This window comes from Acomys russatus, chromosome 17 (genome assembly GCF_903995435.1).
Source record: "Acomys russatus chromosome 17, mAcoRus1.1, whole genome shotgun sequence".
NCBI classification, from domain to species: domain Eukaryota; kingdom Metazoa; phylum Chordata; class Mammalia; order Rodentia; family Muridae; genus Acomys; species Acomys russatus.
In genome coordinates this window covers 60,865,839-60,935,533 of record NC_067153.1, presented here as the reverse complement: position 1 = coordinate 60,935,533, position 69,695 = coordinate 60,865,839, and the positions used below count along the sequence as shown (strand labels likewise).

At 48.7% G+C, this 69,695-nt stretch overlaps 3 protein-coding genes and 2 pseudogenes across 3 annotated transcripts; 4 read left to right on the top strand and 1 right to left on the bottom strand.

Moving 5' to 3' along the window:
- Positions 1-3,459: 3,459 nt before the first annotated feature.
- On the top strand, positions 3,460-7,249 carry LOC127201635 (tubulin alpha-1A chain). Its single transcript, XM_051160316.1, has 4 exons — positions 3,460-3,629; positions 5,444-5,666; positions 5,802-5,950; positions 6,066-7,249. Exons 1-4 carry the CDS (start codon positions 3,627-3,629, stop codon positions 7,044-7,046), a joined length of 1,356 nt encoding a protein of 451 aa, XP_051016273.1. The 5' UTR covers positions 3,460-3,626; the 3' UTR covers positions 7,047-7,249.
- Positions 7,250-26,334: 19,085 nt separating this feature from the next.
- Positions 26,335-29,307, top strand: LOC127201634 (tubulin alpha-1B chain-like; annotated as a pseudogene).
- A 7,042-nt stretch (positions 29,308-36,349) lies between these two features.
- Positions 36,350-36,728, bottom strand: LOC127201636 (histone H2B type 1-K-like; annotated as a pseudogene).
- Positions 36,729-42,693: 5,965 nt separating this feature from the next.
- Positions 42,694-58,076, top strand: Lmbr1l (limb development membrane protein 1 like). The gene is made up of 17 exons (XM_051160317.1): positions 42,694-43,072; positions 45,504-45,588; positions 47,275-47,308; positions 48,213-48,352; positions 48,514-48,617; positions 49,022-49,148; positions 51,091-51,159; positions 51,288-51,352; positions 51,576-51,648; positions 51,739-51,822; positions 51,899-51,975; positions 52,711-52,788; positions 53,248-53,321; positions 53,971-54,061; positions 54,266-54,332; positions 57,357-57,518; positions 57,677-58,076. The coding sequence occupies exons 1-17, from the start codon at positions 43,001-43,003 to the stop codon at positions 57,739-57,741; spliced, it is 1,467 nt and encodes a 488-aa protein (XP_051016274.1). The 5' UTR covers positions 42,694-43,000; the 3' UTR covers positions 57,742-58,076.
- A 6,129-nt stretch (positions 58,077-64,205) lies between these two features.
- On the top strand, positions 64,206-69,348 carry Dhh (desert hedgehog signaling molecule). Its single transcript, XM_051160315.1, has 3 exons — positions 64,206-64,865; positions 68,073-68,334; positions 68,600-69,348. The coding sequence occupies exons 1-3, from the start codon at positions 64,563-64,565 to the stop codon at positions 69,223-69,225; spliced, it is 1,191 nt and encodes a 396-aa protein (XP_051016272.1). The 5' UTR covers positions 64,206-64,562; the 3' UTR covers positions 69,226-69,348.
- Positions 69,349-69,695: the final 347 nt, after the last annotated feature.

Below are 69,695 nucleotides of genomic sequence, written 5' to 3'. Positions count from 1 at the left end.
GTCCGTGGCCAACCTGGTCTACAAAGAATGTTCCAGGATACCTAGAGCTACACAGAGAAACACTGTTGAAAAACCAAAAATAAATAAAAATAAAAAAGATTTATGAGGTAGGACGACTCCATGGAGTGTGAAACAGGAGAGTAGTCAGTCACAGCTGTTTCTGATCTCAGAAACCAGGTATATACTGGCCCATTAAGTGAGCAACTGACATGCCTACAATCCCAGCACTCACTCGGGAGGCAGAGGCAGGTGGATCTCTGTGAGTTCGAGGCCAGCCTAGTCTACAAAATGGGTCCAGGACAGCCAAGGCTACACAGAGACACCATGTCTCCAAAAAAAAAAAAAAAAAAAAAAAAAAAAAAAAGTGAGCAACTGAACCTTTCAGAGCAGCATTTTTTGAGAAAGCAAAAACGATCTGGAGCTAAGAGAAGAGATGTGCTAAGGTAAAAAGCCCTTGCCTGGCATGCGCAAGGCTTGAAAGAGATGAGATAATGAAATATATGCTGAAGTCTGAGCCCTGCAAATAGATAACTAAACCACACCAGTATTAATTAAGAAATACAGTTTTCACGCTAATACCTATGTGTGCAGAATGGACCTGTCAGCAGAGTGTTCTAACATGTACCGGCTTGTTGATATAAGTAAGGAAATTAACAGTAAAATATGAACTAGCAATATGGAAACAAATATATATAGCTTTCTGTAGTTTGAATGCTATTAAATCAGATAAGGAACAAAAAGAACACACATACACACACAGACACACACACACACAAACACACACATACACACAAACACACACGCACACATACACACACATACACAAACACACACACAAACACACACACACACACAGACACACACACACACACACACACACACACACACACACAAACACTGGTCCTTTCTAACCTGTATCTTATGTTACTTATGCTCAAGGGGAAGAGGAAAAAAGCCTCTCATTTGCATAAGGAGCAGAATGGTTCTGAGGACGAATGACAAAGAATCATCTTCTCAGCTTCCTGTAAGATGCATAAAGAACAGATGATTGGGGAAAGAAGACATTTCTCGATTTTTCGTGTTGTCAAGGAATAGAAACGCATTGCTGTACTTCAAAAAAAGAAAAAGATTTCTATTATCTTTCATCATGCCCTTTACGGTATGACTTTTTTTCCCCACCAGAAAGAAGAGACATCTGCCACCAGTGAGCTTTGTCCTTGGGGCTCCAAAGGTGAAAGAAGAGACTCTGCCCCTTTAGTTGTCCTCTGGCTTACACACACACACACACACACACACACACACACACACACTAGTTTTTAGTTGTGACAATATTTTCAAGCACTATTTATCAATCCTTATGCTCTCTGCACCATTTAGTTGTTTTAATGAAGCAGAGTTGGGGTGTATTAAAGGATTTAAAAACAGATCTTAAGCACAAGAGTTCAGAAAGAAGCATTCAGAAAATAGATGAAAGCGTGCGTGCGGGCTTCTTTGAGAGAGAGCTATCGTCATTACATCCCTTATCTTGTTAAATGTACTTACATGTTACCAGTCAAGTCATTTTCATTCCTCTGTTTCTTTACTGAAAAATCCTTTTATCTATAGGTAGTTCATTGTATATGTGTGTAATAATATAAATGTATATGTAAAAAATTAAAAGATGTTTAAAAAAATAAAAATTAAAATAAAGTAAATCCTTTTCTTTCCTAAGATGATGGAGGTAATGGAGGGGGGTTTCCTTTGAAATATGCACATAAACAAATGACTTGTTTGTTTTGATTTATTTATTTTTCCCTAGAAAAGACCTATCTAATAAATTTAAACAAGAAAAGCCGAGCGGGATGCAGGCTGAAAGAACTCAGGGCCACCATTGTTCCTGCAGCACAACCCCCAGCTGCTATTTTCCCCACGCCCTCCTCCCACTGCAGCCCCGCCCCAGCCCAGCAGGAATGAATGGACAGCACAGAGCACTGGACACAGTGCTGCCCAAGACCAAGACTCTCCTACTGAAAGGGAAGTGGCCGGTCAAAATCCACATTTTCAGTTTGCTGCCCAAAAAAATATCTCTTTACCTCTAAAATTTCATCCAGCAACTGTTGAGTGGTCTGCAGCTCAGAGCCTCACTCTCTACAGATCTTTCTTGCTGATAATGGAGGTTTTCTACACAGTGAAAGACTGGCACTGTAATCCATTTCCTAGGGGTGAAAGCAAGGCATTTTTGTCCCGCGGGGCAATTGAGCAATACCCACAGTCTCTGGCTGAGTACAGCGGTGTGAGGAGCTACAGTTCCCACAGTTAGAAGCCCAGCTGCAGAAGGGGCTATTTAAGGAATTCAGGGAACTGCATAAAATGAACGGCAGAAGGGCTGACATTGCACATTTGCCTGGGGATGAAAACAACATTGCAAAATGGTTTCCTTTTATATTATAATACTCTCCTCTTTTAAAATTGGTATTTCGGTTTTTCCTTGATATCACCCCTCCCCCTTAAAAAAAAAAAGCATTGCAGAAATATAAACCAACACAAAGAAAGAGATAGTTTTTAAACTCAATTCTTTCTCCTTATAGTTTCTGAATTCTGTATTAGAAAGAATGGCTCATTTCTAGGGATAAAATACCACTGAAGGGGAGGGGGTGAGGTGTGGGCGTGGAGGGGTGATGGGGAAAACCACCGCTCAGAAAAGGTTTCTAGCAAAGGATTGAGAACTGTTTTGTGTGTTATTTCTTTTCTTGGTTTTTCAGACAGGCTGGCCTCAAACTCGCGGCAGTCCTCCAGCCTGAGTTTCCCAATGGGGTATACAGGCGTGGGCCACTAAGGCCAGTTACGATGACCTTGAACTACAGAATTTCTTGCCTTTGACTCCCAGATGCTGTTCGGATTATAGGCGTGGTCGAATCTTACTGGGCTTCTGAATCTTGTTTTAATAGTAATAGTAGTAGTAGTAATGATGATGATGACGACGACGACGATGACGATGATAAATATAACAATAGTTGTAAAACAGCATTTACCCAAGCCGTTTTGACCACCATTCTCATCTTCCCGGCTACTTTAAATGTAACTAGAGAAGTTGAATCCTGACAGAATGTAGTCAGATTTAGTGCATTATGAATAAAAAGCTGGAATTTTCCATTAAGAATCTCAACATAAATTCCGTGACTAAGTGTTGGGGGAAAACCTTAGATTATTTTAACTATAGTTTAAGGTTTAAGCCATGTATAATCAACCAACCCTAGTTTTCTTTCTTCCCTTTCGTCCCCTCCCCAACTCCACCCCATAATGGATGCTCGGCTAGTAAGTAGCCTTTGCACACAGCCTTTGTCTGAAGGATGCGAAGTCTACGGATGCTAGGGGGAAGGGGTGGGGGAGAGATTACCTCATACCATGTCGCTTGCACCAATCACCACTCTCCTGTCGCGGCTTCTCTGGGCAGACAGAGGGGTCTGGACCAACAGGAAAAGGCCCTGGCCCATCCCCATGGTGACAGAAGTGTATATAAGGAGCCGCATCCGCCCCTGTGCCGCAGGTTCTCTTACATCGACCGCTTAAGAGTCGCGCTGTAAGAAGCAACACCTCCTCCTCCTCCTCGCCTCCGCCATCCTCCCGGCAGCCGCGAAGCAGCAACAATGGTGAGCAACCCTTCCCGGGCTCTCGGTAGCGGGTGGGTGTCGGGCGCCCCAACCTTAGGAGGAGAAGCCTAAGCCTTTTGTCACCTCGGCGGGGAAGGGTGGTCTCGATGCTTTTGTTAAGTGTAGCTTCGCGCGGAGTCGGCGAGTGCCGCAGCCGCAGTGCGGGGACAGGGAGACGCCCAGACCCGGGAAGAACAAAGGCGGCGCCGGCCAGCGTTTGCTCGCACAGCCCGGGGCCGCGGGGCGGGGGTCCGGGCGCAGGGCTCGCTCCGGCGGGAGGGCAGGGCGGCGGCCGAGTCCGCTTTCCAGAAACACCGCCCCACTTCGCTGGGAAAATGGTTAGTTTGCGTCGGATCCATGGCAGCCGGTGTCAGGGAGGCGCAGGGGCGGGGTTGTTTGTCTCTTGCTTCCGTGGCGTTTCGGGAGGGGTTCGCCCTCACCAAACGTCTCTCTGGAGCGATTTTTAATTTTTATTTTGTTTAAAAAAAAAAAAAAAAAAAAACTCAACCAACCAACCAAACATACAAAAAAACTACCATCGTTGTGGAACTGCAGTGTTAGGAGGTGTTTTGTTTGCTTAAGTATCAAAAGCACGATTTACTAAACACCTGGGACATCTCGCTGGGGGGCGGGGGGGGCAGATGGGGCTGGATGGCTGGTGAGTGACAGCCCACTTTGTGAAGCCCAGAGTCAGAAACCCAGAGATTGTCAGAACCCAGGGAAACGCCCTTCCCCCCGCCCCCACCCCGCAGACAATGAAAGTTGTAACCCTAAAGAGATAGAAGAGTATACTTATAGACTGAAATAATAATAATAATAATGTTATGTGGTATGTAGAGTGTCAGCGAATAAAATACCATTTGCTAGTTTTATTTTTTTTTTCATTTGCTAGTTTTAAATGTTATCTTTTTACTCGATTTTTTTTTTTTTTTTTTTTGCGCTTCTTGAGTGATCTTTGTTTCTAATTTAGCCTGCTTTAAAGATCATATTTCAGTTCCATACAGTGGAAACTATTCTGAAAAACCTTCAGAAAATAATGAAATTGCTGCTTAAAAAAAAAAAAAAATTTGCACCCAACTGTTTTTTGTTCTAATACATCTTCACTAATTCATTAATTCAGGCAAAGGCCCCAGACAGGGTTAGGAGGGACGCTGAAAGCAGCACAAAGCGATCACATAGACAGCTGCTGGAAATAGAGCTCTCTCTGTTAAATAATGTAACAAAGGGAACAGGCTAGCACCAGGCGCAGCAAACAACGCAAAGCAGAAGTCAGACTGTCTAGCTCGTAGCCTGGCTGCTAACCTCAGAGTATTAATGGGTTCCGCAGATACACTGCAGAAGGGTGTGGCTCCCAGCCTCAGCTGCAGTACAGATGTCCAAGATGAAATGCCAGGTTCAATAAGGTGAAACCTTCATCTTTACCTATCAGGAAGAGAAAGTAATTCCGAATTTAAAAAAATTTTTATTTTATTTTTTGTTTTTCGAGACAGGGTTTCTCTGTGTAGCCCTGGTTGTCCTGGACTTGCTTTGTAGACCAGGCTGGCCTCGAACAAATTATTTTTCAAATATTAAAACTTTTATGGCTGTGGGAACCATGGGTTTCCACCATGTCTCGAACAGAATTAAGGTGACTGTATTTAGACCACACCCATCTGCAGTATTTATAGCAGGTTCTCCTTATTGTTTCTGTCATATTGGGATATGACTCCAAATAAATTTCAACAATATTTGCATGAATGGAAACACTTTGGAAATCTATTAGAATCTAAAATAGAAATACAGCTTCATTTTATTTTATTTTCTCCTTTCCACAGCGTGAGTGCATCTCCATCCACGTTGGCCAGGCTGGCGTCCAGATCGGCAATGCCTGCTGGGAGCTCTACTGCCTGGAACATGGCATCCAGCCTGATGGCCAGATGCCGAGTGACAAGACCATCGGAGGGGGAGACGACTCCTTCAACACCTTCTTCAGCGAGACAGGCGCTGGCAAGCACGTGCCCCGGGCGGTGTTCGTAGACCTGGAACCCACAGTTATTGGTAAGCTGACCTGGAACTTCCCTTCCTCGAGGGATTCCTTCCTGCTCACATGCTCGGGATCCCTTCAGACGCAGGAGGGGGAGTGAGCCGTGTGGCTGGTTGGTGGTGGACGGCTGATTTCTTCTCCTTTGGCAGATGAGGTTCGCACTGGTACCTACCGCCAGCTCTTCCACCCTGAGCAGCTCATCACAGGCAAGGAAGATGCCGCCAATAACTATGCCCGTGGCCACTACACCATTGGCAAGGAGATCATTGACCTTGTCTTGGACAGAATTCGCAAGCTGGTAAGGGCCTTATGTGGATACATTTAAAATGCAGTGAGAGGGGTTCTGGTGCCTAGCTAGGAGTGTGTGCCCTGCCAGCAAAACATTACATTTCCTTCTCTCTTTTTCCCTACAGGCTGACCAGTGCACGGGTCTTCAGGGCTTCTTGGTTTTCCACAGCTTTGGCGGGGGAACTGGCTCTGGCTTCACCTCCCTGCTCATGGAGCGGCTCTCTGTTGATTATGGAAAGAAGTCCAAGCTGGAGTTCTCCATTTACCCCGCCCCCCAGGTTTCCACCGCTGTGGTTGAACCATACAATTCCATCCTGACCACCCACACCACCCTGGAGCACTCAGATTGTGCCTTCATGGTAGACAATGAGGCCATCTATGACATCTGTCGTAGAAATCTCGATATTGAGCGCCCAACCTACACTAATCTAAACAGGTTGATAGGTCAAATTGTGTCATCCATCACTGCTTCCCTCAGATTTGATGGGGCCCTGAATGTTGACCTGACAGAATTCCAGACCAACCTGGTGCCCTACCCTCGCATCCACTTCCCTCTGGCCACATACGCCCCTGTCATCTCTGCTGAGAAAGCCTACCATGAGCAGCTTTCTGTAGCAGAGATCACCAATGCCTGTTTTGAGCCAGCCAACCAGATGGTGAAATGTGACCCTCGCCATGGTAAATACATGGCTTGCTGCCTGCTGTACCGAGGGGATGTGGTCCCCAAAGATGTCAACGCTGCCATTGCCACCATCAAGACCAAGCGTACCATCCAGTTTGTGGACTGGTGCCCCACTGGCTTCAAGGTTGGCATTAATTACCAGCCGCCCACTGTGGTGCCTGGTGGAGACCTGGCCAAGGTCCAGAGGGCCGTGTGCATGCTGAGCAACACCACAGCCATTGCTGAGGCCTGGGCTCGCCTGGATCACAAGTTTGATCTGATGTATGCCAAACGTGCCTTTGTGCACTGGTATGTGGGTGAGGGCATGGAGGAGGGAGAGTTCTCTGAGGCCCGCGAGGACATGGCTGCCCTGGAGAAGGATTATGAGGAGGTTGGTGTGGATTCTGTTGAAGGAGAGGGGGAGGAGGAAGGAGAGGAATATTAAGTTAAGTGTCACGAAGGTGCTGCTCTCACAGGGAACTTTATTCTGCTCCAGCCGAGAAAGTTGTGGTCAGATCAGCTAATTTGTATGTGGCAACGTTTGCTTCATACAGTTACTGACATCTGCTTTAAATATGAATGATTTGTCACAGACCCAAGCCGTCCATTTCACTGATGGGTTTTAAATAAAAGATTCCCTGTCTTAAACGTTGTCTTGTGTCCTATACTTGGGTGTGTCCTAGTTTTTATTCTTTTGCTGAGGTTAAACACCATGAACAAAAGCAACTTGGCAGGGGTGGAGGCGGGGGAATTATTTTACAGTCGGTCATCAGGGGAAGTTGAGGCTGGAACTGAAAACAGGCAACAAAGGAGTGCCGCTCACTGGCTTGCACTGCAGCAGAGGACCACCTGCTCTGGAGTGGCACTGCCCACAGCGGACCCAGCCTCCCTCCCACACCAGTCATTAACCAGGAAAATGCCCACAAAGACTTGCTTACAGACCTATCTGAGGAGGCACCTTCTCGTCCCGTGACTCCACAGTGTATGAAGTTGACAGATAACCACCAAGTCAAATTCTCAGAAAAAAGGACAATGACCCACATAAAAAAGACTCCATGGTGCAGGCGCAGGGGCCGGAGGACTCAGTGGTTACCTACTGTGTAACAAGCTGCAGGCAAGCTTGGTCTACATGAGATCTTTTCAAAAGGATAAAAAATGGGTGGAAAATAAAATGCATAGGTAAATAAAAATAATTTAAAAAATAATCGAGGCACAGTGGCAAATCCCAACACTCAGGAGGCAGGTGGATCTCTTGAGTTTAAGTCAGCCCACCCTACAGAGTAGGTTCCAGGTCATCCAGGGCTATAGGGGAGACCCCCATTCTAAATACAAACAATGAACTTTGCTGCATATTCTAGAGTTAATTTTAAGTTATCTTGGTGTACTGAACCATCTAATATAAAATATGTGTGTAGGGATTAGCACTAGAAGGAAAGGAAGGGAAATAGCTAAGGGGAACACAGGACAGTGAAGGGGACATGGGTGAAAACTGCATCCTATAGGCACATCTCAGTGAGGTCAAGCCCAGCCTGGCCTACAAAGCAAGTTCCAGGGCTACAGAGAGAAATCCTGTTGGAAAAAAAAAAAAAAAAAAAAAAAGAGAGAGAAAGAGAGAGAGAGAGAAATGCTATCATAAAGAGTACAAAAAAAAAAAAAAAAAAAAAAAAAATAGCCGGGTGGTGGTGGCATACACCTTTAATCCCAGGAGGCAGAGGCAGGTGGAAAGCTGTGAGTTCAAGGCCAACTTGGTCTACAAAACAAGTCCAGGACAGTCTCCAGAGAGACCCTGTCTCGAAAACCCCAAACAACAACAACAAATATATTGTTTTTACTATTTACATTTTTATTTCATTAAAGTTACTTAACTGGCAGGTTGGAGTTTTTGTTGTTGTTTTGTTTTGTTTCCTAACAGGCCACTTTAGGTAGCACAGGCTATCCTTGAACGCTAAGCTTGTGTGTCTCAGACTCCCAAAAGCTCTACCATGCAGTTGCTTTCTGAGTTGAAAGTTGCTAATTTACAGTCAGTCTTTTGGTTAACTGCTGATGTTATGCTACGCTATTAACAGAGAAAATGGTGACTTTTGTAACTGTGTCCTGGGGTTTTAATAAGCTGCTGCTCGTGCTCCCTGGACTCCTTGGGGTGTGCCTAGCGCCACGTGCTTCTGCTTCCAATGTCCAAATTTCCCACAAGATGCCTGGTCTCCATCAACTGCCTCTTACATTTGACCTAGATCTTTAGTCTTTTTTTCCCCAAACCCATCTTTAGCTGAATATCAAGTTTAAAACTAATGAACATTCAGTCTGATATGTTAATTAAATCTGAATGCTTCTCTAAGGATGTGCCTTTTGTAATATGGGCCAATACATTCAAAGGCAGCATGCGATTTCTAGCACAGCAGCAGCAGCATGCTCGGGGCTGGGAGGCACTGTGTGGAAGCACCAGTGTGGAAGGTAGAGCTCTCCCTTTCCACTGTGTGGTCCCAGGGTTTGAACTAAGCTTGTCAGGTTTGCTGGCAGACATCTTCACGTGCTGAGCCATCACACAGTCCTAGAAACAGTTTTAGGCTAAATATTTCTCCAAAATGAGTCCTGCCTTCAGTCCAGCCAGGCAGAAGAGCCTGTTATCCTTAGCATTGTAACATTGCTTTCTGCTCTGAGATACTATGCGGTGGGAAAAAATTATATTTTTTTGTATCAGCTGTCTTTTAAATGTCCTTTTATTTGATGCTACCCACTAAGGGGGCATAGAATGGTAAATGCAGTTACTCACATTCAGACTTTTGGGAAATGTGGGCATCAGAAGCAGATGCAGTTGTACATCCATCTGTGAGTCACGAAGCTCCAGTAGGTAGCTGAGTTTTAGGAGGGTTTTGTTTTTCTTTCTTTCTTTTTTTTGTTTTCTTTCTTTCTTTCTTTCTTTCTTTCTTTCTTTTTTGGTTTTTCAAGACAGGGTTTCTTTGGTGTAGCTTTGGCTGTCCTGGATTCCCTTTGTAGACCAGGCTGGCCTGGAACTCACAGCGATCCTCCTGCCTCTGCCTCCTGAGTGCTGGGATCAAAGGCGTGCGCCACCACACCCTACTTGTTTTGTTTTTTTTTTTGACAGGGTCTCACTATGTAGCCCTGGCTATGTTGAATATCACTATGTAGACAAGGCTGGCCTCAGTCCACAAAAATCTCTGCCCCTTGAGTAACTGGGATTAAAGGCTTGTGCTACCATGCCTAGCCCGAAGGCTAGTTCTGAATCTACAGTTATACAAATGGCCTTGGTTAAGCAAAAGAGAAAGACATGCATGTGAGGGACAGAGAGATGGCTCAGCAGGCGTCAAGTCTGCCAACCTGATTCCCATCCTCAGGGTCCACAGGGTGCAAGGACAGAACTGACTCCTGCAAACTGTCCTCGGACCTCCAGACCCTCCCCATACACACATGCACACAAAATAATTGAAATAAAGTGCCATGAGGCTGGGCATGGTGGCACACACCTTTAGTCTCTGTACTCGGGAGACAGAGGCAGGTGGATCTTAGTGAGTTCGAGGCCAGCCTGGTCTACAGAGTGAATTCCAGGATAGCCAAGGCTATGTAGAGAAACCTTGTCTCAATAAAACAAAACCAAACAACAAATGAAGTGCAATGGAGCCAGGTTTACCAGGTGAATGCAGGAAAGGGATTTGTAGAGAGGAGCAGGGAAGAGGATTAAAGTAATTAGAACACAGTATATCTGAGTATGACATTGTCAAAGGGCGGATTTAGTCACAGTCCTCTGAGAAGCCCACGCCCACACGCTTGGGTGTGCCTTACTTTCTCTCGGAGCACCCTGCACTTAAATTCTCCTTTAATAAATTCCAGCTCTGCTTTATTTTTTTATTTTATTTTATTTTTGTCTCCTGCTTTGTTGTTTCCTTTTTGAGACAAGGTCCAGGCTGTCCTGGAGCTTGCTCTATAGGCCACGCTGGTTCTGAACTCAAAGCTATCCACCTGCCTCTGCCTTTTGAGCGCTGAGATTATAGACATGCGCCACAATGCCCCAGTCCTTGTTTGTTTGTTTTTAAGCTGGGTATGGTGGCACATACCTTTTAATCCCAGCACTTGTGAATCAGAGGCAAGTGGCTCTGTGAGTTTAAGACCAGTGTGATCTACACAGCAATTACAGGTCAGCCAGGGTAAAATGATGAGATCACCTCAAATAAACAAAAATAAAACAGCATCAATAATGAAAAAAAATTTTAAAGATTTATTTATTTTAAGGTATTTAAGTGTTCTACCTGCATGCCAGAAGAGGGCATTAGAGGGTATAGATGGTTGTGAGCCACCATGTGGTTGCCGGAAATTGAACAAAGGACCTCTGGAAGATCAAACAGTGTTCTTAACTGCTGAGCCCTCTCTCCAGCCCAAGATTTATTATTATTTATACAGTATTTTGTCTGCATGTGAGCCTGCAGGCCAGAAGTGGGCACCAGATCTCATTGTAGATGGTTATGAGCCACCATGTAGTTGCTGGGAATTGAACTCAAAACCTTTGGAAGAACAGCCAGTGCTCTTAACCTCTGAGTCACCTCTCCAGCCCCTCAATAATGAAAATTTAATAGTAACTGAAGTAATGTAGGTAAGAAGTAGGTCAGAGTGGAGTGTGGTAGGTAGCACATGCCTGTAATCTTAACACTTGGAAAATGGCAGCAGGACAGAAAAACAAGGTCTTCAACCACTTAGCAATCTGGTTTAAATGAGATTGTGTCTCAAAAGAACCCAAAACCAACAAACCAATGAGCCATAGGCTGACTGGCAGGATAGCTGGGTATTAGTATATACCCTGCATACAGAAAGCTGTAGGTTCCATACTCAGCACAAAACGGAGGCCAAGACTGAGCTGCAGAAGAAGCTGAGCTGCCGGAGTGCTTACCCAACAGGCAGCAAGCCCTGGGTTTGGTGCCCAGCAATGACTAAGCCTGTGGAAGTGATGGGTGCCTGCAATCCTAGCATTTTAGACATAGAGTTGAGAGGTCATGCTGGGCTATAGAAAGAGACTCTGAGGGCAGCTTGGGATACATGAAAATGTCTCAACAACAACAAAACCATTCAACCAACCAACCACACAAGCAAGCAATATGGCATTTCCTTTACAAAATGAAATACACTTCTTAATATTTATTTATTTATTATGTATACAGTGTTTTTGACTGCATGTACCCCTGCATGCCAGAAGAGGGCACCAGATCACATTATAGATGGTTGTGAGCCACCATGTGGTTGCTGGGACTTGAACTCAGGACCTTTGGAAGAACAAACAGTGCTCTTAACCGCTGAGCCATCTCTCCAGCCCCGAAATACAATTCTTACACGATCCAGCAGCTAGTGGTAGGTACTCAAAGAACTATGCCCTTGTCACTTTTCATTCTGTGGTAAAATACCTGATAAAAACTAAGCCCTTAAAGGAAGGACTTATTTTTTTTTTTTTTTTTTTTTTTTTTTTTTTTTTTTGGTTTTTCGAGACAGGGTTTCTCTGTGTAGCCTTGGTCATCCTGGACTCACTTTGTAGACCAGGCTGGCCTCGAACTCACAGCGATCCGCCTGCCTCTGCCTCCCGAGTGCTGGGATTAAAGGCGTGCGCCACCACGCCCGGCTCAGGAAGGACTTATTTAGAACCATGCTTTCCGTGCACAGTCCCTTGGTTCTGTTGCCCCTGCCCCATGCTTGGTAGGCACAACACGGTGGTGGCCAAGAGCGTGTGGTAGAGTGTGAGGAGGTGGAGGAGGAGGTGGAGGAGGAGGTGGAGGAGGAGGTGGAGGAGGAGGAGGAGGAGGGCCTTCTGGAGGCCCACAGAGAATGGCGAGTGAAGTGTCAGCGGCTCCTGGGGCTCCTTGAATAGTCCTGATCCACCACACACAGTGTTGATCTATTAGGGACTCCTGGCACACTAGTGACGTCTTAAAATGGAGCTGAGGCTAGGACAGTGACTGCTTCCCCTTCTTTACAGAAGTCTCAGAGGTGACCGTGCCTCCTCCCCCACCACTCCCCCCCCCCACTTCCCTATAGCTACACCAGCCTGATTATTGTTATTGGTGCTTGAGGCTAACATGGGATTCGAGCCTTCAATCTTTAAAGGCTTACACTGAATAAAGTTAGATCTGCACCTTTGACTCTGGTTTCCAGAGTCTGGTTCCTGGGATTCTGTGTGGGCTCCGTCACCACTCAATGCCTTCCCCTGTTCCTGATACCCACAGTAGAGCAAAAAGGCTCTCCTCATAGAGAACAGGAGGCAGAGAAGGGACCAGAGGATAAAGTTCACCCATCAAGGACATGTCCCTGCTAACCTACCTCCTTCAGCGAGGCCTCAGCTCCTGGCTCGTACTGTTTCCCTATGGCAACGTCAGATCATGAATCCGAGAGTAGATTAATCCATTGATTAGGTCAGATCCCTCATTAGACAGTCACTGCTTCAAAGCCCATCAACAGGAAACTAGACTTTTTTTTGTTTTGTTTTGTTTTTGTTTTTGTTTTTGGAGAAAGGGTTTCTGTGCAGTCTTAGCTGTCCTAGACTCACTTTATAGGCCAGGCTGGCCTTGAACTCACAGCGCTCTGCCTGCCTCTGCCTCCCAAGTGCTGGGATTAAACGAATGCACCACCACCGCCCGGCTTAGGGAACTATTCTTTATTTTGTTTTGAAATATTTTTTCCAAATAAAAAAAAAAAAGTTGAAAAAAAAATTAAATTAAAAATAAATAAAAATTAAAAAATGTTGATTTTACGCATATGATTAGGGCAAGGGGCAGTTAAGAGAGTGTCTTACTCTGCAGCCCTACCTGTCCTGAAACTCGATAGACAGACAGAACAGGCTGGCCTTGAACTCACAGAGACGCATCTGCCTCTACCTTCCCAGTGCTGGGGTTGAAGGCGTTTGCCACTATGCCAGGCCATGTATGACTATCTCACCTTTATGAATATGTGTGTACCTGTGTGTCCCTGGTACCAGGAGATCAGAAAAGATGTTGGATTCCCTGGAACTGGAGCTACAGGTGTTTGTGAGCCACAATTTGGGTGCTGGGAACTGAACCCAGGTCCTCTGTAAGAGCAAGAACTGCTCTTATGGGGACTGACTTCCACACAAACTCTGTGCCCCTTATTTGGCCATGTCCCCTTGATGGGAGGCCCGATGGCACTCGGAGGAAGGATAGCAGATTACCAAGAAGAGACTTGATACCCTAGCATCATATTCAGGGGGAGGAGGTCCTCATCAGTCACAGTCATAGGGAAGGGGAATGGGATGAAAGTGGGAGGGAGGGAAGAATGGGAGGATGCACGGGGTTGGGATAGCAAATGAGATGTAATATGAATGATTTTATTTTTCAAAAAAAAAAAAGTTAAAAAAAAAAAAAAGAGGGCTGGAGAGATGGCTCAGTGGTTAAGAGTGCCGCCTGCTCTTCCAAAGGTCCTGAGTTCAATTCCTAGCAACCACATGGTGGTTCACAACCATCTGAATGTGATCTGATGCCCACAGGTGCACATGCAGGCAGAACACTGTATACATAATAATAAATAAATAAATCTTTAAAAAAAAAAAAAAAAAAAAAAAAAAGAACTGCTTTTAACCCTGGAGTCATCACTCCAGCTTGTTACAAAAATAAAAACAAAACCCAAACTATTTGTCTTCCTCTGTGAGTGTGTGATTGAGTGGACGTTTGTATACCACAGGCATGCAGGAGGCTGAAGAGGTGGGAAGAATGTACTAGAACATTGGTGCTGGGGAGACGGGTGGGTGTGAGGCGTCACGTGTGTGCTGGGAGCCGACACACCGCTTAGAGCAGTAAATTCTAAACTTCTGAGGCATCTCTCCAGCCCCTTTTAAAAACTGACTTTGAGACTGGTCTCATTCTACAGGTTAGGTTGACCTGGAACTCACTATGTAGCCCAGGCTAGCCTTGAACATAAGGCAATCCTCCTACCTCCTGCAATTGGTAATTGGCAATTGGCAGGTTAAATTTTAGTGAGTAGGGCTGGAGAGATGGCTCAGAGGTTAAGGGCACTGACTACTCTTCCAAAGGTCCTGAGTTCAATTCCTAACAACCACATGGTGGCTCACAACCATCTATAATGAGATCTAATGACCTCTTCTGGCCTGCAAAAGAGAAAGGTGGAATGTATCGCTTTCTTGGAACCTACACTGTTTTATGACATGGTGGCACACCTCTTTAATCCCAGCACCCTGGAGGCAGAAGCAGAGGATGGCAAGTTCCAGGACAGCCAGTGTTGAGACTCTGTCAACATGAAATCAAACCCACCCTGTCTTCCTGACTGCCTCTTTGTTTGCAGTTTTAGGGGGAGTCCCAGCTTCAGCAGCAGCACCAAGCTAGGCTTCCGCACTCGTCCCAATATGCCAACCAAAGAGACAAATGATGGTGGAAAGCAGAGAAGACAGACTTAATTGATGCACTGGGAAGATAGAGCCAAACTTTAGTTTTGAGCAGAGGAAGACTTAGTGCTATAAGCAGTCTCGGTGAAGGTGTGGTCCCTGTTGTCACCTTAGCGCCAGTCTAGGAGGTGGCTGATACACTGGTAACCGCACCACTAGTTTCCACTAGATGATTTCTGCTCCACAGCGCAGCTTTGATCTTGTAAATCATTGCCCCCACCTGTGTAAGAAAGAGGGGGCGTGGCTAATAGATTACTCTTCTAGAATACAAAGTGACAGCAGGTTCAAGACAGGGACTGCTGGGCGTGGTGGCGCATGCCTTTAATCCCAGCTCTCAGGAGGCAGAGGCAGGCTGGTCTACAAACAGAGTCCAGGACAGCCAAGGCTACACAGAGAAACTCTGTCTCAAAACAAACAACAACAACAAAAAAACCAACAAGGACTTGTCTTTGTGCCTTCAGCTTTGTGGCCCTAATGCAGACTCAATAGCTTGTAACAAAAGTAGCTTTTAAACAACTTAAAATTCCTCTCTTGTGTTTGAGCATTCCTTAGTCTTCAGGGAACTGGGGTGTCTGATAATCTGGCTCTCTAAGTTTCTTGGCCTCATGAAAACCAGTACATGAGAAGGGGCCAGGCTGTAATGGCTGAAGCATATAAAAGGTACTAATTACAGGGAGTAGGAACATTAAAAGAATTCCACTGTCCAACTTTATATGTTAAAAGTCTAGTTAGCCGGGCGTGGTGGTGCACGCCTTTAATCCCAGCTCTCAGGAGGCAGAGGCAGGCGGGTCTCTAGGTTTGAAGTCAGCCTGGTCTACATAGTGAGTTCTAGGACAGCTAGGGTATCTGGAAAAAACGAAAACAAACAAACAAAGAAAAAGAAAGAAAAGCATAATTGCTTTAGACACAGAGAATAACATTTTAGGTTTACATCAGTGTTGTGTACACAGACACACACACACAGACACACACACACCAGAGCTCCAACCTCAAAGGGAATAAAAGATAATTTACTCTAAGCAACCATTGCCCGGGAATGAAGGAATAGTCAGGTTATCTCGAATGCCATGTTCCAGTAGGATAACAGTTTCACTGAAGTTTTGGTTTGACTTGATTTTTGGAGACAGGGTCTCTCTGTGTAGCTTTGGCTGTCCTGGACTCTGTACACCAGGCTGGCCTCGAACTCACAACACTCCACCTGCCTCTGCCTCCCGAGTGCTGGGATTAAAGGCGTGTGCCACCACGCCTGGCTTTGTTTGGGCTTTTTTGTGGATGTGCTGCAAACTGAATCAGGGCCTCAAACATTCTAGGCAAATGTCCGGGTGTGGCTTGTTTTCTGGAATGTCAGTTAATGGTCTCTAATAGAAAACAAAAGAGGTTTGTTTTGTTTTGTTTTGTTTTTTCCCCAAGGCAGGGTTTCTCTGAGTAACAGCTCTGGCTGTCCTGGAACTCGATTTGTAGGTAAAAGGCTGGCCTTGAACTCATAGAAATACACTACTCTGCCTACTCTGCCTCCCACTGGGACTAAAGGCATGGGCCACCACGCCTGCTTACAAAACAACTTTTTTGTTTGTTTGTTTGTTTCTGAGACAGGGTTTCTCTGTGTAGCCCTGGCTGTCCTGGGCTCACTTTGTAGACCAGGTTGGCCTCAAACTCACACCGGTCCACCTGCCTCTACCTCCTGAGTGCTGGGATTAAAGGTGTGTGTGCACCACCATGCCTGGCCTACAAAACAACTTTTTTTTTCCCCGAGACAGGGTCTCTCTATGTAGCCTTGGCCATCCTGGACTCACTTTGTAGACCAGGCTGGCCTCGAACTCACAGCGATCCGCCTGCCTCTGCCTCCCTCTGCCTCCCTCGTGTTGGGATTAAAGGCGTGTGCCACCACGCCCGGCTCCAAAACAACTTTTTAAAAGATCTATTTCATTTACGTGACTATGTGCTGACATTTGGTCCTTAGCTACAACAGTAAGAGGTGTGGGGTGGCTCAGAGTGTAGGCTAGCCAACTTAGACGTGCCATTTATATATATAATGTTGTAGTTCATACAACCTAGAAATGGGGCAAATTCTTTTTTTTCTTCTTTAAGATTTATTTATTTATTATTATGCATACAATGCTCTGCCTGCATGTACACCTACAGACCCCCAGAAGAGGGCACCAGATCACATTATAGATGGTTGTGAACCACCATGTAGTTGCTGGGAATTGAACTCAGGACCTCTGGAAGAGCAGTCAGTGCCCTTAACCTCTGAGCCATCTCTCCAGCCCACAGATTCTTATACAAATCCCTAATGGGACTGTTGCTAGTCATCAAAATTTCAAATTTCCCAGGACAATTATACACAGAGACTAACAGTCCACTACATAAAATGACATAAAACAATTACATTAATTCAGAGTGCATTTTTCAGACTGGCTTCAACTCACAGCAGGCCCGTACCTCCTGAGATAGATATGTACCACCTGACTACTGACTCAGGGTGTATGTACTCTTACAGAAATCATCACAGAAGTAGCCAGAGAGGTGACCAACAGCAAGGACCCAAGTTTGGTTCCCAGCACACATATTTTTAAACAAAATTAAATACTTTTGGGCTGGAGAGATGGCTCAGAGGTTAAGAGCACTGACTGCTCTTCCAGAGGTCCTGAGTTCAATTCGCAGCAACCATATGGTGGCTCACAACCAACCATGTATAATGTGATCTGGTGCCCTTTTCTGGCCTGCAGGTGTACATACAGACACAACATTGTATATAAAATAAATAAATAAATCTTTTTTTTTTTTTTAAATTAAGTACTTTTGATCAGACATGGTGGCACACACCTTTAATCCCAGCCTATGGGAGGCAGAGGCAGACAGATCACTGTGAGTTAGAGGCTGTAAAACAGGGAAAGGTGGGCTTTTTGCTTGGTTTGAGACAAGGTTTCTCTGTGTAGCCCTGCCTGTCCTAGAACTCACTTTGTAGACCAGGCTGGCCTCAAACTCACAGAGGTCTGCCTGCCTCTGCCTCCCAAGTGAGTGCTGGGATCAACTGGAAGGAAGGTTTTATCACTCTCAGGGAGAAGGAACGCACAAAGGGAGCCCAGCAGCTCCGAATTCATCTCCAGGGTATCGATACAAGCTTAGCTTTAAGCAGAGACGACCTGGGGCAGGAAGATGTATACAGAATTAAGAGTTCTGGTCAGGCTGGGCGGTGGTGAAGGCACATGCTTTAATCCCAGCACCCGGGAGGCAGAGGTAGGCGGATCGCTGTGAGTTCTACAAAGTGAGCCCAGGACAGTCAAGGCTACACAGAGAAACGCTGTCTCAAAAAACCAAAAAAAAAAAAAAAAAAAAGAATTGTCATCCAGATTAGTGGGTCTAATTTTTGGAGAATCTATGGTGCCCCTGTGTTTATCTTCTCTGCACGTGTATATAAACCCTTTTCAATTACCTAGTCTGTGTATGGAACCAATCACCCTCAAACTTTCTGACTTAAAATAATTATTTATAAAAAGAAAAACTCTATTATTTCTCTTGGTCTCTTAGCTGCATTCACCTGGGAGGTCCAGGGTGACAGGTCTCAAGGCTTTTGTTTCCTGTTGGATAAGACTCAGCAGTTCTTTCCCACAGGACCTTTCCCTCTGCCTGGTTTTCTATCCACTGTTAATCTAGCTGGGGCTTCTCGGTAGAGTGGCTTTCTTTTAAAAGAGTGAAAACAAAGCTGCCAGGCTTCTTAAGGGCTTGACCTGGATCTGGCGCGCATTCTCTTCAGCTGCAGGCTGGCAGTCAGGCGCAGCAGACTTGTAAGCGATGCTTCTGCTCCAAGACAGTGAGTAACTCACAAAGCAGAAGGCTCAGAGCTGTGTCCTTGTCCTAGGGTTCCCGACAGTGTAGCCTTTGAAGACAGACACCCCCACCCCCATCCACCCCCCACCCCCGACCCCACATCAGATCAGATGAGGGCAATGCTACACTGTGTGCCACCACGCCCAGCTGGATGAGCTACCTTTAATCTCTAATCCCAGCATTTGGGAGGCAGAGACAGGTGAATCTCTATGGGTTCAAGAGCAACCTAGTCTACATAGTGAGTTCCAAGACAGCCAGGGCTACTTTTTTTAAAAAATATTTTTATTTAATTTTAGTTTATGTACATTGGTGTGAGGGTGTCAGATCTTGGAGTTACAGACAATTGTGAGCTGCCATGTGGGTGCTGGGAATTGAACCCGGGACCTTTGGAAGAGCAGACAGTGCTCTTAACCATTGAGCCAACTCTCCAGGCCAGGGCTACTTTTAAAACAAAAAACAAAACCAAAAAGCTCATTATGTAGTCCTGGCTGGCCTAGAACTTACTATGTAACCAACCTGGCCTTGAATCCAGGTGTGAGCCAGTGGACTATAAATTGAGGAATTCTAATTAGCACACACATATACACATGTACACGCGCGCGCACATGCCAAATTCCTAAACAAACTGTTTTATTTTCTTCTATACTGAGAAATCCAGAGGTAGGTAGCCTTTAGCAATGCAGTATTATAAAAATATCTCTTATATTCTAAAAGGCTAGAACTTTTGATCCACCTCAACACCAGATTTAGTAACACACCCTCTGTCGTCAGCCAGCTTAACCTGCCTGCAAGAGAGCAATGTAGCAATCAAACTTTCTTGCCTTGGATTTGCCATATAATCTTTCTTCTTTTTCTTTTCTTTGTTTGATTTTTCAAGACAGGGTTTCTCTGTGTAGCCTTGACTGTCCTGGACTCACTCTGCAGACCAGGCTGTGCCACACCCACTACGCTAGAGTCTGTGTGACATGCAACCTTATCGGCTCGGAGGACGCTCCGACATCGATCAGGTGATGGGCAACCAGATTCGCAAGGGTCCCTGGCAGAAGCCCAGGTATTGAGACGAGCATCCTGAGTCCTGGGTGTACAGAGCCTGGTTATTGGCCTACTTCTGCTTTTCCTCCTTCCTTGCTCTATAATCACTCACGCATTCTTTTTTTTTTTTTTTTGAAAGATTTATTTATTTATACAGTATTCTGCCCACATGTGTGCCTGCCCACCACAAGAAGACACCAGATCTCATTACAGGCGGTTGCAAGCCACCATGTGGTTGCTGGGAATTGAACTCGGGACCTTCGGAAGAAGAACAGACGGTGCTCTTAACCTCTGAGCCATCTCTCCAGCCCCACTCACGCATTCTTATTAAGTCCCCCTCCAGGGCAAGGCCGTTCTTACCCTCTGAACATCTCAGTAACTGAGAAACCTGATGTGAGTCCATCGGGAAATGAACCAATGGTGGCCGTGGATGAAGTAATTCCGCAGAAAGCTGAACGTCTCATATTAAACAGCACCAGAAGCATGACTGTAAACGAAACTACACCTTGGGGGTGAAGGTGTTTGTGCAGTTGATACAGAAAGAAAATGCAACTGTGCAGGAGGCGCTTGACAAATGGCAACAGCTGGAGTATTGTTGGTGCCACACTGTCCAGCGGAATCCAGGAATGTGAGGATAGCGAGGAGAGTGAAGCAGTCCCGGGAGATCCCAGTAAAACAGAAAATGGGACAACTTAGGACTGGATTGGAGGGAAATGGTGGCAGAGACTCAAATACAGAGGACCCTAGCTCTAAGAACCACTCCCTACCCTCCATTACCATATATAGGAGTGTAGGATGAGGATTTAACACGATGGTAAAAAGATAAGATATTAGGACCTAAGCCGGGCGTGGTGGCACACGCCTTTAATCCCAGCACTTGGGAGGCAGAGGCAGGCAGATCACTGTGAGTTCGAGGCCAGCCTGGTCTACAAAGTGAGTCCAGGATGGCCAAGGCTACACAGAGAGACCCTATCTCAAAAAAAAAAAAAAAAAAGAGAGAGACCTTTTTTTTTTTTTTCCTTTTTGTGTTGTTTGTTTTTGAGACACAGTCTCATTATGTAGCGCTCCCTGGCCTGGAACTCACAGGGATCCATCGGCTTCTGCCTCTCTCCTAAGTGCTGGCCACACCAGGCCCTCCAAACTCTCTGATAAATACCACCAAACAGTGTCCACTAAGCACGCAACAGTACTTAGTCACATGACACGTCTAACACAGCTGGAGTGGAAACTGGAATCTTACTCCTCACAAGATTAGGGTTGTCATTAAGGAAGAGTAAAGAGCAATTAGAGAGAGAGAGAGAGAGTGTGTGTGTGTGTGTGTGTACGTGCACGCGTGCATGCACATATGCGCGTGGTGTTTCTACGGTTGTATGCACATGTGTATATGTATACACGCATGTAGAGGCCAGAGGTCTACAGAGGACAGCTTCCTCACTCTCTCCCTTATTTTTTCTTTTCTTTTCAAGCCAGGGTCTCTCTCCATAGCCCTGGCTGTCCTGGAACTCGCTCTGTAGACCATGCTGTCCTGGAGCTCAGAGATCTACTTGCCTCTGCCTCCCAAGTGCTTGGATTAAAGATGTAGGCTACTAGAACTGTCGTCTACCTTTCTGTGAATCTTTCTGAGACAGGGTCTCTTTGTGTAGCCCTGGCTGTCCTGGACTCACTTTGTAGACCAGGCTGGCTTTGAACTCACAGAGATCCACCTATCTCTGCCTCCTGGAGTGCTGGGATTAAAAGTGTGCGCCACCGCACTGTTTGTCCTGTACCTTTTTAATTTATTATTTTATTTTTCTAATTCTGCATTTGAGTGTGCCTCTGTGTGGGTGTATCCACATGAATATAGCTACACTTGGGGGCCAGAGGCATCAGATGCCCTGGAGCTGGTTAACATGCAGTTGTGAGTCACCTATATAGGTGTAGGGAACTCTTAACCACTGAGCCATCTCTCCAGCCCTACCGCCTTATATTTTTAGGCAAGGCCTCTCACTGGGCCTAGCCCTCATAGATTCAGTTAGTATGGCTACCCAGAGAGCGCCAGGAGACTTCTCCCTGAGTTTCTATTTTCCACCCTGGGAGTTTCTGACGCACACGCCCAGGCCCAGTGCCTATGTGGTCACTGCACATCATACTTAGGTCCAAACACTTGTGCAGCAGAGACTTGGCCTACGGAGCAGCGCCCAAGCCAGTGTGAATTTTATATTTTCTGGTTTTTTTGTTTGTTTGTTTGTTTTTTCGAGACAGGGTCTCTCTGTGTAGCCTTGCTGTCCTGGACTCACTTTGTAGACCAGGCTGACCTTGAACTCACAGTGATCCACCTGCCTCTGCCTCCTGAGTGCTGGGATTAAAGGCGTGCGCCACCACGCCCGGCTTGAATTTTATATTTTCTTTTTTTTTTTTTTGGTTTTTTGAGACAGGGTTTCTCTGTGTACCCTTGGCTGTCCTGGACTCACTTTGTAGACCAGGCTGGCTTCGAACTCACAGCGATCCACCTGCCTCTGCCTCCTGAGTGCTGGGATTAAAGGCGTGCGCCACCACGCCCGGCTCGAATTTTATATTTTCTAAACGTTTATTTAGAGTGGTGTGTGTGGGGGGGGGGAACTCCAGGGATACGGCCTTTGCCGGACTTCCCCTATACCAGGCGACACTTCCGGTGATACAGCTGCTCCAGCTGACCTGTGTCTGCAGTGCTCAGCAGAAGGAGCTCATGGCGGCCAGGAAGTGAAAGACAGAAAGACAAGGGCCTACTTCCTGCTATCTACTTCAGAGATGTGGCCCCACTGGCCTAGTTCCGTCCACTAGGTCCTACCTCCTAAAAGTTCTATTTCTGCCCAGTAGTACTAGCAGCTGGGAGTCATGCCTTCACTCAGTGGCCGTCCGGGGGACGCTCGCAATCTAAACCATAGTAAGCTTCCTCAAAACCCTCTTTCTTCGCCTGCATTCCAGGTGAGAGAAAGGTAGTCAGTGCTCATTCCCAGGGGATAAACCAGGGCCAGGTCTTCCTTTCCCAGCACTTGCCTTCCCAGCCTCCTGAACTGGGTCTGGTTTTGACCACTGGGGCTTAAAAAAGAAGCCATGGGGCTAGAGAGATGGCTCTGGTTGAGAGCACCGCGTGCTCTTCCAGAGGTCCTGAGTTCAATTCCCAGCAACCACATGTGGCTCACAACCATCTATAATGTTATTTGATGCCTTCTTCAGCAAATAAAGTACTCATAAAATAAATAAATAAATAAATAAATAAATAAAGTCATCTCAGCTGGGTGTGGTGGTGCACACCTTTAATCCCAGCACTCAGGAGGCAGGGGCAGGTGGATTGCTGTGAGTTTGAGGCCAGCCTGGTCTACATAGTGAGTTCAGGACAGCCAAGGCCACACAGAGGGTTTCTGATGTGTTCCCTCCCTGTTAGTGATAGCGCCTGTAAAGGACCCACTGCGAGCACTTGAATGCGCGCGCGCGCGCACACACACACACACACGCACACACACACACACACACACACACACACACACACACACACACCATCTATTTTGAGAAACAGAAACTCACTACACTGCCTAGACTGGTCCAAACTTATCTTCCTGCCTCAGCCTTCTAAGAAATGGAGATTAAACATTTATACCAAGCAGGGTGACGGTAGCGCACGCCTTTGATCCCAGCACTTGGGAGGCAGAGGCTGTAGAGTGAGTTCCAGGACAGCCATAGTGAGACCCTGTCTCAAGGGGGAGAAAGTGTGTACCACTATAGCTGGGTGAGACAGGCCTCCAAGGATGAGACCTCTCCTTCCTTCCATCAGGGATGACTCAGACCAGGCAGATGAGGAAGTGCTGCTCGCCAGGCCATCTCTTCTGGTTCACCGGGGCATCATGGTGCTGTGCCTAAGTGACTTTGGTGGCATGAACTGACATGCTCCTCCTTCCTGACAAAGAGAAGGCTTTTGCAGGGGAGGGGACGGGGCAAAACTGCTGTTGCCAGGTGATTACTTATCTGTAAGTTTAGCCTGTGTGTGTGTTTGTGTGCCACATGCATGCCTGATGCTCTTGGAGGTCAGAGGGCAACAGATCTCCTGGAATTAGAGGTATATTAGATAGTTATGAGCTACTGTGTGAACGCTGGGAACGGAACCTGGGTCCTCTGCAAGAGCAACAGTGCTTTTAGCCACTGAGGTAACTCTCCAGACCGGGCAGTTTTAATGTATGATTGTGTAGGTGTGTTTTTAAAAATCTATTTGATTTGGGTTCTTCTTCTTATTCCCCCCCCGCCACCCCCCGATGGTTTCTCTGTGTAGTCCTGGCTGTCCTGGACTCTCTTTGTAGACCAGGCTGACCTCAAACTCACATCAATCGGCCTGCCTCTGCCTCCCGAGTGCTGGGGTTAGAGGCGTGTCCCACCACGCCTGCTGATCTGGGTTCTTATAGTTACCATGTCATCAAAAATTCTATAAGCTAAACAAGGGGGGGGGGGGTATCTGTGATCCTAGCATTTGGGAAATAGAGACCGGAGGATCAGGAGGAATTAAAAGCTGACCTCTACATGAACTTGAGGTAGCCTGGATTACATGAGACAGTGTGTCTCAAAACCAAACCAAGTATTCTTTTTTGTTTTGTTTTTCTTTAAAAAGAGAGAGAGAGAGAGAGAGAGAGAGAGAGAGAGAGAGAGAGAGATTTATTATGTATACACTGCTCTATCTGCATGTACACCTGCAGGCCAGAAGAGGGCGTCAGATCTCATTATAGATGGTTGTGAACCACCATGTGGTTGCTGGGAATTGAACTCAGGACTTCCGGAAGAGCCATCAGTGCTCTCAACCACTGAGCCATCTCTCCAGGCCCTTGTTTTTGTTTTTCAAGACAGGGATTTTCTGTGTAGCCCTAGCTGGCCCTGAACTCAGAGATCCACCTGTTTTCTGCCTCCCAAGTGCTGGCCAAACAATCTTCTTTTGACAAGGAAATGAGATCATGTTTTCCTCTCCTTCCACCTTTCTTACAAATCACATCTTTTATTTATGTTAGTGTATTCACACATGTGTACACGTGTGTGTATGAGCATGCATTGTGAAGGCCAGAGATCAACTTTTAGGGGGGGTTGTTTTAAATTTATCACATTTACCAATTGATGTGTGGATGTCTTTTTGTTTTCTCTTGTTTCTTTGTTTTTGATACTGACCTGGTTTCACTGACCTGGAACTAGCCCAGAAAGGCTATTCTGGCTAGGCACTAAGCCTCGGGGGTCTGCCTGACTGCAGAACTAGCAATACAAGCACAAGCCGCCATGACTGGGGGTCCCCCTCCCCCCCCTTTCGGTCCTGGGGAATCACACTCAGGTCCTAACTGAGCTATGTTCTCAGTTCAGATTACCTCTTTGAAACAATGTATCTTCCAAAGCCCCCAAATACCTACGCTGTGCCGCGGAAGCTTCCTGGCTGTCCTCTAACACCAGGCGCCTCACGCTCAAATGTCTGCTCTTTCTCCTAATTAACTGGCTAAGGCATTCCTTTTACTCTTGGAATTCTGTTCAACTGGACTACGTCAAGAATCCCAGGGCACCTGACTAAGAGGCGCTGGAGGCTCTGAAAGGGGGAGTCCGTAGGCTGCACAGCTGCAAAGGATCTGTTTCCTGCTGCCACTGCCAGGAGGACATTTTGAATAGTTTAGTAATTGCAATGTTTCAGTAAGGGCAACTTTAAAGCCCTTATCCTTAGCCCTAATTACCTAACGAATATCAGTTTATGGTCCTGGGATAAGTGCGGGGGTAATTTATTTATTATAATCATCTGGTCATCATAGCACGCAGCCCAGCGCCAAGAAACCCTTTTTTGAAAACATAGCGCAAGAAATCCTTGCTCTCAAATATTCTTCAGTGAGACATTTTCCTTCCTGTTCTCATTTAAAATCGTGTTTTTAATGTTTTTTAGATCGTGTGAAAGGACCCCTACTTAGGGTTCTTCCATCAAGCTGGTAACTTAAGGCTAGAGATGGGGCCTAGACTGCCCTCATTTTCACAAGCTCAACATTCCAGGCTTCCAACACGTGGTACCCTTGGGACGCTTGCCTTTATAAAGGTTTTCACATTAGCAGGTAAGTACGCAACGCACAGCCTTTAAAGGAAGCAAGGAGAAAGGCAAAACTCACTCATCAAGTGTGGCCACGTGAATATTATCAGCTGAGCTATCCGGGCCACAAGTTTCTGCATTCTAAGACGCTTCACGTTTAAAACTGCGGACCTCCCAAGTCCCAGGGTTCGCCCACATGGAACGAGACTCCCCTGGCTCCCAGCCACATCCGTCCGTCTGCGGCAGAGCCCGTTCCCGCCCCGCATTGCAGCGGCGCGCCCCAGTCTGCAGCACCGGCGCGCGCCCGGGCAGGGGCTCCGCCCTGCGGGCCCGCGCAGGGAGGGGGCACCGAGCCGAGCCCGCCTCTGCGGCGGTCAGGCCGGGCGCCCAATGGACGCGGCTGGCTAGGGGAGGGACCGTGACCACCCGGCCGCGGCCGCCCCGCCCCAGCTGCTACTTAAGAGGCTCCTGCGCCGCCGCCTCCGCCTCATTGCGTTACTTACCTCGACTCTTAGCTGTCGGGAACGGTAACCGGGACCCGGTGTCTGCTTCTGTCACCCTTGCCTTCTATCCCATAGCTAATATGGTGAGTGGGTCGGTGTATGGAGGGACTGCGGGATGGTGATGCATGGGGGGCACGCTGGGGGCTGAGATCCCGGTGAGCGGGCGAGGAAGCGTGGGGCCCGGGCTGCTTGGGGACTTCAGGGATCTGTGGGCAGAAGGGGTCCCCTGGGTTCGCTCTCCAATCATCCATATTCTTGCATAGGACTTACAGCATGGCGCTTCCAGAACGCAGTCTTTGCCGCGTGGGCCCTTCCCCCATCCTTCCCTTGCTTTCTGAATTTCGGGCGCGCGCTGCCTTTCCCCGCCCTCACTTCCTCTTTAGCGCGAAAAGGCGGGGGCGGGAAGGCTCCAGAGACAAAGACGCATGCGCGACCGTTACATTCCCGCCTGAGGGCGGCGGGAACGGCCTCTGCAGTGCGCGTGCGCGCTCAGCCACTGCGGGTTAAATACATTTAGGGTGTGTCTCCAGTTGGACCTGTATTTTGGGGGGGCTGAGGATCAAACCTAGGATCTCTCGGATCCTAAGCCAGCTCTCTACTACCGAGCTGCAACCTCAGCCACGGCCTTTCTTTTATTTTACTGAAAGGAATTATGGGGAAGATTTCCTCAACTACTTTCCACAAATCTTAACTTCCCGACATGATGGAGTCCAACTGTCTCCAGTTAGGAATTTGTATGGGACCAGATGGTGACATGGAAGGATTTTGAGGGGACAGTAATCGGATCCGGGCGGTTGATAATCCCTTGCTGCGCCAGGACAGATGTAGAGCTGAGCTCTGCTACATACAAATAGAGGACGTGAAACCCTACAGCCTCCCAAGCTGATCAGGGTGCACGCTCTCAAAATTGCTCCTTTACCACATTTGGTAGAGATCGCCTGCATCTAGGCATGTCCCCCTTAGTGCTCCAGCCACGTGCTTCCTGTGTCTAGAATCGTCCAGAATTCCAAAGCAAAATAGAACTTAGGGTAGATGAAAGACCTTTGTATCTTGGTTTTCAAAAAGCGGAAGCTCTGACAAGGACAACTAGGTGTGGAAAATGCCCAAATTAACTATTTGTCCTGGCTTGCCAATGAGAACCCCAGCTCCATGCAACATTGCTAATAGGTTTTTTTCCCCCCTCTCTTTCCACAGCGTGAGTGCATCTCCATCCACGTTGGCCAGGCTGGCGTCCAGATCGGCAATGCCTGCTGGGAGCTCTACTGCCTGGAACATGGCATCCAGCCTGATGGCCAGATGCCGAGTGACAAGACCATCGGAGGGGGAGACGACTCCTTCAACACCTTCTTCAGCGAGACAGGCGCTGGCAAGCACGTGCCCCGGGCGGTGTTCGTAGACCTGGAACCCACAGTTATTGGTAAGCTGACCTGGAACTTCCCTTCCCCGAGGGATTCCTTCCTGCTCACATACTCGGGATCCCTTCAGACGCAGGAGGGGGAGTGAGCCGTGTGGCTGGTTGGTGGTGGACGGCTGATTTCTTCTCCTTTGGCAGATGAGGTTCGCACTGGTACCTACCGCCAGCTCTTCCACCCTGAGCAGCTCATCACAGGCAAGGAAGATGCCGCCAATAACTATGCCCGTGGCCACTACACCATTGGCAAGGAGATCATTGACCTTGTCTTGGACAGAATTCGCAAGCTGGTAAGGGCCTTATGTGGATATATTTAAAATGCAGTGAGAGGGGTTCTGGTGCCTAGCTAGGAGTGTGTGCCCTGCCAGCAAAACATTACATTTCTTTCTCTCTTTTTCCCTACAGGCTGACCAGTGCACGGGTCTTCAGGGCTTCTTGGTTTTCCACAGCTTTGGCGGGGGAACTGGCTCTGGCTTCACCTCCCTGCTCATGGAGCGGCTCTCTGTTGATTATGGAAAGAAGTCCAAGCTGGAGTTCTCCATTTACCCACCGCCCCCCCCAGTTTTCCACTGCTGTGGTTGAGCCCTACAATTCCATCCTCACCACCCACACCACCCTGGAGCACTCAGATTGTGCCTTCATGGTAGACAATGAGGCCATCTATGACATCTGTCGTAGAAACCTCGATATTGAGCGCCCGACCTACACTAACCTTAACCGCCTTATTAGCCAGATTGTGTCATCCATCACTGCTTCCCTCAGATTTGATGGGGCCCTGAATGTTGACCTGACAGAATTCCAGACCAACCTGGTGCCCTACCCTCGCATCCACTTCCCTCTGGCCACATACGCCCCTGTCATCTCTGCTGAGAAAGCCTACCATGAGCAGCTTTCTGTAGCAGAGATCACCAATGCCTGTTTTGAGCCAGCCAACCAGATGGTGAAATGTGACCCTCGCCATGGTAAATACATGGCTTGCTGCCTGCTGTACCGAGGGGATGTGGTCCCCAAAGATGTCAACGCTGCCATTGCCACCATCAAGACAAAGCGTAGTATCCAGTTTGTGGACTGGTGCCCCACTGGCTTCAAGGTTGGCATTAATTACCAGCCGCCCACTGTGGTGCCTGGTGGAGACCTGGCCAAGGTCCAGAGGGCCGTGTGCATGCTGAGCAACACCACAGCCATTGCTGAGGCCTGGGCTCGCCTGGATCACAAGTTTGATCTGATGTATGCCAAACGTGCCTTTGTGCACTGGTATGTGGGTGAGGGCATGGAGGAGGGAGAGTTCTCTGAGGCCCGTGAGGACATGGCTGCCCTGGAGAAGGATTATGAGGAGGTTGGTGTGGATTCTGTTGAAGGAGAGGGGGAGGAGGAAGGAGAGGAATATTAAATCTATTTTTAAAGCCCCTGTATCATGGCAGACTTCAGCTTCAACGTTAAGCTGACAGGCATTGATGCTATTGTGTTATCTTCATCCTATGATCACGATTTCTCCATGTGTGCCTGTAAGGTTTTTTTCCATGTCTCAAAGTAAAAGCTTTACGGAAAAAAGTTTCTGTACACTTGTGTTATTTGTGCTAAGTCTCCAGTATCCCCAACTAGCCTAGACTTGATCCTCTGATTTCATGCCCTGGGAAGGAACAGGTGTGATCCAGGACAGCCTGTGTGCTCGGGCAGCACTAGATTGAGAAAGACCCTACAGTTCTAGAGCATTTGCTCGAGGCTGGCTGGAGCGCACACCTCTAATATCTACACTTTGGGGTGTGAAAACAGGAGTTCCAGGCCAGCCAGGGTTACAACAGTGGCCATTTCCTCCTAGTAAAGAGCTGAAGGAAGAATACAGAGTCTGGGCCTGGAGAGATGGCTCGGGGTTAAGAGCACTCACTCACTGACCGTTCTTCCAGGGGTCCTGAGTTCAATTCCCAGCAACCACATGGTGGCTCACAACCATCTATAATGAGATCTAGTACCCTCTTCTGATGTACAGGTGTATATGGAGGCAGAACACTGTATATGTAATAAATACTAAAAAAGAATACATAGTCTATGTGTACTAGTTGGGATTGTGTTACAGGAAGTGGTTAGAAGGTCTCAAGTTACACCAATAGGTATGAGGACATTTGGTACTTGAGATGAACAGAAGGCCACAGTATACCACTGCCATACCTTCCTGTTTTGTTTTTTCTTGTTTTGAGATTGTCTTAGTTACTCATGCTGGTCTTACCCACTCAGTATGTAGCCCAGGGCTACTTGTGTCTCTCAAGTGTAGAATTAAAGTCATATACCTCTGGACAGAAACGAAAGGTGGAGGATCAGGAGCATGAGGCCAGCCTGAGCTACGGAGGACCAAATCCCAAGAAAAGAAACCAAGACAACCCCACACCAACTAGGGATGGTGGCACATGCTTATAATTCTGGGGCTCAGAAGGCAGAAGGAGCCTCGAAAAATTTAAAAAAAAAAAAAAAATTAAAAATCTAAAACAAGATGGACAACTGAAAAACACTGAGGTTGACCTCTGGAGTCCACACATATGATTACATTTTTGTAAACACACACACACACACACACACAAACCATTTTTTTTTTTTTTCTGAGACAGGGTTTCTCTGTGTAGCCTTGGCCATCATGGACTCGCTTTGTAGACCAGGCTGGCCTCGAACTCACAGCGATCCGCCTGCCTCTGCCTCCCGAGTGCTGGGATTAAAGGCGTGCGCCACCACGCCCGGCACAAACCATCTTTTTACCAGGGAGATTATACCAGATGTGGTGGCACACGCCTTTATTCCCAGCATGCAAGAGGCAGGTTGAATCTCTGAGTTCAAGGCAGCCTTCTACATTGTGAGTTCCAGGAGAGCCAAGACTACATAGACCCTGTCTCAAAACAACACATTCGAGAATCCAAGGGGCTGTCTTTGTAGCTCAGTTTGATAGAATGTTTGCCCAGCTTACGTGGAAGGCCTGAGTTGGTCCCTAGCATTGCATTCAACCTGGCATGGATGGCTGAAGATCTCGGCACTCAGGAGCTGAAGGCAGGGCACTAATTGTTCAAGGTGCAGTGCCTGGGAAAGCCTGTGGCCCACACAAGGTTCCAAGATTATTAAATCATGATTATTTCCCTCTTAGGCCAGTTTTGTTTGTGGGTAGGGGGAGGGGTCTTGTTTGTGTTTTGAGACAGGGTTTGTCTGTGTAGCTCTGGGTGTCCAGCTCTGTAAATCAGTCTGGCCTCGAATTCACAGAGATCCGCCTACCTCTGCCTCCTGTGTGAACCACCCACGCCACCTCTGCACTTTAGCATATTACTTATTATAGTCTGGGATTAAAGGTGTGTGCTACCAACCCAGCTTTTATGTATCCTAGGCTGACCTGCCTCCGCTTATGGCCGTCCTCCTGCCTCAGCTTCGCAAACGCTAGCATTGACAGGCAAGTATAACAGTCCATGGCCATCTCTCAGACACTATAAATGTTATAAAGCTCACACCTTCTCCTTTCTGTTTTTGGTTTTTGGTTTTTTTTTGAAACAAGCTTTCTCTGTGTTATCTTGGCTGTCCTGAACTCACTTTGTAGACCAGGCTAGCCTCGAACTCACAGAGATCCGCCTGCCTCTGCCTCCCAAGTGCTGGGATTAAAGGCGTGCGCCACCACGCCCGGCTAAAGATTTATTATTTATTTATTATCATGTATACAGTGCTCTGCCCGCATGTACACCTGCAGGCCAGAGGAGGGCACTAGATCACATGGCAGGTGGTTTGCTGGGAATTGAACTTAGGACCTCTGGAGGAGTAGTCAGTGTCCTTAACCTCTGAGCCATCTCTCCAGCCCCACACCTTCTCCTTATAGGCCCTGTCCTCTTTAGCCACTTCTGGAAAAGGTGAGTCCCAAAGGCCTGGCCCTAGGGATCACAGAGATAGAACTCTTGTTCCGTTGTGATGCTCCTGTTACCTTTGGGACCATTTATTCTTTTGCACTGCAGAGTTCCATTATGCCTTGCTCATAGGAATTAACAGGTAGAGACTGACCCCATTAGGCCCTGTAATTGTAGAAGCAGGAGATGGTTCCCTCCTTCCATCACGTGGATTCTGGGGATCAAACTTAGGTGGTCAAACTTGGTATCTCATTAGCCTTAACATTTGCCAAAACGAAGCAAAACAAAAACAAACAATGGCAAAAACCCCACAGTGCTAAAGTGTGTCCGGAGCCGAGTGTTCTTCACTTCCTTGAGGTCACTAGTAAAACAGGGCTCCAGTTAGTTTCTCATCTTGCAGATGACAGATTTAATTGGCAAGAAAGAAAGGAAATGAAGTCCAGCGTGGTGGCGCACGCCTTTAATATCCCAGCACCTGGAAGACAGAGGCAGGTGGATCTCTGGGAGTTAAAGACCAACCTGGTCTACAAAGTGAGTCCAGGACAGCCAGGGCTTTTACACAGAAAAAACCCTGTCTCGAAAACCAAAAAAAAAAAAAAAAAAAGAAAGAAAGAAAGAAAGAAAGAAAAAAAGAAAAAAAGAAAGACAATGATACCACAGCTTTGTGTCCTGCCTTAAATACTGCCTGTTAGAAGATCAGAGGGACTATGGATCTTTCAGCCCAACGGGAGGGATCCATGCTGTGATCCATGGTAGACAGAGTAAAAAGGAGGCAGGAAGAACATTTTAGCCTGAGACGGAGCTTACCCCTCCCAATGCCATAAGACACCTAGCAAATCCCTTAATGGCCTGCAGATGGCAGCACCGACAAGGAATTCTCTGTCCAGGAGAGCCAAGCAGAGCCATGTGAACTCTGTCTGACCTTGCCATCACCTTGGAGGTAAGGCTTAAAAAAAAAATGCAAGAAACAGGAAGTGACCTATAGGGCTTCCCTAGCATTCAAAGGCTTGCCAATTTTTTGTTCTGACAATTACTGGAGGAAGCTGTGCCTTGTGTTAGGTCACTCTGATTCAGACAGCCACAGGCAAACCCCACACCCAAGAAGTTTCTTGAGGTGAGTCTCAACCTCCACCCCTACTTCAGGACAATTGAAAAAGTATGGCCTTAAGGTCCACGAAAACTAAGAAAGAGAATGTTGCTACAATAACCTAAACTCAATACTGATACAAAGTAATGATCACTGGGTATCTTGTAGCTGCTACTAATGTCATTATGTTGCTAACACTAGCTTACTCTGCCACCCACATAAGCCACTCCCAACTGACAGCTTGCTGGATGCTGCAGTTCATATGTTCCAAGAGTTTAAGTAAGACCTTTAATCCCAGCACTTGGGAGGCAGAGGCAGGCAGATCGCTGTGAGTTCGAGGCCAGCCTGGTCTACAGAGTGAGTCCAGGACAGGCAAGGCTACACAGAGAAACCCTGTCTCGAAAAATAAAAAAAAAAAAAAAAAAAAAAGAGTTTAAGGAAGATAAATTCACTGCATGATGGTGGCACATGTCTTTAATTCCATCACTCGAGAGGCAGAGGCAGGTGGATCTCTGTGAGTTCAAGGTCAGCCTGGTCTACAAACAGAGTCTAAGGCAGGCAAAACTACAGACAGAGAAATGCTGTCTTAAAGAAGGAAGAGGGGAAGGAAGGAAGAAAGAAAGGAAAAGGTTGTGGTGCATGCTTATGCTTCTAAGCATTCAATCTGCTGAGACAGGATAAAGAGTTTGAGACCAGGGGTTAGGGATTTAGCTCAGTGGTAAAGTGCTTGTAGCAAGCTAAAAGCCCTGGGTTTGGTCCTCAGCTCTGGAAAAAGAGTTTGAGACCAGCATAGGGAAGTTTGTCCATTACTTAGTGGAACTTTTTTTTTCCCCCTGAGAAAGGGTTTTTGTTTTGTGTTTAGGTTTTTGTGCGTTTCTTTGTTTCTTCAAGACAAGGTTTCTTCTCTGGGTAGCCCTGGCTGTCCTGGACTCACTTTGACCAGGCTGGCCTCACACTCAGAGATCCGCATGCCTCTGCCTCTCGAGTGCTGGGATTAAAGGCATGTGCCACCATACCCACCAAAAAAAGGGTTTTTATGTAGCCCTGACTGTCCTGGAACTCTGTAGACCAGGATGGCCTCAAACTCAGATGTTCGTCCTCATGTATTGGGCACCAGATAAAAAGCTAAGAAATCACTGTTCAAGACAAACAGGATTCTTTCTCAAGAGACGTCTATATGGGAGGCCACAAATGAATGTAAATAAATAAAATACAATTATGGTAACTCTGGTAACATGAAAAAATTAACTTCATTAGGCTGGTGAAATGGATTAACAAGTAAAAGCACTTGAGACCAAATCTGATGGCTTGAGTGTGAGCCCCAAGACCCACATGATGGAAGAAGAGAGAATGTATTCCTGGAAGTTTCCCTCTGACCTCCATACCTCACAGTGCCACAAATGTACCTGGACACACACACACACAAACACACACAATTTCAAAATTAAAAAATAGGCTTCTGCTGGGCATGGTAGCACACGCCTTTAATCCCAGCACTCTGGAGGCAGAGGCAGGCGAATCGCTGTGAGTTCAAACCAGCCTGGTCTACAAAGCGAATCCAGGACAGCCAAGGCTTTTACACAGAGAAACCCTGTCTCAAAAAAAAAAAAAAAAAGGCTCCTTTAGATAAGGGAGTGAGGAGCACTACTGTGAGCTGAAAGGGAGGAGGAGACGAGCAGAAGTTCACGGTCACCCTGGGCTACTGGAGGCAGTCAGAAGGGAGCCGGGATAAAGGACACAACCAATCCAGAGTCCTGAGGTTGGAAAGGGCTTTGCCAGGTCCACTAGGGACTGACAGAGGCCAGAATGAGGATAGATGCAAATCTGAGCTGACAAAATAATAGAAAATCTGGTAAAAGTGTAAAGGTATGTGATGTGGAGTGCGGACCAATGCCTTGTGCCACCCCATCTGTAGAGCCATGGGTCTGCATTCTCCTGTTGTGTCAGATCTCTGGGGTTTGGGGGTTTTGGGTTTTTTGGGAGGTGTCTTGGGGTGGTTGTATTTTGGGGGGCTTTGAGAGACAGGCTTTCTCTGTGTAACCCTGACTGTCATGGAACTCACTCTGTAGACCAGGCTGCCCTCAAACACAGGTACCCGTCTCCGTTTATCTCCTGAGTGCTTAGGTCAAAGGTGAGCACCACCATGCCTGGCTCAGATTTCTCTTTAAGAAACATTCTGAGCTGGGCGTGGTGGCTCATGCCTTTAATCCCAGCACTCGAGAGGCAGAGGCAGGCAGATCGCTGTGAGTTCGAGGCCAGCCTGGTCTGCAAAGTGAGTCTAGGACAGTCAAGGCTATACAGAGAAACCCTGTCTCAGGGGAAAAAAAAAAAAACCAACCCCCCCCCCCAAAAAAAAGAAAGAAAGAAAAGAAAAGAAACATTCTGAACCGGGCGTGGTGGCACATGCCCTTTAATCCCAGCACTCAGGAGACAGAGGCAGGCAGATTGATGTGAGTCTCAAAAAACCAAAAACCAAAAAACAAAACAAAACAAAAACAACAACAACAAAAAAAAACCCAAAAAGAAACATTCTGGCAGCTGCGTGGTAGTGGCCCACACCTTTAATCTTAGCACCCTGGAGGCAGAGGCAGGCAGATTGATGTGAGTTCGAGGCTACTTTGGCCTACAAAGTGAGTCCAGAAAAGCCAGGGCTACACAGAGAAACCCTATCTCAAAAAACCCCAAAACAAACCAAAACAAAACAAAAAAACCCCACAACCCCAAAACAGTCAAAAGTCTCCTTTGAGACTCACAGCAATCTCTTAATTAAAACCCTCTGCAAATAAAATAAAAATGTAAAATGCATACTTCTAATATATAATGGAACAGAATATACATTACCACTCTAAAAAAGAATAATGGGATAAGAGAGAGGAAATACTGGACTAAAATGAGGCAGAAATCCAGCAGGGCAAACTCCAAAGGGCTCACAGGGCTCCGCCCTCCAGCTGTGCTGACTACAACACATGTGTCCCTTGGGTTGCCTCCACTCCCTGTCTGCAGCTCTCCTTGGCAAGTATCCCACAGCTCTGACAACTGAACACCTTGGGGTCTCCAGGGCAACCCAAGCTTCGCCTTCACAGCTTCATGAAAAGGCTTGTTCTGCCCTCCATGCAGGGACTCCCTGCCACAGCCCTGGCCTCAGTGGTTTTCCTTTACAGTGAAGGAAAAGGCTACAACCTCTTTCTTTCTTCCTTCTTTCTTTTTTCCTTTGCTAGTATTTTAATTTTCTACTTATGGGTGTCTTTCTTATCACAAATATTTACAGTGAACATTTCTGGTTTGTTTTGTTTTTTGAGACACGGTTTCTCTGTGTAGCCTTGGTTGTCCTGGCCTCGCACTCACAGCGATCCGCCTGCCTCTGCCTCCCGACTGCTGGGATTAAAGGTGTGCGTCACCACGCCCGGCTCAACAGTGAACATTTTTTAGCCAGATGCTTATCAGTTGTTCTTTCGAGCTTTGAGATATGTCCGCTAAGCTGCTAGTAACCCCATTAGCATGGTCTCCTTTGTCAGAGGAAACAGTATCAGCACTTGTGAGTGGTAGAGAAGATATCCTTCTCTTGGCACCATCACTTGGCGCTGCTGTACCTGGTGACGGCCTTGGTGCCCTTGGACAGGGCGAGCTTGGTCAGCTCTCCGGGCGGCAGCAGGCGTAGGGCCTTCTGGATCTCCATAGACAAGATGTTTGAGTGCTTGTTGTAATGTGCCAGGTGCAATGCCTAGCGCGCTCTATGCTCGAAGATGTCATTGAGGAACGAGTTAGTGATGCCCATGGCCTTGGATGAGATGCCCATGTCGGGGTGCACCTGCTTCAGCACCGTATACACCAGTTCCTTCTCCCTGGGACTGTGCTCGCGCTTTTTGCGTCCTCCTTCCGCGCCTCAGTCACATGGGGCCCTCTTGGAGCCCTTCTTTGGGGTAGGCTGGGGACTTGGCAGGCTCAGGCATCTTCAGGTCTCTAAACACAGGAAGCTCAACCTGTAACCCCTTTATTTATTCTTGTATATGTCAAGACTCCAAGAAAGAACCATTGGGGTGGTGGCGGCACAAGCTGGGCAGTGATAATGTAAGCCAGGCAGTGCAGAGGCAGGTGGGCCTCTGAGTTTGAGGTCAGCCTGGTCTACAGAGCAAGTTTCAGGACAGTCAGAGCTACACAAGAGAAACTCTGTCTTGAAAAACTTACCAAAAAAAAAAAGGATCTCGAGAGATGGCTCAGCAGTTAAGAGCACTGGTGGTACTTTCAAAGGACCAGGGTCAACTCCCAACACCCACACGACAGTTCAGAACTACATGTAATTCCAGTTCGAATCTGATACTCTCACAGACATACATGCAGGCAGAATACCAATGTACATAAAATAAAAACAAATAAATAAATTAAAAATATCCAAAAGCCAGGCGTGGTGGCGCAACCCTTTAATCCCATCACTAGGGAGGTCGAGGTAGGTGGATCTCTGTGAGTTCGAGGTCAGCCTGGTCTACAAAGTGAGTCCAACAGCCAAGGCTACACAGAGAAACCCTGTCTTTGGGGGGGGGGGGAGAAAGAAAACAAAAAACAAGCAAAGAACCATTGGCTGATGTTGCCATGTTATGCAGCCTATTTGGGATAGAACCTGACCCCTTCCTTGAATTATAGTTGCATAATTTTTATTTATTTATTTATTTTTGTTTTTCAAGAAGGATCTCTCTGTGTTAGCCTTGGCTGCCCTGGACTTGCTTCTCCCGAGTGCTGGGATTAAAGGCATGAGCCACCATGCCTGGCTCCAGTTGCATAATTTTTGATGGATTGCTTCCCTTTGTTGTTTAAGCTTTCTTTCTTTTGTTTTTTTAAAAGATTTATTATTTATTATCATGTATACAGAGCTCTGCCTGCATGTACATCTACAGGCCAGAGGAGGGTATCAGATCACATTATAGATAGTTACGAGCCACCATGAAGTTTCTGGGACTTGAACTCATGACCTATGGAAGAACAGTTAGTACTCAGTACTCTTAACCGCTGAGCCATCTCTCCAGCCCTGTTTAAGCTTTCTTTTTCACAAGTGGCAGAATTGGGGCTGGGCGTGGTGGCGCACGCCTTTAATCCCAGCACTCGGGAGGCAGAGGCAGGTGGATCACTGCGAGTTCGAGGCCAGCCTGGTCTACAAAGTGACTCCAGGACAGTCAAGGCTACACAGAGAAACCCTGTCTCGAAAAACCAAAAAAACAAAACAACAAAAAAAAAAAAAACCCTGTCTCAAAAAGACCAAAAAAAAAAAAAAACCAAAAAAAAAAAAAACCAAAAACAAAAACCAAGTTGCAGAATTGGCTGGGCGGGGGCGTCTTAACCTGAGGGTACCACTCCTCTATTCTATTTTGTGTCAGGGGTCTTCTTTTGCCACTCAGCATAAGCTTTGGTTTAACATTCAGTTTCCTGGTACTCTTTTTCTCCTCAAACTGTACTTTTTGTTTTGTTTTGTTTTGTCCGCCCCCCCCCCACTGCAGCCCCCCCCCCCCCCACAGGTTTTTCTGTATAGTCTTGGCTGCCCTGGACTCACTTTATAGACCAGGCTGGCCTCGAACTCACAGAGATCCTCCTGCCTCTGCCTCCCGAGTGCTGGGATTACAGGCGTGGGCCACCTCGCTCAGTGACGTTTTGTGTTTCTTTTTGCCCCACTTGCTCTTTTTCACTGTCGACCTGCACAAGAGGTGATCAGTAACAGCCAGGTGACAAAGTCAGTATTAGGCTGTCTTGAAATCACCTCTGCCAAGAACATTAGTTCAAAACTTTTCAATATGGCCTCAGGCAGATTTTCAGGACAAAATAAAGAAGTAAGCACATGCATTCTTTACCATAGTATCATAAGAATGGTCTCTAGCTCAGTTGTTACATTGTTCCTCTCTGAAACCTTTTGAGCTGGGCCTCCATCCTCCACATTGTTCTTAGTACTGCTGCCTATTAAACCCCGATTACAGTGTTCAACCAATTTCCTAGTCCAAAGTCCCAAAGTCTTGCAAGTTCCTACAAAAACAGCATTGTCAGGCCTGTCACAGTAATAACTCACTTCTTGGTACCAATTTACTCCTAGTTACTTTTAAGTGGCAGTGACAAGGCACTATGCCCAAAGCAACTTATAGAAAAAGAGTTTATTGGAGACTTAGAGTTCAGAGGGTGAGTTCGTGACCACCATGGTGAGAAGCATGGCGGCAGGCAGGCGGGCGGGGCTCTGAAGCAGCAGCTGGGCGCTCACAGCTGATCCACAGGCAGGAAGCAGAGAGACAGGGATTGGCATGGGTGTGTGAAATCTCAGAGCCCACTCCCCTTGACACGCCTTCTCCTATAAGGCCACACCCCTAATCCTTCCATTTCATCACTTGAGCATCATGTATCCAAATATAAGGAGCCTATGCTTGTTTTCATTCAAACCACTACAACGTGTGGGTTTGTCTGTGGGTAAACAGGTATGAGTGCAGGTGCCTCAAGAGGCCAGGAGCGTTAGATCTCCCTGGAACTGGAGTTACAGGTGGCTGTAAGGACCTGCTGTGGGTGCTGGGAATCTGACTTGGTTCCTCTTCAAGAGGCATAAATACTTTTAACCATGGAGCCATTTTTCTGGCTACAGATTATTTTTATTTTTATTTACTTATTTATTTATTTTGTTTTTTCGATCAAGGGTTTCTCTGTGTAGCCTCAGCTGGACTCACTTTGTAGACTAGGCTGGCCTTGAACTCACATTGATTCCCCCTGCCTCTGCCTCCTGAGTGCTAGGATTAAAGGTGTTCCCTGCCATGCCTGGCTCTATTTTTTGTTGTTGTCATTGTTGTTGTTTGGTTTTGTTGTTGTGTTTTGAGACAGGGTTTCTCTGTATAGCCTTGATTGTCCTGGACTCATTTTGTAGACCAGGCTGGCCTCAAACTCACAGAGATCCACCTGCCTCTGCCTCTGGAGTGCTGGGACTAAAGGCGTGTGCCACCATGCCCGGCTCCTTTTTTACTCTTTAAAGACGGGGTTTCGTGTATCCCCAGCTGGCTTTGAACTTGCTATGTAGGCAAGGGTGACCTTGAGCTCTGTACTCCGGCGCTGGGATTACAGGTACACATCACCATGCCCACTTATGCATTGCTGGGGACCAAACCCTGGGCTTTGTGCATGCTTGGCAGCACTCTACCTGCTGAGGTACGGCCCTGCCTCGTTCTCACTGATTACTCTTACCTAGGTTCTAAGTCCTATGAGGGCTGGGGCGAGGCCCTCTACTTCTGCATGCTCACCATGCCTAGCTCCTGGCATATTATGGTCCTTAATCTCATGCATGCCAATCAGGGTAATATGAATGAAATGTTCTGGGTTGGCTCTAAGTCTTTTCATTATTTTTGTTTTATTTTATTTTATTTGAAACAAGGTCTCATTGGGTAGTCTAACTCCTGCTGGCCAACTCACATCCTCCTGTCTCAACCTTCCATGTGCTGGGATTATAGGCACCAACAAACACCATTTACCTCAACTTCATTTGCATGTCCATGCTCTCATGAAAGCACAATGCTTTTCATATCTGAAATAAGCATCTGAGGACTCAGATGGGTGTGGTGGCACATGTCTTTAATCCCAGCACTTAGGGAGGCAGAGGTAGGCAGATTCTGTGACTCTGAGGCCAGCCTGGTCTACAAACTGAGTAGAGGACAGTCAAGACTACACAGAGAAGAACCTTTTCTCAAAAACCCTGAAAAACCCAAAACGAAAACAAAAACATCACCTGTAAAGGCACTTGATGGCCAAGACTGATGACCTGAGTTCAGTTGCTGGGACCTACACTGTGGGAAGAGAAAACCATCTCCCAAGAGTTGTCTTGTGACCGTCTTACATGCAACTTAGCACAAGCTTATTCCCATTGTGTGCGTGCGCACACACAGAGAGAACATGTTAAACATATTATAAATAAAACTCACTTTAAAATGGTGTAGAGTGGGGCATGGTGGCACATGTCTTTAATCCCAGCACTCAGGGAGGCAGAGGCAGAAGAGTCTCTATGAATGGAAGGCCAGCCTTGTCTAAATATCGAATTCCAAGAAAGCCAGGGCTATATATAGAGAGGAACCTTGTCTCAAAAAAAAAAAAAAGTAGACTTTGCATATAACCTATGCATATCCCCTAGACTACTTTAAGTCACTCCTTGAGCACCTATAATTATATTTACTTGTAAGTAAATAGTTATAAATCATTAATATTTTTAATAGTTAATAGTTATAAATAAATAGTTGCTAAATACAAAGTAAATAAATAGTTATATTTATTTGTAAGTAAATAGTACGTTGTTTAGGGAATAATGACAAGAACATAAAAATCTACACATATTCAGTACAGGCAGGATCTTGTTCTGAGTTTTTCTTTCATGGTTCTGGGAATCAATTCCAAGGCCTTGCACATGCTAAGTTTTTTCCCACTGAGTTACATTCCTAGTGTGTTTTTTTGAGACATGGTCTTTCTTTGTAGCCTCACTTTTTTTTTTTTTTTCCCCAGACTGGGCCTCTCACTAGGACCTGGAGCTACATGGATAGGTTAGGCTAGCTAGTCAGAATCTGAGATCCTCCTGTGGTCTCCACCTCCCCAGCCCCAGGGCTGGGCTGGGTTCTCCAGCATGCTCCACTAATTGTGGTGCCAGGCGTGGAATTTCACTCCTCTTGCCTGCAGGGAAGCACTTTACATCTCTACAGCTACCTCTCCCAAAGCTTTTGGGGTTTTTTGTTTTGTTTTTGTTGTTGTTTGAGTGGAGGGCCAATTATGTGTGCATATTTGTATACACAGGCATGTATTTTGTTTGTTTGTTTAAGATTTATTTATTTATTGCATATACAGTGCTCTGCTTGCATGTACCCTTGCACAGCAGAAGAGGAGGGCACCAGATGTTTGTGAGCCACTGCGTGGTTGCTGGGAATTTAACTCAGGACCTTTGGAAGAGCAGCCAGTGCTCTTAACCACTGAGCCATCTCTCCAGCCCCCTGATTTTTTTTTTTTTTTTTTTTTTTTTTTTTTTTTTTCTGATTTGTTTTTTAAGACAGATTCTCACCATGTTACTCTGGTTGCTCTGGAACTCCGTCTGTAAACCAGACTGGCCCTGCACTGAAGAGCCACCGTCTTTCGCCTGCCTTCCTTCCTAGTGCTGAAATTAAGGACTCGTGCCACAGTGCCCGTGTCAACCTATATTTTCTAGTCTAAAATTCTTACTAGTAAGTAAAAATTAGATAAAGGTTATAAAGAGAATGGCACATAGCAGGTAGCTAGTTAATGTTTGACTCAGTCCACTCACCAATATTCCCCGTGGACAGCTCGGAGAGCTCGGGCCTGGTAGCACATGCCTATCGCCTATCGTATAGCAATCAACTGGAGGAAGATCGCTGAGAATTCAAGCTTAGCCTGCTTTGCATAGCGAGACCTGTCTCAACAAAACAACAGTGTCGTGACATATTTTTGTAGTCTCCTTTTTTTTTTTAACTATTTGTTGTCCAAAACTCTAGGCCTTTAACACACACACACACATACACACAGACACACACACACACACACACACACACAGAGACACACACAGAGACACACACACACAGAGACAGACAGACAGACAGACAGACAGACAGACACACACACACACACACACACACACACACACACACACACACACACACACACACACACACACACACACTGAGTGAGAGCTAATACCCTTAAGCAATCACATCTCTACAGCGGATCAGATCGACTCTTAATTTTAGAACATCTTCGACAGGCCAAAAATATCCCGCCTCCCTTCCCAGGATATCCTATCAGCGCACCCCTCACGATGAGGGGCAGCCGTCGAGGAGCCAATAAGATCCTCTCATTGGAAGAAGCCCGCCCAAGCCTTGTGTCGTCACTGGGCTTCTTAAAACCACAGCTCCAAGCCTGGCGCTTCCGCGTAACCAGGTGGCCGGTACTAGCGCTGAAACGCGACTTGGAACCACACCTTAAAGGGGAGGGGACAGCGGAGGACCCGAGCCCTTTAAGACAGGCGGGCTGGGGCCTGCCCCTTTAAGGGCGGGGCGTCCGACGGCGGAATCTGAGCCCCAGATTACCTTGAGTTTCCGTCACCCGCAGCGAGCGGCGGCTCCCAGGCTGGGTCCGGGTGCTCGGCGGGCGGCGGCGGCCTCATCCCCGCTCGTCCTCCCCGGACCCGGAGACACCCTCGCCCCGCCCCAGTCATGCTGAGCAGAGTATGGAAGCAGCTGACTACGAAGTGCTATCCGTGCGAGAGCAGCTGTTCCACGACAGGGTCCGCGAGTGCATCGTGAGTGCCGGACCTGGGCGGGAAGGGGCCGGGCCGAGGTGGGAGGGGCGCGGGCAGCGGTGGAGACGGGAAAGTCCTGCCGCCTGGGCCCTGAGCACCTCGGACCTCCGCGAGGGCCGGGTCTACCGTGGCGAACTCCTGAGTCGGGTCGGCTGGGTCCCTGAGCCTCCGTAAACAAAGCCGCCTGGTTTCCGTTCCTGGGCTGCTCGCCCCTCCCCCCGCCCCCTTCTACTCCACCCCGGTGGGCGTTCCTGGCGGTGGGTCCTCTAGTGTGGAGAATCTATCTATCTGATCGTCCCGAAAAGGATGGACGAGCTGGATGTGCGTGTTCCCCTTGAAAGTAGATGGAGGGCAGTCGTAGCTGATGTTGGAACGAAGGGAGACCCGAGTCACATTGAGCAGTTAAACTAGGGAAGTGCAGGGGTGGCGCGAGGGAAGAGTTGGGGGTGGGGGGTCGGGGGGATGCGGCGGGTCCTCCCTCGAAGGCAGAAAGTAATCGTGTCCGAAACGGGTTGTAAGATGTGGCGTTGGAGAAACACCCAAGTTTCCCCTTCAGTTGTAGTTGTTTGTTGTCATTCGTGCTGTGACTGAATCCTGGGCTTCTGGCATGCAGCATGCCAAAACACAAGCCAACGCAATGACACACACTCCACTCCGCTTCCTGATCATTTGTTTGACGCTCTGGAGGTCTGGGCTTCCAGCTTTCCAACCGTTCAGGGAGTTCTCCTTGGTGGGGGTGGGGCGGCCCGCAGTGGTCCTGAGCACATAGAGTCTGTGTTCCTTATACCCTCAGGGCAACCTAGATTTGCCGCGGAACCTTTCAGACAGCCGGGCACTGCTCCATAGGAGCACCCCAGTGGAACTTAGGGAAGTCTGTTTTGGGGCCTGTTTTGAATGATCATCTCTCTGTCTGCTGTTTCTCCCACATACTAAATGAAGGGACGGGCTTGGAGGAGTGGAAATAGATCTTACTGAATTGAGGCTGAGCTTTAAGCTACCCGTATGCGTGCTTAGATTGAAGAAAGGACAGAGGGAAATAGGATGTACCTATGTCTGGCTGGAAAGTACAAGTGTACAGCCCCAGGTGTGAGAATCAAGTAGCATCCCTTACATGTTCCTTGGGAGAGGGACACACTGGGACATTGTTGCATATCCTGGAGCCACATTCAGGCCTTGAGATACCAACAACCAGGAGGGGTGAGCCCTCAGATCTGCCTGTAAAATGTCTCTGCCTGCTAAGCCATTAGCTTAGGACATGAGCTCCAGCCAAGGGCAGCTGAAGGTTTCCAGTGCCTCCCCCACGTGGCTCCCTTCTAGAAGCTAGAAAACAACCTAGGTACAGGGTGGTGGCCCAGGCCTTTAATCTCAGCACTTGGGAGACAGAAGCAGGTGGCTCTCTGAGTTTGAGGCCAGCCTGGTCTACAGAGTGAGTTCCAAGACAGCCAGGGCTACATGGAGAAAAACCAGAGAGAGAGAGAGAGAGAGAGAGAGGAGGAGAGAGAGAGTACAGCCTAGCCTCTGCTGGAAGTGGGTGGAACTCCAAGCCTGACCCTTTGATCTCTTCTGCCTTCTTGGCTGTTACACAACTTCAGGGCCGAGTGGGGCAGAACACTGTGCTGTAAAAGTGCAGCCACAGTCTTAGCTGCTCCTTCTGTGGAGAGTCCCTAAGTCAGTCAAAAGCTGCAACTTTATTCTAGACACAGAAGTTTCTTGGTCTCTCCTTGTCGCTGTACAGATTTCCTGTAGGGTCAGCTCCTCTTGGAGACTAGAAGACACATGAGACTGATCTTGTCTTTGCCTTCCTTCCATGCAGTGACATACATGTATTCTCCGACTTTGGGTTGTGGACAGATGTAACACACGTACTGATTAGTCTGTCCTATCAGCTGGGGGCCTAACCGCTCAGGGCCGTGAGTAGGTCCTGGAAGTTACTTGTGGTAGGGTCTCGGGATCGACTGCTTTTAAAGTGACAGATAACCAGCTCTGGAAATGCTGGGCCTGACTAAAGACTTCTCTTAGGCTCAATGGGCTCTAGTTTGCCACAGAGCAGACCTGATGCTTCAGGCCGTGAATGAATAAACAGAGTAGAAGCTCTGATCTGGTGCATAAAGGTGATTCTTACACAGTAGCTCCTGGAGCGGACGTTGTCATGACAGCAACTGGAGTTGAGTAAGAGGACACGCCAAGACAATCTAGACAATTTTTTCCTCAAGTCTGTTACTTTTTCAGAATGTTCTCGAAGTCAGCCTCTCTCATTCTGGCCTGATTGGCACTGGATCCTTCTTCGGGCCCCCGATAGCTTAACTAGAAGGAAAGCACCAGTGGGGAATCGAGAATCCTGGGATTCGTGGGGCTTTATACTGAGGGCCTTGAGGGTGCGGCTGTGCTGGCGTCTCTAGAGGGTCTCATTCCGGGTTGATTTTTGCTGCAGATCTCAATACTTCTGTTTGCAACCCTCTACATCCTCTGCCATATCTTCCTGACCCGCTTCAAGAAGCCTGCTGAGTTCACCACAGGTACTTTGACTTCCCTGCCTTCAGCCAGAGTTCCAGTTGCCATGGAGCCAGCCTCAGAGGAGTGGGTGATGGTGCCTGTTGGGAAAGGAAAGACAGCTCTGCTGGGCCGTTTTAAAACCCTGGCCCTTTCAGCCCCTGCTCTTCCACAGGCAGAGCTGAAGTGGTGATAGCAAGTTTGTATATGGAAAATCTGCAAGCCTCAGGCACCTCACACAGCACTTATGTCTCCCTCTTTTCTCTTTTGTTACTTAATTACTTTCTTTGCGTATTTTTTTTTTAAAGATTTATTTATTATATGAGTGCTCTATCTGTGTATATACCTGCACACCAGAAGAGGGCATCAGATCTCATTACAGATGGTTGTGAGCCACCATGTGGGTGCTGGGAATTGAACTCAGGACCTCTGGGAAAGCAGACAATGCACTTAACCTCTGAGCCATCTCTCCAGCCCTCCTTAGTTTTATAGCCAGCATCTCATATAGTCCTGGCTGGCCTCAAACTCTCTGTGTAGCTAAGGGTGACCTTGAATGCCTGTCTTTTACCTCCCAAATACTGGGCTTCATAGTGTCATCACTGTCTATGTAGCTTCCCCCCACTCCCTATTTCTTTTCTTTTTTCCTTTTCTTTCTTTTTCTGAGACAGGGTTTCTTTGTGTATCCCTGGTTGTTCTGGAACTCACTCTGTAGACTTGGCTGGCTGTGAACTCACAGTGATCCACCTGCCTCTGCCTCCCGAGTGCTGGGATTTAAGACGTGCACCACGGGCTGGAGACATGGCTCAGAGGTTAAGAGCACTAGCTGCTCTTCCAAAGGTCCTGAGTTCAATTCCCAGCAACCACATGGTGGCTCACAACCATCTGTAATAAGATCTAGCGCCCTCTGTACATGCAGACAGAACACTATATGCATAATAAATAAATAAATCTTAAAAAAAAAAAAAAGACGGGCACCACCACCACCTAGCATCCAAGTAGCTTTCCTCATCCTCAGTTTCTTCTTACAAACTGAGCATAATGAGGTCCAACGGTGCCTTGTCACTGGGAGGACCAGATGAGGGCCATTTGTGAATCTGAAGTGAGCAGCTGCAGGATGAATGTCCTGGGCATATGTTTTGTGTCATCTCCTCCCCTAGTGCTCTCCCACTGAGACCCTGCACTTCCCAAGGTTTGGTGATGGTGACCTTTCTCTTTGTAGAGAGACTGAGTATTCTCAGACTGTGGCTTTGCATCCCATAGGCCTCTGATGGGAACAAAACACTCTTTGTTTCAGAGCCTTGACCCAACCTGCTCAGATACCCAGCCATGCTGTCTACATTAATGCTCTTCCCTTGGGGACTTTTCTTTGGGAGTCCCCTCTTTCCCCTGTAGCACGTGTCTCCTTTCTACCCAGTCACTGACCTGAACAGCCTCACAGGCTGCAATTTGTTTATTGTATCTAAGCCTATATAAAGAGGAACCTCTCATAATAGCCATGATGGGGAGGAGGGAGAAGAGGAGGGGAATTTGAGGCTTATATTCTGTGGACCGAGGACCACTGCTTACTAAACCACCTTGGTTGGAGAACAGGTTGTCAGGTTTATAGAGTACAATGTCCTGAAGCCTCTTTGAGCACCGTCTTCCGGGGTGGGGGTGGGGCCTCCCAGAGCTGCGCACTGATGTCCTGCTGCCTCCCTGTCTGTCTCTTGCAGTCGATGATGAAGATGCCACAGTTAACAAGATCGCGTGAGTGTCTCTACACTCAGCACCCGCCCCAGTGACTTTTACATGCTGGGATCTGGAAAGCCCCCTTGAGCGGGGAGAAGGAGCTGTCATCCATCCAATAGAGAGTTTCTACTTCCCTCCTATTTCTGGCTTCTTCCAGTTTTACTTCATCCCAGGGATGCTCAGAAAAGCTGCTGGTCCTGTCTCCCTGGTTAGGCCAGGAGCTTCATGATGAGGATATTGGCTGGGGCTGAGTCACCAGGAAATGGGTTCAGCTTGGCTTCACCTCCCAACTGTCAGTGTGGGTGGGGAATGGAGGGGAAACAGGCCGATGGAAACAGAACAGGGTTTGGTGAAGATTAAAAACCCCTGGAAGATCAGAGGAGCCCCATCTCAACCTGCCCCCCCCCCCAAACAAAACCCCACATAGACTGCTTGGCCCTGAGGAAGCCCTCGTGGTTGGCGGTGTCATTCCCTAGCAGTGCACACAGTGATGTGGAGGTGCCCCCTCTGGGCTGACAGGCCTGAGGGCAGCATCTTCTCCTTTTGCAAATGTGTTTCCAGCTGGCACAGGCCTTGCTGGTGAGGTTGGGTTTTAGCTGGCTTTATCCTCCGTGATGACGCCCTTCCTAAAGGGCGGGGCCATGTGGAGTGCTGGAGCTCCTGTCCTTACAGAAAAGGCAAGCTCGGAACACCACACCACTTGTTAGCATCCCTGGCATTCCCTAGACTAGTGACATGGCAGGTGATCAGGTATGCATCCCATGGGCCAGGGCTGCCCTGTAGGCAAGGACTAGGGTAGGAAGGCAGGAGGCAGAGCCCAGCTCCATAGTGCCTTCCTGTTGCTACAGCTGGCTTAGCAAAGAACTGACTTCCAGGGCAGCGGGGCTGGGGACTGGCTTGGCCTGACTCCTTCCCCTCATAGGCTGGAGCTGTGCACCTTCACCCTGGCCGTCGCCCTGGGCGCTGTCTTACTCCTGCCCTTCTCCATCATCAGCAATGAGGTGCTGCTCTCATTGCCACGGAACTACTACATACAATGGCTCAATGGCTCCCTCATCCATGGTATGTGGCTCTGCACTGCACTGGGGTGGGGAGCAGGGCAGCTATCAGGCAGACCCAGGCTAGACCCTTGGGCTAGCCAGTCATGTCACCCACCCATTGGGGGCCACTTCCCCATTGATTGGCCTCCTTAATGAGCAAATCTGCTTTCCTTTTGGCTTTAGGTCTTTGGAACCTCGTTTTTCTCTTCTCCAACCTGTCCCTCATCTTCCTCATGCCCTTTGCATATTTCTTCACAGAGTCTGAGGGCTTTGCTGGCTCCAGAAAGGTAAGCAGAGGAAATACTAGTCAACCCAAGCCAGAAGCAGAACTCTGCTTTAGGGAGTTGGCATAGGAGAGAATTTTCAGACTTCAGTCAGAGTTACGGGATGGAACAAGGACAGGGCCGTAGCAACATGAGGAGGAGTCATTGTCGCCCCGAGCCTGTGGGGCAGAGGGGAGAAATCATTTCTAGGACCCATTGGTGGTTTAAATTGAGACTATGGGGTCATTTAGCAGAAGAGTTATGGTCTTTCTGTTGTAGCTGCTCCTGGAAACCGTTAGCCAAAGGTGAGAGGGAGCATAGGAAATCCCAGGCTTGTTGCCGCCTTCCACTCCCCGCTGATGCTTGCATCAGGCTCCGGATGCAGTCCTGCTGACCCCTCCTCCTGCGCCTGTCTCTTCCTCCTGCAGGGCGTCCTCGCCCGGGTCTACGAGACAGTGGTAATGCTGGTACTCCTCACCCTGCTTGTGCTGGGCATGGTGTGGGTGGCGTCAGCCATTGTGGACAACAACAAGGCCAGCAGGGAGTCACTCTATGGTAAGAGTTGAGCTTTCTGTTGCTGTGTTAAAGGGGGAACAATTTGGGCTCATGGCTCCATAGGTTTCAAGCCCTGGTCTTTCAGCCCTGATTCTTGGGCTGTGGTGAAGTGGAACCTCGTGTCCTACAAAGCTTACAAATCATAGATGGCCAAAACTACAGCCCAGTCACTCCCTAAAAGCACCACCTTTGCAAATCGCATTGGGAACCAAGCGTTCAACAATCAAGTCTGTTTGTTTGTTCAAAACAGGGTTTCTCTGTGTGGCCCTGGCTGTCCTAGACTCACAATGTAGACCAGGCTGGCCTCAAATTCAGAGATTCACCTGCCTCTGCTTCTCTGGGTACTGGGATTAAAGGTATGTGCCACTACACCTGGCTGCAGACATTCAAGGTTTTTTGGGGGGGCTGTTTCAAGACAGGGTCTCTCTGTGTTAACCTTGGCTGTCCTGGACTCGCTTTGAAGACTAGGCGGGCCTCAAACTCATGGTGATCCACCTGCCTCTGCCTCCCAAGTGCTGGGATTAAAGGTGTGTACCACCCCCACCTGGCTCCCAACATTCAAGTTTTTTTTTCTTTTTTGGGGGGGGGGGTTCGAGACAGGGTCTCTCTGTGTTAACCCTGCCTGTCCTGGACTCACTTTGTAGACCAGGCTGGCCTCGAACTCACAGCAATCCGTCCGCCTCTGCCTCCCGAGTGCTGGGATTAAAGGCGCGCGCCACCACGCCCGGCCCACCGACATTCAAGTTTTAAAAGACCATTTTATATCTAAACTAAAACAGAGCTCTGGCTTTTCCCTCTGTTTTTAAAGATTTACTTTTATGTGTATAGATGGTTTCGTTGTATGCATGTCTGTGCTCCACATCTATGCATTGGCAAAAGAGACCAGAAGAGGGCGTCAGATCCTCTGGACCTGGAGTTAGAGGTGGTTGTGAGCTGGCTTGTGGGTGCTGGGAACTGAACGTGGGATCTCTAGAAGAGCAGCCAGTGCTCTTAATCACTGAGCCACGTCTCCAGCCCCATCCTACGTTCTCTTAAGACCTCAGGAGACTAAGTCAGGGTAACTCCTTGTATAGTGAGCCACAGGCTGTCTTCAAAACAAAACAAGAGCCCGGGCAGTGGGTGTGCATGCCGTTAATCCCAGTACTTGGGAGGCAGAGGCAGGTGGATCACTGTGAGTTTGAGGCCAGCGTGGTTTACAAAGAGAGTTCCAGGACAGTCAAGGCTACACAGAGAAACCCTGTCTCAAAAAAAAAAACAATACTGGCTCTTTAGTTGGCCATGTACATTTGATCAACTGTAGTTCTCTTAAAGTGTAAAGACTGGCACCAGTTCTGTAGGCTAAAGTTCCAAACTGATGGATTTTGGACACATCCACCGTATAGAAAATTCCCTTGGGCCCACACAATGATTTAAAAAAATAGTCAGCCAGGCATGGTAGCACACAGTTTTATTCGCAGCATTTAGGAGGCTGAGGCAGGTGGATCTCTGGGAGTTCCAGGCCAGCCAGGACTACTAGAGAGACCCTGTTTAAAAATAAATAAGTAATAGATAACCAGTTGTTCACTATAAAGCCCAGGCGGTGGTTGAAATCTTTCCACCTCAACCTCCCAGTTCTCCTGGGGTTACAGGCATGTGCCACCACACCCAGCTGACACTTTCATCTGAATATCTGCCTTGTTTGATAGGGGAGAGGATCTGGCCGCCAGGACCAGACAGCAGCTGTGCCTTCTATATAAACTAGGATCCCTAGTTTCCCCATCACTCTACCTCTAACCCTAGGCCAGCCTTCCTTGAGAGAGAGAGAGAGAGAGAGAGAGAGAGAGAGAGAGAGAGAGAGTGACTATAGGTGTTTGTGCTGAGTTTTTGTCTAGGCCCTGAGCCCTGTTACCTTCTAGTAGTCAGGAGCTGTAAGACAGCCTGACAGGCCTTTTCTTGTCCTTAGACTTCTGGGAGTATTACCTCCCCTACCTCTACTCCTGCATCTCCTTCCTGGGAGTCCTGCTGCTCCTGGGTGAGTGGCAGAGTCTGGGAGGGGAAGAGCATCTTGGGCTCCAGCAGTCAGGTGGAAGGAGGAGGATTGGGTGGGGTGGGGGGGAGTGAAGGGTCTGAGAGGTGACTGACCCTCCCTTGTCCCTACAGTGTGCACTCCACTAGGTCTCGCCCGCATGTTCTCCGTCACTGGGAAGTTGCTGGTCAAGCCTCGGGTATGTCATGCTCCTTGCCTCTTGTGCACCTGAGGCCAAACCGTGAAATGGACCTACAGTTGTGTTGTGCACGACTAGTGCAAGGCCACACCCCTGCTTGCCTTCTTTGTCCTTTCCCCATCCCTGGGGCTGGTCAGAACGCAAGGAATTGGAAGGCGTAGGAGCCGTCCGGAGCCTCTCACGGCCCCTCCCTCTCACAGCCCCTCCTCTCTCCTGCCCTCAGCTTCTAGAAGACCTGGAAGAGCAGCTCAACTGTTCAGCCTTTGAGGAGGCAGCTCTGACTCGAAGGATCTGCAGTGAGTTTAAGTCCTTCCTTGTTCTTGCTTGGGTGCTGGCCTGGCAAGGGCTGAGGCCTGGAGGAAGTGTGTGTGTGTTCTCCCCCTCAGACCCCACCTCCTGCTGGTTGCCTTTGGACATGGAGCTGCTGCACAGACAGGTCCTGGCTCTGCAGGCACAGAGGGTCCTCCTGGGTATGTGCACTGGGAGCTTCCCAGGGAGAAGGCCCCTGTCCCAAGTACTTACTGACCACTTCCCACCCCTGCACAGAAAAGCGGCGGAAGGCATCGGCCTGGCAGCGGAACCTCGGCTACCCTCTGGCCATGCTGTGCCTGCTGGTGCTGACGGTGGGTTTCGTAGCCTTGTGGGGATGGGGAGGAAGTGGGTCCCTGGTACTTTAGCTTCCTCAGGGAGGAAAGATGTACGGATGTACGTTGCCATAGTTGCAGAGGATTCCTCTCAGATGTGTCCTGGTCTGTGCTAAGAACATTAATTTCCACGTTGTGGATGGAGAAACACAACTGACTTCCCCAAATCACACACAGTCATTGGGAGTGAACACAGACTTACGGTGGAGTGAAAATAAAGGTGGAAAGCTAGTGTCTCAATTAGGGCTTCAGGAGGAATCTCAGGGGAAAGGTACCTTTTTCTAGGCCATCCTGTGTGGGCTTTGCGTTAGTCAGGTGCTCTGCAGAACTACACCTCGCCCCATAGGTAGACCCCTTTTTTTGTGTGGGAAGGGGGTGGCACATGTTTTGAGGCAAGGTTTCTCTGTGTAGCTTTGGCTGACCTGGACTCTTTGTAGGCCAGGCTGGCCTTGAACTCACAAAGATCCACCTGCCTCTGCCTCCCGAGTGCTGGGATTTCAGGTGTGCGCCCAGCAGGGTATTCTCTCTAGTCAGGCTTTTGCAGTTCATCTGCAAGCAGCAGCCTCCAGGAGGTCCCCAAAGCTGCATGGACGCAGAGCCACTCTTGCAAACTGGAAATGCTAAACTAAAGAGAATGCTCCTAACACTGCTCAGAGCACAGCTGGGGGCTGGGGTAGGGATGGTGGGACTTGGTAACCTTGCTGCCCCCCACAGGGCCTGTCCGTGCTTATTGTTGCTGTCCATATCCTGGAGCTGCTCATCGATGAGGCCGCCATGCCGAGAGGCATGCAGGTAAGGGGGCCTTGAGGTAAGAGGGGGGTGTGCAGGTAAGAGAGTGAGGCGCATGCAGGTAAGGGGAGGCGTGCAGGTAGGGGGCATGCAGGTAAGGGGGGCCGTGCAGGTAAGTGATGGGAGTTGGGGGGCAGGGGCACTGGCTGTCTTTCCACCACTTCTGGAGAGGGCTTAGTTCAGAAAGGCTGGGGAAGCTGAATATGTGTCTCATGCTGTTCTCCTCGCGCTTAGAAGGCTGAAACAGCTGGAATGCCACAAGTTTCAGGCCAGAATGGGCTACACAGGGAGAGAGTTCTACCAGCTTGTACTACAGCATAAGACCCTGTCTTAAAAGGGGGCAAGGGGGAGACTGGAGAGAGAGAGACAGAGACAGAAGTCAAGGACAGATAGATGGAAGGCTGGGTAGTGCTGGTAGTCATGGTGGGACTGTCCCTCAACAATGCCACCTTGCCCCCACAGGACGCCTCCCTGGGCCAGGTCTCCTTCTCCAAACTGGGATCCTTCGGTGCCATCATCCAGGTCATACTGATCTTGTATCCTTCTGGAAGCTCCTCCTCCTGGCCCCTGCAGGCATCCACGTTCATATGCACATACCCACACCTAAACATATGTCTGGTTTACTTGTTTATTCATCTTTAGTCTATGTGCAGTGGTGTTTTGCCTGCATGTATGTCTGTGTGAGGGTGTTGGAACCCCGGAACTGGAGTTACAGAGAGTTGTAAGCTGTCATGTGGGTGCTGGGATTGAACCTGGGTCCTCTGAGCAGCAAATGCTCTTAAACCACTCGCTGGGCCATCTCTCCGGCCCTAAAAAGTATTGTTTCAAAAAGATGGTTCAGTGGGTAAAAGTGCCTGCTACGCAAGAAGACTGGCAACCTGAGTTCCTTCCCTGGGAACTCACAGTGGCATGAGAGAACTGACCCCTGAAAGTTGTCCTCTGCCCCTCCCCCATTACATGTGTGTGCTGTAGCATGTACATACACATGAATACAATATAATAGAAGATAACACTAATGTGGAGAATGACAGGGGACACCCAGCCTGACCTGTGGCCCCTGCACATACATGTGCGTGCACCACACAGAAAAGCAGGGTCTTGAAAGGGGTCCAAGAAGTCCATTTTCTGACAGAGGCAGCCATTACTTACTAGAAGCTGGCCGGTTCTTCCCTAACCCAGTGGCAGTTACCTGATGCTGTCCTCGGTTGTGGGCTTCTACAGCTCTCCGCTCTTCCGAAGCCTCAGGCCTACGTGGCATGACACAGCCATGACACAGGTAGCTAGGAGGGCACCTCTAGGTGTGGGTGAGAATTGGTATTGGTGACTTACACACGTGTGTGTGCGCGCACACACACACAGCCCAGGCTGCCCTCAAACTCACAGAGGTCTACCTGTGTCTTCTGGGATTAAAGGCATGCGCCACCATGCCCAGTAGCACTGACAACTCTTCCTGCCTTTCCCTCTTTCTTTTCTCACCCAGATAATTGGGAACTGTGTCTGCCTCCTGGTCCTAAGCTCAGCACTTCCTGTCTTCTCTAGAACCCTTGGTAAGTAGTGAAAAGGGGGGGATCGGCAGGGGAAGGGGGGAGACTGACTCCCTTTGTTTAAAAATGAGGCGCAGTCCGGGAAGTGGTGGCACACGCCTTTAATCCCAGAACTCAGAAAGCAGAGGCAGGCGGATCGCTGTGAGTTCGCGTCCAGCCTGGTCTACAAAGAGAGTTCCAGGACAGCCATGGCTATCACACAGAAAAACTCTGTCTGGAAAAGCCAAAAAATAAAAAATAGGGGCTGGAGAGATGCTCAGAGGTTAAGAGCAACCACTGTCTGCCCTTCCAAAGGTCATGAGTTCAATTCCCAGCAACCACATGGTGGCTCATGACCATCTATAATGAGATCTGGTGCCTTCTTGTGGCAGGCAGGCATACATGCAGGCAGAATACTATATAATTAATAAATAAAAAATGTTCAAATTAATTAAAAATGATTTTCAAAGGCCAGTCTGAGCTTATTAGAAAGTTTCAGTTCTCATCTACACAGGGAGACCGTATAACAAAACAAAGCTGCTAGGGTCTGACTAATCATCCTGCCTCAGCCTCCATCGTGCTGGGATTATGTTTTAAAGACTTACTGTTTTATTTGTATAAGTGTTTTGCCTGTATGTATATGCACATCCTACATGCCTGGTGCCTGTGGAAGGCACACGAGGAGATCACATGCCCTGGAGCTGGAGGTGTGGATGGCTGTGAGCACTAGTGGCTACTGCGCACTGCTCTGTGCCCTCTGCAAGGGCAACAAGTGCTCTTCACTCCTGAGTCTTCTCTCCAGCCCCAGAGTGAGGACAATGGAGTTGCAGAAGGTGTGAGCCACCATCTGCGTACTGGGAATCAAACCTGGGTCCTCTAAAGGAATAGCCGGTGAGCTGGAGAGATGGCTCAGAGGTTAAAGAGCACTGGCTGCTCTTACACAGGTCCTGAGTTCAATTCCCAGCAACCACATGGTGGCTCACGAGCATCTATAATGTGATCTGATGCCCTCTTCTGGCATGCAGGTGTACATGCAGACAGAACACTGTATAAATAATAAATAGATAAATCTTTAAAAAAATAAAAAATATGCCAGGCGTGGTGGTACATGCCTTTAATCCCAGCACTCGGGAGGCAGAGGCAGGTGAAACCCTGTCTAAAAATAAAAATAGAATGAAATAAAATAAAAAGAATAGCCAGTGAGATTTGTTTTTGTTTGTTTGTTTTTTCTGAGACAGGGTTTCTCTGTGTAACCTTGGCTGTCCTGGACTCACTCTGTAGACCAGGCTGGCCTCAAACTCACAGAGATCCACCTGCCTCTGCCTCCTGAGTGCTGAGATTAAAGGCATGTGTCACCATGCCCAAGTGGGCAATGTTCTTAACCTCTGAACCATCTCTTCCATATCTTTCTTTTTATTTATTTATTTATTTATTTTTGTTTTTGTTTTTGCTTTTTTGGAGACAGGGTTTCTCTGTGTAGCCTTGGCTGTCCTAGACTCACTTTGTAGACCAGGCTGGCATTGAACTCACAGTGATCTGCCTGCCTCTGCCTCCTGAATACTGGGATTAAAGGTGTGTGCCACCATGCCTGGCTCTTTCTTTTATTTTTTTTTTTTTTTTTTTTTTTTTTTTTTTTTTTTTTTTTGGTTTTTCGAGACAGGGTTTCTCTGTGTAGCCTTGGCCATCATGGACTCGCTTTGTAGACCAGGCTGGCCTCGAACTCACAGCGATCCGCCTGCCTCTGCCTCCCGAGTGCTGGGATTAAAGGTGTGTGCCACCATGCCTGGCTTTTTTCTTTTAATTTTTAAAGTTACATTTATTTTATGTGTGGACAACTTGCAAGAGTTGGCTCTTTCCTCATACCATGTGGGGAATTGAACTCAGGTTGTCAACTTGGCAACAAGTATATGCCCCACCCCCACCATCTCCCTTGGCCCCAATTTTATACTCTTTGGATTAGGAATGTTCAACTTGTGCTTTCTCTTCTATGCCATAATGATTTGGAGGAAATTGGGTTTATTGGTCCCTTAATTCCTAGAGATACTCATTGAGTGAAAAGACAGAAGCCAGGCCGTGGTGGCACACACCTTTAATCCTAGCACTTGGGAGACAGCCCAAAAAAGAAAAAAAGAAAAAAGGAAAGATGGATGCAGTAGGAATGTGTATTTAAATGGGGTTCAGGCCTTTGACTTGAGCATTATGATGGGGGATACAGAGGGAGTTAGGCACAGTGGCTGACACTTGCAGTCCTGGGGAGCTGGGGGCAAAAGAATCACAAGTTGTTCATCATCCTCAGCTACAAAGTGCTGCCAGGCTGGAATGCAGAAGAGAGAGATGGAGGGAGGGGTCCTAATAGTGCCTGGCACAAAAAAATACTGTGTGTGTTGCCTTAATTATTATGGCCCCATTGTTTTCTCTCTTTCAAGTTGAGACCCAGAGTAATGAACTTGCCCTATGTTACCCAGCTGTGGAGGTGGAGCTGGCATAAGAAGCGGCCTGATGGCAGTTGGCACTCTGTGCTCTCAGTGGCTTAGCTCCTGATCTGTGCACTAATGACAACTTTTTTGTTTAATATCTATTTATTGTATATGAGTGCTTTATCTGTAGAAGAGGGTATCAGATCACATTATAGATGGTTCTGAGCCACCATGTGGTTGCTGGGAATTGAACTCAGGACCTTTGGAAGAGCAGGCGATGCCCTTAACCACTGAGCCATTTCTCCAGCCCCACTAATGAAAACTTAATGGCCAACTTGTAGAATCTCACCTAGGAACCACTTGTGATCCTGGCAGTTCCTAGAGATACCTGAGGCTAGAGGCAGCCGGCTGAATAGAAAGATGCAAGTGTCTGGAGGGAGGAGAAATTAGTATTTAGCTGCTACTGTGTTCAGGAGTCCTGAGCTGGCCTTGGAATGGGCTTAATATGGGCACAGCAGATGCTGGCAGCTGTGGCTCTCAGGTGTGGCCACTAGGAGGCAGCAGAAAGCTGGCTTCCTTTGAGGAGAGGACTTGGAGCATTCCACCTTCTCATAATGGACTTTGTACTCAGGACTGACTCGCTTTGACCTGTTGGGTGACTTTGGACGCTTCAACTGGCTAGGCAATTTCTACATCGTGTTCCTCTACAATGCAGCCTTTGCCAGCCTCACCACCCTGTGTCTGGTGAGGACCTTCACTGCAGCTGTGAGGGCAGAGCTGCTCCGAGCCTTTGGTAAGGGTCGTGAACAGGGCTGGTTTGTTCTGACCCAGCGGTGACCCCACGGGTGTGCTACCTGTAGGTTGCCTGTCTCATTCACCCATTGTATACCCTGGCTGCCTCACCTGCCAGCAGCCATGTCCTCTTGTGACTGCTGACCTTCTCTTTTCCAGGGCTGGACAGACTGCCGCTGCCTGTCTCTGGTTTTCCCCGGGCTTCTAGGAAGAAACAGCATTAGTGACCTCCAGCCAGAGGCTGAGAAGGCGAAAAGCAACACTGCCTAGGCCTGGAGGCCAGCCCTCAGGTGGCTGGACTCAGGGCCTGGAATCTGAGAGGGTGGGTGGCAGGAGGAAGTTGAACCATCTGCACTGTTGCATAGTCTGAGCCAGAGTTTGGGACCCCCCTCACCTCCTGCCTTTCAGATGTAGCTGTGGCCTCCCTTAGCCTGGGGTGGAGCTGGGGGGGCTGGCTCTAGTTCCTGGTCCCAAACACGTTTACACATCAGTCTGCCTCAATCCTGTTCCAGGCCGTGCCTGAAGCCATGTTTACACAATTTGATGTGCAATAGGGTGGGGGCGGGTGGGAGGGACTGGGCCGGGGGTAGGCTCTGGACACAAGCTGTCTTCCTTGCCGCTGGCCCAGCAGAGCCGAAGCACTGTGCTGTCCTGTCGAGGGCTTTGGACCACTGGAGAGACCAAGGGTGCAGGCAGGAAGAGGCCGCGCTCATCAGCAATAAAGTTGATCCAGGGTTTCTTTGTTTTTTGTAAAAAGCCTCTGTCTGTCTGTCTGTCTGAAAACCCTGGTCCCAGCTAGCCCTGAGTCTACCAACTAGGAGAAACTGTCCTTTCTCCCCCCTCTGCCTGAATTCCCTACCCCTGTGGCGCTGGAGATCTGGTGTCAGGTCAGAAGGTTCTGCTGAGGAGGCTGTTCTTCCCATTGCTTTACTTAAAGTAGGCTGTCTCCTCCTTTAACCCCAGCACTCAGGAGGCAGAGGCAGGCGGATCTCTCTGAGTTCGAGGCCAGCCTGGTCTACAAGGTGAGTCTAGGACAGCCAAGGCTACACAGAAAAATTCTGTCAAAAAACTTTTAAAAAACAAACAAAAACAAAAAACAAAAGGAACCCACCCAGGGGCTGGAGAGATGTTAAGGGCACTGGTTGCTCTTCCAAACATCCTGAGTTCAATTCCCAGCAACCACGTGGTTGTTTCACAACCATCTATAATGAGATCTGGTGCCCTCTTCTGGCCTGCTGGCTTGCATGCAGGCAGAATGCTGTATTTAAAAACAAACAAACAAAAAGGACCCACCCAAAACTTGGCTAGTCTTCCCGACACTCCCTGCTGCTTGGAGCTTTGTTTCTACACCTTGGGAATTGGGTTACGAGGGCACAAATGTAAGATGCTGTCTTCTGTCCACCACACCTCCAGCCCCTGACCCCCCATCAAGTGACGCCTCAAAACCTGGGTTCAGTTCAGTTTGTAAAGACTGCCGCTTCCTTCATGTCCTCCTATGTTGAAGGAAGGAACAAACCTGTAGACCTCCACAGATTGTACACTGTATAACTTCAAAGGCCACCATTTGTTCCATACTTATTTATAATTTCTGTTCTTTGAGACAGGGTCTGACTGTATAGCCCCTGGCTGTCCTGGAGCTCACCAAGATCCATATGCCTCTGCCTGTTCAGTGCTATCTAGCCCTAGAATATTTTAAATTTCTGTTATTAGGTTTTCAAGACTTCCCAGGGCTTTTCTGTATAGCCCTGGCTGTCTTGGAACTCGAAAGATCCGACTTGCCTCTGTCTCTGCTGAGATTAAAGGCGTGCACCAGCACACCTGACTCAAAGATTCAGTGACAGAGGTCAGAGGAATATCAAGGTGTGTGTCTTCATAGGATAGCTTTTGAGGAATTGGCTCTTCCACTGTGTGGCTCCTTGGGGACCGTCTGCTGGGCCAGCCTTTGTGACCTTTGCAGTCCTGAGGCAGGAGATGTCAAGCCCAGGGCCTATGCCTGCCAGGCAGCTGGGTGCTCTACCACTGAGCTGCACTCCCATCTCCGTGTTCATGTCCTTGTGAACGGATGGCAGGCATAAGGTTTTTGTTTTTTTGTTTTTGTTTTTTTTTTAAGATTTATTTATTATGTATACAATGCACATCAGATCACATTATAGATGGTTGTGAGCCACAAAGTGGTTGCTGGGAATTGAACTCATGACCTCTGGAAGAGCAGTCAGTGCTCTTAACTGCTGAGCCATCTCTCCAGCCCCCAGCATAAGGGTTTTTGTCCCCCTCTGCTTTTTGTTCTCTTAGTTCACACAGAGTCACTGAGTGCTAGCCTTGGAACTGGGTGAGGGTGGAATACAAAAAGGAGTGGGTTCCACAAACACTTGCCAAGTGCAGAACTTGAAGCCTGACAGCGGCCTTGGAAGTACAGGATAAAGGTCCTGAAGAACTTTGTATGAAAGGTGCCAGGTATTCTAATAGTGTAGTTCATTGCTTCCCCCCCCCCCCAAGGGGACCTGGGTCACACTGTCAGGCCTCAGGGAGGGTCTTTGTTTTTCTGTTTTTGTTTTTTGGGGTCTTTGTTTTTAATTTTGCAATGCTTATTTTGAGCGTGCGTGTGCATGGGCACACCTGTGTAAGTGTAGAGATCAGAGGACAACTTGATTCCGTTCTACCATGTAGGTTCATATTGGAATCAGCTGGTCAGGCTCGGTGGCAAAACTGTCTCCTATGTAGCTACAACTGGCCTGGGACTCAATATGTAGACCAAACCAGGCTGGCCTCCAAATCACAGAGATCCACCTGCTTCTGCCTCCTGAGTGCTAGGGCTTAAGTTGTGCAACATCATTCCCAGCCTTTAAAAATAAGCAAAAAGCTTTGGCCAGGTATGGTGGTATACACCTTTATTCTCAGCCCTCAGGAGGCAGAGGTGGGTAGATCTCTGAGTTCAAGGCTAGCCTAGTCAATATAGCCAGTTCCAGGACAGTCAGGGCTTCTACATAGATCTTGTCTCAAAACAATTTAAGATGTGTTTTCTGGCTTACATTTATGACTGTCTACCTGCATGTATGTTATATATACCATGTGTGCCTGGTGCCTCTCGTAGGGTCCAGAAAAGGACAACAGACTCTCTGGAACTGGAATTACAGGAAGTTGTGACCCACCAAGTAGAAACAGGTCTTCTGCAATAACAGCAAATGCTCTTAACTGCTTAGCCATCTTTCCATCCCTAAGGATTCACTGTGTGTGTGCGTGTGTGCGTGCATGCGTGCATGTGTGTACAGATGTCCATAAGGCCAGAAGATGGTGCTGGCTCCCCTAGAGCTGAGTTAGTTGTGAGGTGGGAGACAAGCCTGGGTCTTCTGTAAGCAGAAAGCACTCATACGCTGGGACATCTCTTCAGTCATCTGTGTTTGAAGTTGAGTTGGCTTGGACACTCGTTTCAAGACAGGGTTTCTCTGTGTAGCTTTGGCTGTCCTGGGCTCACTTTGTAGACCAGGCTGGCCTCGAACCCACAGAGATCTGCCTGCCTCTGCCTTCCAAGTGCTGGGATTATGGGCGTGCGCCACCACGCCTGGCTTTTGTTCAGACTTTATTGGTTTTTTTTTTTTTTTTTTTTTTTTTTTTTTTCCGAGACAGGGGTTTCTCTGTGTAGCTTTGGCTGTCCTGGACTCACTTTGTAGACCAGGCTGGCCTCGAACTCACAGGGATCCACCAGCCTCTGCCTCCCGAGTGCTGGGGTTAAAGGCGTGCGCCACCACGCCCGGCTTTATTGGTTTTTATTTTATGTGTAAGAGTGTGTCTGTGCACCACGGGAGTCAGGTGCCTGTGGCGGCAGAAGGAAGTGTTGGATTCTGACTGATCATCAGCTGCCATAAGGATCATCCACTGGGACAATAGCAAACACGGTTTGTTATTGTCCTGGTTGCTTTTGTCAACTTGAAACAAATCACCATATCTAGAAAAAGAATCATACTTATGAAAACACCTGCATAAGCGTGGCCTGTGGGTGCAGCTGCAGAGCATTTTCTTTGATAATTGATGTGGAAGGGTGCAGCCCACTGTGGGCGGTGCTGCCCCTAGGCAGGTGGTCCTGGGCAGGTGGTCCTGGGTTGCATGAGAAAACAAGTTGAGCTGGCCTGCATTCTTCATGGCCTCTGTTTCAGGTCCTCCCTCCAGGTTCCTGGCTTGAGGCTTTTACTTTGGACTTTTGTTGTTTTTATTTTTTTATCTTATGTGTTTTATGGGTGTGTATGTAGGTTTACCATGTGTATGCCTGGTCCACACAAAGGTCAGAAGAAGGTGTCAGTCCCTCTGGAACAGGAGATATGGGTGGTTGTGACCCACTATGTGGGAGCTAGGAACAGAACCTGGGTCCTGAGCCATCTCTCCAGTCCCTTATGTTTCGTCCCGCCTTCCCTTCATGAATGGACTGTGATTGGAACATGTGAGCTGAAGTCCTTTCCTCTCCAAGTGGCTTCTGGTCATTGTATTCATGACAGCAACAGAAGCCGTATGACAGCGATGTAGCTGAGGATAGCCCTGAACAGGGTCCACCTGCGTGTGCTAGCTCATGTGCCCCACCACATGCTTCCTAGAGGAACTGACTTAAACGATAGTGGTTTAGTCGGTGGATTAAGTGTCTCTGAGAAGAGGCCTGGGGGATCTGAAATAGACTCCCCATGCACAGGGAGGACAGAGGAGATGGAAGGTGAAGAGAACTGGTCACCATCCTTTACAGACCAGGGCTTTGGGTTTCCGTTGCCCTTCAGCAGCTGCCAAATGACAACTTGCTCAAAATCATTGTGCAGGATGAAATACAAGCTTGTAATCTCAGCACAAAGCATAGCAAGTCTAAGGTCAGCTTGGCTACATGTGCGTGTCTCAAAGGGAAATGGGGATATATAGCTCAGTTGTGTGGGGGCTGGAGAGATGGTTCAGCCATTTAAGAGCACTGGCTGCTCTTCCCAGCTGCCACATGGTACCGTATAACCATCTGTAATGGAATCTGATTCCCTCTTCTATGTACATGAAAACAGAGCACTCATGTACATAAAATAAAAATAAATATGCAGGGTGGCGGTGGCACATGCCTTTAATCCCAGCCTTAGGAGTCAGAGGCAGGTAGGTTTCTGTAAGTTCGAGGCCAGCCTGGTCTACAAAGTGAGTCTAGGATAGCCAAGGCTACACAGAGAAACCCTGTCTCAAAACAACAACAAAGATCAGTTGTGTACTTGCCTAGCATGAGTCCCATAAAATTTTTATTTTTAAATTATTTATTATTTAGGTTTTTCAAGGCAAGTCTCCCTGTGTACCCCGGCTGTCTTGGAACTCACTTTGTAGACCAGGCTGGCCTTGAACTCACAAAGATCTGTCTGACAGCCTACCAAGTGCTAGGACTAAAGCACCACATCTGGACCTAAGGTTTTATTTTATATGTATTGGTGTTTGCTTGTGTGTGTTTATCTGTGCACCAATTGCATGCCTGGTGCCGGAGGATGTTGGAAGACAGTATTGAACTTCTTGGAACTGGAGTTACAGAAAGAAGGTTGTGAGCCACCATGTGGGTGCTAGGAATCTAACTTAGGTCCTCTGGAAAAGCAGCCAGTGCCCCTAACTGCTGAGCCATTGCTCCAGCCCTGGAGGCGCTGGTTTTGATCTAGCACCACATAAAACTGGCATGGTAGTTCATGACTAATGCCAGCACTGAGAAGCTGGAGGCCAGAGGAGAAAACACTCAAGGGCAGCATTCGCTATGAAGTGAGTTTGAGACCAAGCCTGAGCAACATCAGATTCTAGAAGAAGGAGGAAGAGGAGGAGGAGGGGGCTGGAGAGATGGCTCAGAGGTTAAGGGCACTGACTGCTCCTCCTGAGGTCTTGAGTTTAATTCCCAGCAACCACATGGTGGCTCACAACCATCTGTAATGTGATCTGACGCTCTCTTCTGGCCAGAACACTGCATATATAATATTAAGGAGGAGGAGGAGGAAGAGGAGGAGAAAGGGGAGGAGGAAGGGGAGGAGGGATGAAAAGTGACCCTTGGGTATCTGGCAAAGATTGTGTGGGCTGACAAGAGGGATCCACAGGTAAAAGCACTTGCCACACAAACCTGATTAACCTGAGTTCAAGCCCTAGAACCCACAGACCTAGAACCCACAGAAGGAGAGAAGGGACTCCCTAAAGTCTGACCATCACAGGTGTGCTGTGGTGCGTGTGGCACGTGCACTTGCGTGCGCGCACACACACACACACACCGTACACATGGACAGTAAGTCCAAAACTGGATTGTGTCAAACTCTGTTCCTAAGAAGATATAAAACCACCAAGGAACATGATCCTCTGGGATCCAGTCTTAGTTATGGACAAATGTGAAGAGAGAGAAATCAGGGAGACTAGAGGACCACAGAGAAGGGAGGCTTTGATTATATGCCCAAAGGGCTTGGGTGGCCTTGAGCAGAAATTGGAACTCAGACTTCCTGGATAACAGCAGAGGCCACAGCTTGCCAGAGTAGACTTTGGGAGAGCAAAGACTAGCAGAGGAAGATAGTTTAGTTCCTAATTTAGACTCGGAGGTAGAAGGATGCTTATCCAAGCAGCCAGGACTGTAAAGCTTCAAGGATTTCCTAAGCAGGTGCCTCCATGGTTTCCAGGATGGGACACACTTCAATGGAGTAATGGAACAGTGGTGACCGCTAGATCCCCCGCCCGGGTGGGAGGGGGCGGGACAGTCCTGGGAGAAGGGCGGGGGGCGTGGCCAGGGACCACTTAAGGCGGAGTTAGGGCGTTTCTGGGAGCACGAGAGCGGGGCAGCAGAGACTGGCTGGGCTGGCACTCACCCTCGACCCACCTGCCCTGTAATGGTAGCCTATTAGTAGTAGGTTCCAGGTTCCCCGGAGCATGTAGGCAGAGTTAGCGGCTGCCAGGTGTTTAGAGCCACAAGCGCTCCAGGTATTCCGAGGGCTTCTCTGCGGTGCTCTCTGGCTCCTGCGGAGATGCCCAACTGACAGGAGAGCTAGTGAGGATCAGAACGCTCCCCCTTTGACCCAAGTCCACTGCGCCCATGGCTCTGCCGGCTAGTCTGTTGCCTCTGTGCTGCTTGGCACTCCTGGCACTGTCTGTCCAGAGCTGCGGGCCGGGCCGGGGACCCGTTGGCCGGCGGCGTTACGTGCGAAAGCAGCTTGTGCCTCTGCTGTACAAGCAATTTGTGCCTAGTGTGCCCGAGAGGACCCTTGGCGCAAGCGGGCCAGCGGAGGGGAGGGTAGCAAGGGGGTCCGAGCGCTTCCGGGACCTCGTACCCAACTACAACCCCGACATAATCTTCAAGGATGAGGAGAACAGTGGCGCTGACCGCCTGATGACAGAGGTAAGGAGAGGTCCTCCCCACCTGCTCTACCACACACTATGAACTCCTCACCAACACCACAGCCTTGGAGGATGAACTGTCCCTTCATCCCCAGAGAACCTAAACTAAGCTAAAATAAAGCAAGACCTCCTTAGCCACATCCTTCAAGAAAGCAAATAACCTGCTGGCTGGAAAGCGGTTTGGAGGTATCCAAACCGGGAGAGGCTGGGAGGGGAGGGGGAGGAGGAACTGGCTAGTGAGAGTGAATCTGGGAGAGGCCGAAGGGAGGGAGGGGAACGGAGGATGGCGGCAGGCGAGACGGGAAATGGCTGAGGCGTGGACCGGGGGTCAGCCACCGAGCCAGGCAGGAAGGGCTGGGGTGAGCTGGGGGCCAGAAGCTGGCTAGGGTAGGGAACCTACAGAAGGCTTTACGCTTAGCCTGGCTCTTGGCCTGAAGTCCAAAAGCTCTGTGAGAAAAAAAAAAAAAAAAAAAAAAAGAGGGCTGGGGAAACGGTGGGCAAGAGTCAGCTTACCAGCCCGTCTAGCTGAGACCGGAGGGTCAGGAATTGTCCTTGGCATGAGAAAGGTGTCCTCAACCAGGACAGGCCTGTACTAGGATCTAAAGAACAGACTTTGGGTAAAACGCGAACAGATGAGCGTACCTGAGAATCAAGGGTTCCTGAGCCTTCGGAACCCAGCTTAGCTTAAGGACTTTGCTGAGTATTAATTTAAAGAATTAAAAATTGAGCCCCAGCATGGTGGCACACTCAGAGCCAGCACTCAGGAAGCAAAGACAGGTGGATCTCTGTGAGTTCCAGACCAGCCTGGTCTACAAGGTGAGTCTAGAACAGCCAAGATTACCCAGAGAAACCCTGTCACAAACAAACAAACACAAACAAAACAAAAAACAAACTGGGCTTGGTGGCACAGGCAGATCACTGTGAGTTCGAGGCCAGCTGGATCTACAAAGTGAGTCCAGGATGGCCAAGGCTACACAGAGAAACCTGTCTTGAATAAACAAACAAAATTAAAATTTTATTACAAAATGTTGCTAAGCTGGTATTAATTTAAATAATTAAATTCAACTACTGTTAGTGACCACCTGCTACAGATGGACATCCAGCCTCCCTGGAGTAAGGTGCACCATGCCTTGGAAGAGAAGGGACCCCTCTGCCCAGTGTTCTGGGGTGTCAGAACTAAAAAGAAATTCAGAAGACATACCCCCCCCCACTGCACCCCTCATTTCAATCTGAGAGCTGGGCCCAGGAGGAAGGAGCAATTTAATCAAGGCCTCAGAACTAACCAGTAGCATTGCTGAGACTAGAATTCAGGGCTCCCAGTTCTGAGTCCTACGTACTTTCTTTCCATTACACCACCTACCTAATTGTGTGTCTGCGGTAGGGAGGTGGAGGAGAGGGGGGTTACGGATTTCCTCTGACTAACTGCCATAGTTTTCCAGGTTACTTTGTTAGGAAACCTGTACAGAGAAAAAAAAAAAAAGAATTACTGTATTTATTTATTTTTGAGACTCTATGTAGCCCTGACAGGCCTATAGCTTGCTATGTATGTAAAACTCAGAGAAATCCTCCTGCCTCTACCTCCTGACTGCTGGGATGAAAGGTGAGAATCAAGCACTCCAAGCCAAAAAAAAAAAAAATTCCTCCTTCTTCCTGTGGTGCAGCCTTCCTCTTTCCAGCAAACCGGGAAGGGGCGTTCCTCCCCTACCTTGGTCATGGGACATTGTAGTCCTTCTCTCTGGCTGAAACCTGCAGCAGAGGAATAAAACAGGGACAGGCTCAGGAGGCCTCAAAAGGCCTGGGAGCGCCCCCCTCTACCCCCCCAACACATACACACCCAGTCTTACTTATCTCCCACACCCTGGCTGCAAAAGGACTCCATTGACTTGACTCTGTACTGGGCTACTACTGCCCCCGCAGGTCAGGGCCTTCTTAGGGGACAAAATGACACAAAGTTAGAAAGAGCTACCACTTGTCCTGCGCCACTGCAGAGGTGAAGCTGGCTAGAAAAGAGGGGGCGGGGCGGTGTCCCTCTAGTAATCATGTAGAGTCCAAGTTCGAGGTGAGAAATGAAACAAAGAAAAAGAAGTTCTTTGCGCGCTCCTGCTCCCGTGGTGTCCCCGGCTCTGGTGTGCCAAGGTCTCCAACTCCCAGACTGAAGCAACCAAGATAACTGTGGCCTCCCTCCCCCGGGGCTGCAGGCCGGCGGCTGTGGCTCCTTTCACTCTACTCCCACCCTGCGCGGGGAAGTGGGGGCAGCTCTACGCCAGGGCAGCTCCATTCTCAGGTGCTGTTGCTCCCACGCCTTTCAGGGCTGACTCTGAAACAGAGACGGGAGGGAGGGGGGCTCCCAGGACTGTCACAGTGGCAGGCTGGCCACACTGGGGGAGGGGACCTGGCCGGCGGGAGCAGGGACGTGGGGCGCGGCGTTCTGCCCTTTCCTCTCCCGGAGCCGGGGCGGCTGAAAAGCTTCTTTGTAGCTGGAGCTGCTGAGTCCGCTTCTCCCGACGCGTTCCCGGCCTCGGCCTGAGATTCTCGCTTAGTTAAGTCATCCCGGAGAATGGCCATTGTACTTCGTGCAGCCCCCGCCACCCAACCCTTTTTTTCCAGCAGCCTTGATCCCACGCGGCTCCTCTTGGGCACCTCTGTAGGGGCGCACCCAGACCACCAATGGGTTAATGCTAGAGGCTGAAAGGAGGAGGAGGAAGGAAGGAAGGAAGGAAGCGATGCCCTGTGCCAGGGGAGGCAACCAAACAAAAGATGAATCAGACTGAGGGAGGGCAGCTGGGGCCCGGGGAGCTGGGGTCAGGCTCAAATAGGGTCGATTCGGGGAGCCAGGCCCTCCCTAGCCAAGCTTCCATTCTCCCTCTCCACTACGGTTCGCTCTCTGATTGGCCTGAGCTCCTGGTCCAGCAACAGATAGGGATGAAGGGCAAGCACTGAAAATGGGGGGGGGGGAATAGCTAGGTATGCGCATCCCCCCAAGCTCTCCAAGCAAGCCCTCGCGAGGGCGTGGGCGTACAGCTTGGTGACTACACCTGTTCAGATTCACGCTTCCTCGGGATACCCAAAGGCCAGGAGGAAATGAAGTGAGTCCAGAAAATAACGCTGCGTTCCGTTCGTGCCTTTAAGGTCCCCCGCCTCCGCCCCAACCCCCTCCTCACCTTTCCTAGCAGTAATGGGAAATCTGAGTCCTTTATTCCCTCACCAGCGTTGCAAAGAGCGGGTGAACGCTCTGGCCATTGCGGTGATGAACATGTGGCCCGGAGTGCGCCTACGTGTGACTGAAGGCTGGGATGAGGACGGCCACCACGCGCAGGACTCACTCCACTACGAAGGACGTGCCTTGGATATCACTACATCTGACCGTGACCGCAATAAGTATGGTTTGCTGGCACGCCTAGCAGTGGAAGCTGGCTTCGACTGGGTCTACTATGAGTCCCGCAACCACATCCACGTGTCGGTCAAAGCTGGTACGGTGGAGGCTAGATGTTGGTCCACCCAAAGGGGGCTCTCTCGGGGAAACCGAGTCTACCATAGCCTTGCTCTAAGGGAGACTAAACAGGCGTTAGTGTTGTAGCCCACCTTTCTAATTCCACTCATTGGGGCTAGATCTCTGGAACGTTGAAGTGTCCCCGGGACTGGTGAGGTCGGCCTTCGTGCTTGACTCACATCTTAGAGACTCTGAACTTGCACTAGCTGACCTGTTTTAATCCTCTTTATGGTTGTGCCTTGCAGATAACTCCCTGGCGGTCCGAGCTGGTGGTTGCTTTCCTGGAAATGCCACGGTGCGTCTGAGGAGCGGCGAGCGGAAAGGGCTGAGGGAACTCCATCGTGGTGACTGGGTACTGGCCGCCGATGCAGCGGGCCGGGTGGTGCCGACCCCGGTGCTGCTCTTCCTGGACCGGGACCTGCAGCGCCGCGCCTCGTTCGTGGCTGTGGAGACCGAGCGGCCTCCCCGCAAACTGTTGCTCACACCCTGGCATCTGGTGTTCGCTGCTCGCGGGCCGGCGCCCGCTCCAGGTGACTTTGCACCGGTGTTCGCCCGCCGGTTACGAGCTGGGGACTCTGTGCTGGCTCCCGGCGGGGACGCGCTTAGGCCGGCGCGCGTAGCCCGCGTGGCGCGCGAGGAAGCCGTGGGCGTGTTCGCGCCGCTCACTGCGCACGGGACGTTGCTGGTCAACGATGTCCTTGCCTCCTGCTACGCGGTTCTGGAGAGTCATCAGTGGGCCCACCGCGCCTTTGCTCCTTTGCGCTTGCTGCACGCGCTCGGGGCGCTGCTTCCCGGGGGTGCAGTCCAGCCGACTGGCATGCATTGGTACTCTCGCCTTCTTTACCGCTTGGCGGAGGAGTTAATGGGCTGAGCATCCAAGCCCAGAAGTCCTCCAAGCTCTGATCGAAACCTGAAGCCAGAGACATGCTAGCTGAGATCTGGGGATGTGGGCAGTAGGTGATGCTGATTGGGAGAGTAGGGCGGAAAAGAGAGAGAGAGAAGAGGGGAAAGTGTGCTGTGCTGGAACTTTTTGGTTTAGGAGCAACTTTTAGCTGAGATGAGTGGTTCCTGATCCTTGATAACTGGGTTTGCTGGTAGGCACTCTTTAAGAAGGACTTTTTTTCCCCCCCTCGTCTTCCCCAGGGCCTCAGTCCCACCCGATAATTTTATTTCTATTTATAATTTGTAATATGATGATCTGCTTGCCCAGCCCACCAGTATGAGGAACTGGAGCCTGGCATTCGTTAACATTGTCTGACACAGCCAGCCAACCTGATGTCTCACGTTCTCACACTCCTTGCTGGGGCGCCGGGGGGGGGGGGTTAATAAAAGGAAGGCTTC

Bases quoted from the DNA above. Each gene is read 5' to 3' on its own strand.
- LOC127201635 (XM_051160316.1), top strand. The intron at 5,667-5,801 runs GTAAGCTGACCT...CTCCTTTGGCAG, and splicing joins CCTGGAACCCACAGTTATTG to ATGAGGTTCGCACTGGTACC. The intron at 5,951-6,065 runs GTAAGGGCCTTA...TTTTCCCTACAG, and splicing joins TGGACAGAATTCGCAAGCTG to GCTGACCAGTGCACGGGTCT.
- Lmbr1l (XM_051160317.1), top strand. From the start codon at position 43,001: ATGGAAGCAGCTGACTACGAAGTGCTATCCGTGCGAGAGCAGCTGTTC. The intron at 48,618-49,021 runs GTAAGCAGAGGA...TTCCTCCTGCAG, and splicing joins GCTTTGCTGGCTCCAGAAAG to GGCGTCCTCGCCCGGGTCTA. The intron at 51,353-51,575 runs GTATGTCATGCT...TCCTGCCCTCAG, and splicing joins AGTTGCTGGTCAAGCCTCGG to CTTCTAGAAGACCTGGAAGA.
- Dhh (XM_051160315.1), top strand. From the start codon at position 64,563: ATGGCTCTGCCGGCTAGTCTGTTGCCTCTGTGCTGCTTGGCACTCCTG. The intron at 64,866-68,072 runs GTAAGGAGAGGT...TTCCCTCACCAG, and splicing joins CTGACCGCCTGATGACAGAG to CGTTGCAAAGAGCGGGTGAA. The intron at 68,335-68,599 runs GTACGGTGGAGG...TGTGCCTTGCAG, and splicing joins CCACGTGTCGGTCAAAGCTG to ATAACTCCCTGGCGGTCCGA.